Source organism: Schistocerca nitens, chromosome 5 (genome assembly GCF_023898315.1).
Source record: "Schistocerca nitens isolate TAMUIC-IGC-003100 chromosome 5, iqSchNite1.1, whole genome shotgun sequence".
In the NCBI taxonomy this organism is placed as follows: domain Eukaryota; kingdom Metazoa; phylum Arthropoda; class Insecta; order Orthoptera; family Acrididae; genus Schistocerca; species Schistocerca nitens.
In genome coordinates, this window is record NC_064618.1 from 702,104,288 (window position 1) to 702,176,376 (window position 72,089).

The following is a 72,089-nucleotide window of genomic DNA, read 5'->3' on the forward strand; positions in this document are numbered from 1 at the left end:
TTGGTTTTCTGACATTTTTATTCTCAGTTTTTTACTCCTTGCAAGATCTACAATTCCCATTGATTATGCTATACTGTTACTTAGATCTGGTCACTTGTTTAACGTTCTTTCCGTCACATTTACGTTTCCTCCTACTACAGTACATTGCGTATCAATGTTTCAATTTTATTTTTATTTACTGTCATTATATTCGTACTCACGGTATAAAATGGCACGCTCTTTCAGGTGCTACAATTTACTGAAAATTTACTGTCGAACCATTGCATTTGGAGTACATGAAATGATTACGTGTACGGATGAATAGCACAAGCGGTTCTGAAGCAACAGGTATCGACCCTTGCTGAAATACCATTATTAGTACGTGGTGTAGCCCCCACGAGCGGCAACGCAGGCATAGATTCCGCCATTCAGCCATTGTACACATGGCGAATACTGTCCTGGGATACGTTATGCCCCACCTGCTCAACCTATTCACGTAGTTATGTACGAGTCGTTGGTTGTCGAGCCGCTCGAGTCACCTCTCGTCTCATCATATGCCACACGTACTCGATTGTAGACAAGTGTGGAGACGTGCTGTCCAGGAAGTTGCTGCACGTCTTACAGATCACGCCGAATTCCACAGACAGTATGCGGGCGAGTGTTACCCTTCTGCAACAACACATCACCTTCCAGTTGCAAGACTCCCACCATTGTATACGTACCGAGCGCTGGTTAGCGTCCCCTCCAGAAACACCAAAAGTGTACGTGAGCTGTAGGTTATCGCTCACCGGACCATAAGGCCAGGGGTGGGCCTAGTGTGTCTTTGACAATGCCCTTTATGAGACAGCGCTCTTACGACCATCACTTGCTTGCAGGCAGAATCTGCTTTCATCGCTGAAGACCACGGCACGCCATTCGAAGAGACCTTCTGACGGCACCAGTAGAGCCGTCCACTTGATGCTGTGGCGTGACTGGAAGACAGGCTGGAGGCATGCATGCCTATCGTCTCACTGCCAGTAACCGGTTCGCCACAATTCATGTTGACACGTCTGGGCTCACAAGCCATTGTATCTGTGCTGAGGTAGTTGTACGATCTGCCACTGTTGTCCTTAAAATGCGACGATCCTGGAAGGCGTCTATGCCGCCGGGTCGTCCAGAACCTCGTATACGGGTGTGAGAATGTTCAGTGGACCATTGATACGTGCATTGTCGCAAAACAACGCAGCACGTCCAAATTGTAAGGCAATTCTCCGAAAGGACTATCCTGCAACTTGATAGGCCACAATATGACCCCTTTTGAAAAAAAAGAATGTGTCTCCTTGGCATGGTTGCCTGATTGCATCACACGTTTGCACCACCTTCAGTCGTCTGGATATGAGCATTTCCTATTAGACGGCAGACACATATGGACCTCTAGTAGCTACGCCACTACGCTATCTATTGGCGGACGGATTTGAAACCGAAACTTACTGACAGTTTAAAACTGCGTGCCGGACCGAGATTCGAACACGGGACCTTTGCCTTTCGCGGGTAAGTGCTCTAACAACTGAGCTCCCCAAGTGCTGAGGAGCTCAGTTGTTGGAGCACTTTCCCTCGAAAGACAAAGGTCCCGAGTTCAAGTCTTGGTCCGGCACACAGTTTTAATCTGCCAGGAAGTTTCATATCAGCGCACACTCAGCTGCAGAGTGAAAATCTCATTATGGACTTTGAAACCATTATCAGCACATCTACTATCCCGTATAGGTTGTCATCGGATCAAAATCGAAGTCGTCTTTCCAGGTGTACCATTATTTTTTCCAGAAGTCAAGATTTATTATTGCACCTGTGCGTATAGAGTTTATATACATATAGTCCTTGTTTAAACTTCTATGGCCTTTCGAAGATTATTATGAAAGTTGGTTAACACTATAAATTTCAACATTTTTACATCTTCCCCATATTTAGTTACTCAAAATCGATATTTCGTTTGATTGTAACTTTGATGTAAATGCTGTAAAGCAAAGGCTTAATGATCGGTGAAGGACTGATTGAAATTCAATTCCTTGCTTTGTTGTCGTACTGGACAATCTCAAATTGCATAAATTTTCGCTAGCGGTTTACTATGACTGATAAAAGTACTATCTTTCAGTTAACATTTTGGAAAGTATTTCATTGTGGTGAAACCTCAAATTATCCCTCAAAGTGGACATAATTATAGCTTTCAACCTCTCTTCTGTGGGTGCAAATCCCATCGAATATAAGAAGATTCGCCTTTAGACAGCCAGCAATGATGCGATACGTGTGATGGAACTGTACCACTGAAAACAAAACTACAAACGTGGCATGCGAGAACCCACTGTCAACAAAGGGGAACTGTGCCAATATTGTCTGACACCCGTCGCAGCCAAATATAACTTGCCATCGCACCCAGTCTCAGCATGTGAACATGCCGCAGATGCCTGCAGTTTTAATAATTATAATAAAACGAATCAAACGTTTTAATATATTATTACCAAACAGTTTTATTACAATGAAGTATATTTTTCAGTATAACAGTAATAATTTGCTTACAACAGCACCCTGTTTAAGTATAAGTAATTACAGAATTTGAGAAACATACGTCTGATTATTATAGAGCTACATATGTCATACGTTTAATTTCAATTCACATGCATTCGATAAGTCACTTTCCACTGTTGTTCCACTAATGGACGATCTTTTGCTTTCTGTCTATCCTTACTGAATTTCAAGTGGTTTGCTGGCTCTACTTGTGGATCCACGAACCGTGTCGAATCTGTCGTCTGCCAATTCTGGTGTTCTTGATGAAGTTAAGCAGCGATTTCCGTGTTAGCACCTGATGTTTCCTATTACGCAGTATTCCTTAATTTCGCTGCTGAACTATATCTTCCATTCCTTGGACCATTTGTTTACTGTGGTTAACTTCTGTAAGGGATGTCTGGAAGGATTTGGTTTCAATAGACAAATGGTATAACCTCTGTTATTTTTGAAGTCTTGGCTAATATTACGTTCTGCATGGTCTTTCTCAGTTTGCGCAATCTACCGGGATCCAGTGACTTACAGGATACCTTATGGAAGACGACTAGCCTTCTAAGGCCACCTGCACAGTATGTGGTCACACTGTCTTTGGAAGGAATTTTTTTTTTTTTTTTTTTGTAATTCAAGGGTTCATACAGTCTCTGGTTACGGATAGGCACTATGCTGCGTATAGGACCACAGTGTATGTACTATGTCTCAGTGTCTTAGTATGATAAGCTATAGGAAAATACGGATAATATACAATATGTACAAGAACCAAGACGGAACAATAAGACTGGAAGACCAAGAACGAGGTGCTAAGATTAAGAAGGGTTGCACTACCTGTATCAATACGTACTCGCAAATGCCCAATGAAGACTAAACTATCATTTCTTACATAAGGATTTTAATTAACGCTGAATCATGGCTCTACAGATTTCAAAAGGGTGGCGGAATAGTGGCACTGTAATTTAATTTTGTGACCACGTGGGATAAGTATGTAATGAAAGTCAGACTTACCACAAGTTTTATTGTTTATTATAAACCTTAACACAAAATGAGTGCACTAGTGGCATTTAAGTATAACACGAACATGTTTAATAATATCCTATTCACTGAAAAATTATCAAAAGAACATAAAACAGTTACAAGTAACTAAGTTTGGCGGAGATTCAAGACAAGGAACCGATAGATAGGTTATTACATTAGTAGCACACTGATTCGTTTCCATGATCTAACAACAAAGATTCTCAAAATTTTCTTTCCTTAGATTAAGTATGCGAGAAGGGCGTCTTCCTCCTACTCATTAACACTGTGACGCTTACTGAGTACATTGCGAACTATACATGCGGAAGCCAACTGCAGACCTTACCATTTTTAACAGTGTTGTTATGTTGTCCGCCAGTGCTGTGGTCGGTGAAAACTGTGTTGGATAGTATGCCTGTGGATCCCGGAAAGTTATCTAACGCAAACTTTTCATCACGCTCGTGATATGGCTGTAAAATGAAATAACTACTTCTCCCACCTAATTTTGCTAGCAGAATTAGAAGTGTTTCTCCCATTTTCAACTGACAAAATCTCCGTAGTTCGTCCTGTCTTCCCTCGTAACATTCGCCCCTTCTCTGAGAGCCGATCATAGCCTCTCACAACCACAACCAGTCATCCAATGACGAGTGTTCCAAAGCTACCACGTCAGACTAGGCTGATCAATGAAATCCCACAGTTTCGTGCCCAGAGGCTTACAGGTAAGGAAAGGAATTTGTTTCGGATCTGTCTTGTCGGTTCCTCAGAGGAGCGCATTGTCGTGTTACAGCATGTTATTTCCTATGACCCGCCTAACATTCCTATCTGCTTTATATATGTGAGGTGTCAGTTACAGGTATTTTTGGGATAAGAAAGTTGCGGTCTTACATTCAGAGAATGCTCACATCTCGTCAGCCGTGTCCTGCCGAGAGCATAGTCATCAATACTTACATGAACTCTCTGCCCAAGGCTCATTGTTGCCTGCCTTCCGGTACCTTTCCTGTACCTTATAAAGCCCTCACCACAGTAAAAAGCTTTAGGAAGGTGAGGGCGGTGGTCATCTCACTTAGAATTCCTATGAATAACCTGAGGCTGTCTGGCGTTACCTGCTTTCCACACTGTGTCAGCTTGGAGGGGCTCCTCCTCATCCTGTCCAATACACGCAACAGCCTTTAGTGAATGCTGTTCTGCCTGGTGGTGGAGTCATCTTTTACAACCAGAATTTTCACATCAAATTAATTCGATGTATATATCACTCTACATAATTTACAGATGAAATATCGATACCTTGAAAGTCGATGAAACAGTCAGTTTCGCAATCTTTCAGGACGTCAGACAGGCATGCAGTCTTTCACCTCTACTTTTGAATCTACACCTCGAAGAAGCAATGATGGAAATAAAAAGTTCAAGAGTGAAATTAGAATTTAAGAGGAAAGGATGTCAGTGATAAGTTCCACTGATTATATTGTTAGCCTCAGTAAAAATAAAGGAGAATTACAGGATCTGTTGAATGGATTAACTGATCAATGAGAGTAAATCGAAGAGAGACAATAGTAATAATAAGTAGCAGGAATGAGAACTTTATATCAGTATTGGTAACCACAAGTAAGTAAGAAATGAGGTTTTCCACGGAATAGGCGAAGAATGGTTTATATTGAAAACAGAAGAAAGGATAGGAAGATAGGACATGTGTCAAGACATCAGGAAATAACTTCCATGATACTTCAGGCAGTTGTAGAAGGTAAGAAATGTAGAGGAAGACAGAGACTGGAATACATCCAGCAAATAATTGAGGAAGTAATTTGCAAGTGCTACTCTGAGATGAGAAAATTGGCAAAGGAGAGCACACAGCTATGTGTACGAACAAACAAGGAAACAAGAGGATGGAGCGACTGAAAGGTTTGAAAATTATAACGCCCAAAAAGGAAACACATGAAGGCATTATGAAACTTATGAAAGTGATCCAGCACATCAGTTTTAATGAACGGTGTACAGAAAGCGATGAAATCCCCTAACACGAGAAGAAGGGCTTCAAGTTTTTATTTAAAGAACAATTTAACGAATAAGTTAAACAAAGATTTGTAACCTGTGATTAGAGAGATAGTTTCCAGAATTGTACAAGAAGAAATCGTTCTTGGTCATAAATATTAGGTGAGGAGCTGCACAAGGTACATTTACGACTGTCCAAGGCACTGTCGGGGTTCAGTTTGACGAATCAACAAAATAACCTAGTTTTCGTGCATTCAAAGAGGACCGATCGTTTAAGGCAACAGAAGAACCTGAGGTAAAGGTTACAAATATCCTGAAACATTCTCGAGGTTACTGAACGGGGTGGAAACTAGCATTTGTGGGGAGTGCAGCGCATTGGTGGTAAATTGAAAGCTAAAAGAAACTTTAACATTCAATGGGCACTCGTATTAAAAAGGGTGTGACACAAGGACGTAGTCTTTCGCCCCTACTGTTCAGTACGTTCATCGAACAAGCAATGACGGAAATAGAAGTTCAGGATTGAAATTAAAATTCAAGGTGAAAGGATATCGATGATACGATTCGCTGATGACATTGCTATCCTGAGTGAAAGTGAAGAAAAATTACATGGTCTACTGAATGAGATGAACACTCTAATGAGTACAGAATATGGATTGAGAGTAAATCGAAGAAAGACGAAAGTAATGGTAAATAGCAGAAATGAGAACATCGAGAAACTTAACATCAGGATTGATGGTCACGAAGCAGATGAAGTTAAGAGAAACTGTTAAATAGGCGGCAAAATAACCAAAGACGAACGGAGCCAGGAAGACATAAAAAGCAGGCTAACGCTGGCAAAAAGGGCATTCCTGAAGGACAGGAAGGCGTTCCGGTCCCGGGAACGAATAAGCCCGGCGGATTAGTGTCGAGTTCTGGTGTGCCGGCCAGTCTGTGGATGGGGTTTGCCTCGGCGAATGCGGGCTGGTTCCCCTTATTCCGCCTCAGTTACAAAATGGCGGCGATTGCTGCACAGTCACTATCTCCACGTACGCGTACACCATAATTACTCCACTACGCAAACATTGGGGTTACGCTGGTCTGGTGTGAAATGTTCCCGGGGGACGGGGGTCCACTGGGGGGGGGGGGGGGCCGAACCGCACAATAACCCTGGTTTGGTGTGGGGCGGAAGTGGGGTGAGTGGACTGCTGTAGACTATTGTGGGGTTGTGAACCACTGAAGGCTGCGGCAGGGACGAAGCCTCTCCGTCGTTTCTAGGTCCTCAGCTCCACACAATAAAATATAATGGTAGTAAAACATGGACTGTGGGAAAAACGGAACACAAGAGAAACGAAGCATTTGAAGTGTGGTGTTACACGTCGAGTGTTGAAAATTAGATGGATAATAAAATGGATGATAGTAAATTAGATGGATGATGAGGAATGAGGAGGTTCTGCGCAGAATTGGAGAGGAAATGAATACGTGGAAAATGCTGACAAGCAGAAGGAACAGGATGATCGGACATCTGTTAAAACATCTGGGATTGAATTTATGATATAGCGTAATAATAACAATAATTTTTGGAAAATTTGGCAAGGAAGATAAATTTCATTAAAAACAAACACTACTTACTGCTTGACAATTGTTCCACAGTGATCCAAATTACAGGTTCATGTGAAAAAACAATTACTTATAGTTACCCACACCTTTGACCGATCGGTTCCCAAAATTATTCATACCACCTTTGTCTGGCCTCAACATCAACAAGTTCCCTCTGTCACATCATTGCAAAATGCATGTCAGCGCGCCGTACCGCAAAGTGTCGTCAGATTGAGGATTATGTAAGTGAACGTACTAGTCCCTTACAAAATGTTTCAGTAGAGTCCTTAAGTGAATGGCTTTCTCACCTTCCCGTCGCTCTTCTAACAGGAATACTTTTGTAATACCATTCTACTGCGCTTTTCAATTTGATCATTTCTTATATCGAGACTTAAAACCCAGTGTCGGAAGTTCTATGCGGCTTTTCGCGGATGATGCTGTAGTATACAGAGAAGTTGCAGCATAGAAAATTGCAGCGAAATGCAGGAAGATCTGCAGCGGATAGGCACTTGGTGCAGCGAGTGCCAACTGACCCTTAACATAGACATATGTAATGTATTGCGAATACAAAGAAAGAAGGATCCTTTATTGTATGATTATATGATAGCGGAACAAACACTGGTAGCAGTTACTTCTGTAAAATATCTGGGAGTATGCGTACGGAATGATTTGAAGTGGAATGATCATATAAAATTAATTGTTGGTAAGGCGGGTGCCAGGTTAAGATTCATTGGGAGAGTCCTTAGAAAATGTAGTCCATGAACAAAGGAGGTTGCTTACAAAACACTCGTTCGACCTTCACTTGAGTATTGCTCATCAGTGAGGGATCCGTACCAGGTCGGGTTGACAGAGGAGATAAGATCCAAAGAAGAGGGGCGTGTTTCTTCACAGGGTTATTTGGTAAGCGTGATAGCGTTACGGATATGTTTAGCAAACTCAAGTGGCAGACTCTGCAAGAGAGGCGCTCTGCATCGCGGTGTAGCTTGCTGTCCAGGTTTGGAGAGGGTGCGTTTCTGGATGAGGTATCGAATATATTGCTTCCCCCCACTTATACCTCCTGAGGAGATCACGAATGTAAAATTAGAGATATTCGAGCGCGCACAGAGGCTTTCCGGCAGTCGTTCTTCCCGCGAGCCATACGCGACTGAACAGGAAAGGGAGGTAACGACAGTGGCACGTAAAGTTCCCTCCGCCACACACCGTTGGGCGGCTTGCGGAATATAAATTTAGATGTAGATGAACGCCTTGTTCGAATAGCCACAGTGCCTCAAAAGTGACATGGTTGACATACCGTATATCTGTTCAGTGTGGTCGACGACCACTTCCCGTCTTCTTTATCCTTGACGGCGAGCCTCATCCCGTGTGCCTTTCTTTACACTCCTCGGAGACACTGTCTTGTCCCGTCCGACTTGCCCTCAGGCCCACTCCACACTCTTCCACTCCTCTCTCGGTGTGCGCGCAATGGGACCCTCCATCGCTGACCAAAGGCCGCATTCCAAGCAATATTCATTGATCCCTCTGTTCACGTCTCAATCTGGTCATTATATACCTCACTCCACGGTGAACGACTTTAGGAGAACGTCTTTCATATATATTAGGTTGCTGCTTAAGTCCGTAGTGTTATTTCTCTTTTTTCTTTTTTTGCATGTTGGTAAAGTGGAGTGCCACATGGATAACTCGAAACATTTCAGACATATTCTTCTGTTTGAGTTCAATGGAGGGCTGACGGCAACGGAGGCTACCAGAAACATTTGAGCCGTGTATGGTCACGGCAAGAAAATGGTTCTCTCCTTTTAAGGAGGATCAATTTGTCATTAGCAGCTCCCCACGTTCAAGAAGACCTTCGGGGTTAGATGCAAATCGTTAAAAAGCATTAATCCGTAATGGTCCACTTCAGCGTATTGGGGAACTGACAAATGTGATGAACTGTGATCTTTTCACTATCATTTGACTTTTGCGTGTAAAGCGGAAGGTTCAAAAATCGGGTGTATAAATACCGCAAGATCTAAGCCAAAATCACAGAAATCAGCGGGTTCGCTCTCCATCAATTGGCTTCTGAAAAACACCGACCATTCCTCTCCTGCATCGTTATCGTGTCTTTATGCTAAGATAAGGAAAAGAAAGAAATGGCTGAGCCCAAATAAAGCAGCTCCGTACAAAGACCTGCGCGCATATACAATAGATAGTATTAAGTGTCTGATGTAACAGCGACGGTGAGGCGTACTACGAAATGCTTCCTCTGGGTGCACCCATCACTGCTGACATTTATCGTCAACGGCTGAGACGTCATTCTGAAGCAATCCAAGAACAACAATCAGGAAGACTTCGTGAACTGATGCTAATCCACGATAGTGCCCACCCGAGTTCTGCTAGACTGCTGTGCAGGAATTGGGTTTGGAAATCATGCCGCACCCACCTTATTTACCTCATCTTGCACTTTCAGATTTCCAGCTTTCCGCTTTCTATCGAACAACCTCCTAGAAGTTTTCTTTGCGGATAAAAATACGCAACGAACATGGTACGACGAGTTCTTCTATCTACATCTACATCCATACTCCGCAAGCCACCTGACGGTGTGTGGCGGAGGGTACCTTGAGTACCTCTATCGGTTCTCCCTTCTATTCCAGTATCGTATTGTTCGTGGAAAGACGGATTGTCGGTATGCCTCTGTGTGGGCTCTAATCTCTCTGATTTTATCCTCATGGTCTCTACGCGAGATATACGTAGGAGGGAGCAATATACTGCTTGACTCTTCGGTGAGGGTATGTTCTAGAAACTTAAACAAAAGCTCGTACCGAGCTACTGAGCGTCTCTCCTGCAGAGTCTTCCACTGGAGTTTATCTATCATCTCCGTAACGCTTTCGCGATTACTAAATGATCCTGTAACGAAGCGCGCTGCTCTCCGTTGGATCTTCGCTATCTCTTCTATCAACCCTATCTGGTACGGATCCCACACTGCTGAGCAGTATTCAAGCAGTGGGCGAACAAGCGTACTGTAACCTACTTCCTTTGTTTTTGGATTGCATTTCCTTAGGATTCTTCCAATGAATCTCAGTCTAGCATCTGCTTTACCGACGATTAACTTTAAATGATCATTCCATTTTAAATCACTCCTAATGCGTACTCCCAGATAATTTATGGAATTTACTGCTTCCAGTTGCTGACCTGCTATTTTGTAGCTAAATGATAAGGGATCTATCTTTCTATGTATTCGCAGCACATTACACTTGACTACATTGAGATTCAATTGCCATTCCCTGCACCATGCGTCAATTCGCTGCAGATCCTCCTGCATGTCAGTACAATTTTCCATTGTTACAACCTCTCGATATACCACAGCATCATCCGCAAAAAGCCTCAGTGAAATTCCGATGTCATCCACAAGGTCATTTATGTATATTGCGAATAGCAACGGTCCTACGACACTCCCCTGCGGCACACCTGAAATCACTCTTACTTCGGAAGACTTCTCTCCATTGAGAATGACATGCTGCGTTCTGTTATCTAGGAACTCTTCAATCCAATCACACAATTGGTCTGATAGTCCATATGCTCTTACTTTGTTCATTAAACGACTGTGGGGAACTGTATCGAACGCCTTGCGGAAGTCAAGAAACACGGCATCTACCTGTGAACCCGTGTCAGTGGCCCGCTAAGTCTCGTGGACGAATAGCGCGAGCTGGGTTTCGCACGACCGTCTTTTTCGAAACCCATGCTGATTCCTAGAGAGTAGATTTCTAGTCTCCAAAAAAGTCATGATACTCGAACATAGCCGGCCGCGGTGGTCTAGCGGTTCTAGGCGCTCAGTCCGGAACCGCGCGACTGCTACGGTCACAGGTTCGAATCCTGCCTCGGTCATGGATGTATGTGATGTCCTTAGGTTAGTTAGGTTTAAGTAGTTTTAAGTTCTAGGGGACTGATGACCACAGATGTTAAGTCCCATAGTGCTCAGAGCCATTTGAACCATTTTTGAACTCGAACATAATACGTGTTCCAAAGTTCTACAACTGATCGACGTTAGAGATATAGGTCTATAGTTCTGCACATCTGTTCGCCGTCCCTTCTTGAAAACGGGGATGACCTGTGCCCTTTTCCAATCCTTTGGAACGCTACGCTCTTCTAGAGACCTACGGTACACCGCTGCAAGAAGGGGGGCAAGTTCCTTCGCGTACTCTGTGTAAAATCGAACTGGTATCCCATCAGGTCCAGCGACCTTTCCTCTTTTGAGCGATTTTAATTGTTTCTCTATCCCTCTGTCGTCTATTTCGATATCTACCATTTTGTCATCTCTGCGACAATCTAGAGAAGGAACTACAGTGCAGTCTTCCTCTGTGAAACAGCTTTGGAAAAAGACATTTAGTATTTCGGCCTTTAGTCTGTCATCTGTTTCAGTACCATTTTGGTAACAGAGTGTCTGGACATTTTGTTTTGATTCTTCGCCTCAAAACCAAATGATTTCTACAATCACGGGATCGGAAAGTTACGCAATGTTGGCAGACTGTTGTAAATAGTGAAGGAGAATGTATTATTGGTGACTGACGTCTCTGTTACATTTATGTTTTGTTTACTGTATTTGTGGAAAAGCGTTATGAACTTATGCATCAACCCATTACTTACAATCGCTAACAAAATCGAAAACAGCATTAACTTACGATAAATGATGATAGTATACACGTCTGTTGAAAGTGGAAACCTCTTAACTCCTGAAAATAGTAAAAAATGTCATCCATTGACGTTGATATTCGCCGAAATTTGGGGTGAGCGATTCTTTGAACGAGGATATTACTGCTAAAATTGTATTAAGCACACATGTCGTTATAGCTGATGCAACTTTCGTAGCACTTAACGTAATAAAAATTACAATATATCATGACACACTCAAGAGTTCTGGCACAGTCAACACGAAATGCAAGTATAAATTTTCCATTAAGTTTTTGGGCCAAGTATTAGTGGCCGAAAAGGAAATACCAGAATTCGCTGCGAAAACTAGTAAGTAAACGTGCGAGATGCATGGATTTTCAACTTTGTTCTTTACGACACCTTTTTTCTAGTGTACCAAATAGGAACATGTAACGTGAATACATCTCACAAAAAGACTTTTCCTTCGTGGTTCTTATACGGATCTTCCCCATGGCTTACTTTGAGAGTTTTGGAAACTTAAACAATTTTACATTATCTAATGCTGTTTTTAGGGGGCAGATTCGATGGCGATGGTTTGATTTTTATTAGTTCTTTCTCCCATTATGAAATGCAACATCAGAACTACCTCTCTGGTGCTTTGCCTTTCTGAAAGCCAAACTCAACATCTAGCAGTTCCTAGATTTTCTTTTACATTCTTCTGTATATTATTTTTGTCAGGAACTTGGATGCCTGAGACGTTAAATTGGTTGTGTGATAATTCCCGTAGTTATCTGCTATCTGCGGGTTGTGAGGGTGATATTTTTTCGAAAGTTTTATGATACCTATCCAGAACGGTAATTTCTACAAACCAGCTTGAATAGTCGTTTGATTTTCAGTTTCCCCAATTATTTTACAAGTTCCGACAGAATGTAATTTATATCTGATATAACTTATCACAAATATCCCAAAGCTCTGATGAACTACGTCTTTAATACATTGTTCCCATGTCTTTTTCACCGATCCCCATTTCGCCTTCTATCACGTCATCACACAGTTCCTCTTCCACGCAGAGATCTTCAGTCTGTTTTTTCCAGCTGTCTGTTCCCTCCTCTGGGTTTAAACAGTGGAATTCCTCACGCATTCTAATGTTGGGGTGTTTGCATTTAATTTCACCTATGGTTGTTTCGTCTTTTCTACGTACTGAATCAGTCCTTTCGAAGATTTATTCGCACTCTTCGTCCAGCGAAATTCAGTTCGCTTCCCTGTACTTCCAGTTTGTTTCATTTCTAAGTGACTTAATTACTGAATTCCCCTCTTTTCTGAACATTTGTGTACTTAGCACTTTTCTCGATAAATTGATTTCTTCTAAGATTTTTTGAAGTTATCTTCTTTGTACCTATATTTATTTGTCCAATTTCATCGGCCGCTCTTTTGAGATGATATGGTCTTACGTCTTCCACTGAACTGCATATTGCGCGTTTTTCACTATCGCCATATATATATATATATATATATATATATATATATATATATATATATATATATATATATATTAGTCCCCAAATCACCTCATCGTCCACAGTATTACAGTAACTTACTTCTTTCGGCGAAGATTGTCCTCGACGACTATGTTAAACTTCACTGTACTTTTTACGATTACTAAATCGAGGTGAGTTTATATCTCCGCCTGGGTACGCCGCACAATCTAATATTAGATTTCTAAATCTCCGTCTGAACCTAATATAATTCATCGGGAATCTTTCATTGTCTCCATGCCTTTCCCAACTATACCTCTTCGTATCGTTATTTCTGAACAGTGTATTCGCTATTAATAACTGAAATTTATTGTGGAACTCAATTATCTCTTCTCCTACTCTCGAGACCAAATTCTTCTGCAACTCTGTCTTCTATTTCTTCCGTTACTTCAGCGTTCCAATCATTCGTGGTTATTAGATGATACTGTCTCTTTAAATACTGAAACTTGTTCAGCATCGCCATATACGAGGGGCGTTCAGAAAGTAAGCTCCGATCGGTCGCGAAATGGAAACGACTATGAAAATCCGATAAAGCTTTGCACAGATGTGTTGGGTAGTGTCTCTAGTATAACCCCAGTTAGCATCACGTCGCTCTTCTCATTTCTGAGCTCGCAGTGAGTGCGTAAAGATGTCTAGAAAATAGTGTCTGCCGCCAAGTACGAGGGCCTGGTGAGAAATTTCGCCTGAAGCTATGCAGCTAACATTACATAACTGTCGTGCTGTTTTTTCTTCAAGACAATTCTCAGCCGCATTCTGCAGGGGCAATGAAGATGCTCCTGCATCGTTTTCAAATGGAAATGTGAGATTACCCACAATACAGTCCGCAATTGTCTCCCCCTGAGTTTCATCTCTGGTCACATGAACCGCTGTCTTTGAAGACAACATTTTGACACAGACAACGAGGTGTAGGCCAGCGTGGAGAATTGGCGGAAAGCACTGGCGGCTGCCTTCTATGATGCTATTGAAAAGTTGTTACAACGCTATGACAAAAGTCTAAGTCAGAACGGCGACTAGGTAGAGATGTAGCTGAAAGGTGTAGCTAATTGTTACAAGTAAAACATTTCTGATGTTCACTGTGGTTTCAATTTGGCAATCAATCGGAGCTTACTTTCTGAACAGGCCTCGTATTTTCTCTGTCTTTTCAGCTTCTGCTTGCGACGCCGTCATGTATATCTCAATCATGTTGTTGGTGACTGTTCGCTGTCGATTCTGATAAAAATAATCCTACTAACGAACTGTTCACTCTATGTCCTCCTTCCTATTCCTGTCGATTCCTGCTCCAGTTATACTATTTTCTGCTGCTGTTGCTGCTACCCTATATTGTCTGAACAGAAATAGTTGTTCCGTTTGACTTCACTGATCCCATATTGATGGTGAGTGAGCCTTTGCATTTTCTCTTCAGATTTTTGTAGCTTCTCTAACATATTCAGACTTCTGACATTCCGAGCTACGACTCGTCGAACGTTACTCTGTGTCCAATATTTTTTCCGTGATCACCAACCACGTTGGCAGTCTTCCCCTGGAGATCCGGATCCATAATATTTTCCCAACATAGCGATCAACATGATTCTTTTTCAATTACAGCCCACGTGTCCTGTGAACACGCATTATGTATCTTTACTACGGTGGTCTCCTTACTTGCTACACGGTGATGCTGTTGATCGTTACTGATTGTTTCGTTTTTTAAATGCGGTTTCCAACTGTAATAGGAAGAAGCTATTCTGAAACTACCCGCCCTTTCGCCCTGTTTGACAAGGCCATTGGCAGAAAGAAGGTGAGTTCTTATACCGGAAGTCTTCAGTTACCGTTTTTGACAACTTTTATTCATATTTTAAATAGTGGATGGGACGGAACCGGGGACCCTGGACATACTGATTAGTAGTAAAAGACGCTGTCCTTACACCACTGTACCCTTAAACTTCCTGGCAGATTAAAACTGTGTGCAGGACCGAGACTCGAACTCGGGACCTTTGCCTTTCGGGGGCAAGTACTCTAACAACTGAGCTCCCCAAGTGCTGCGGAGCTCAGTTGTTAGAGCACTTGCCCTCGAAAGGCAAAGGTCCGGAGTTCGAATCTCGGTCCGGCACACAGTTGTAATCTGCCAGAATGTTTCATATCAGCGCACACTCCGCTGCAGAGTGAAAATCTCATTGTACTGTGACCATATTCCGCAGATGCGGTTACTGAATGATTACACAGTTACTGAATAATCACTGTAAGTCTATAAGTGGTCAAGTCCATTAAATATTAAGGAGTATGCACAAGGACCGTTTTTTTTCAGTCTGACATTCCTTGGAAGGATCCTCAGGACGTGTATTCACACACGAAGGAGGTAGTTTATAAAATGCTTGTTCAACTGGTGCTTTACTATCGTTCGTTGGTATGCGATCAGTACTATAGCTGGATGACAGAGAGGAAGAGGCATTGTGCTTCACGTTGTGGTTTACTGTCAAAATTTCGAGATTGTAGGTTCCTAGGAGTCAGCCTATAATAGCTTCTTCCTGTCTCTTGGGAAGAAGGTAAAATTAGATTTGATATGAGATGGAGGCTTACGAATAATAGTTCTTCCTGTGCATCATTCGTGACTGGAACAAGAAAAGGAGAAGTGGCAGTAGTACATGAATTAGTCCCGCTATACACCATACGGTGCCCTGCGGAGTTCAGCTATAGATGTACACTAACTTGTAAGCAGATCACGGCAGAGACAGAGCAAGTACAAATGCAGAGAAATATAAATGACGAACGAAGTTTGCGTTCGCAGTTTAGCAGGCCAGTGACGGAAGAAATGTTGACTGTAGGCGGATCGAATAACGTGACTTCGAGGTAAGCAGATATACTGTCGTGGATGATAGCGATGCAGATAATGGTGACGTCCGCGTTGGCGCTCGGGGTGGAGTATCGCCGCTTCCGCGTCCGACCTTGGCCGGATAAGGAATCTGCGGCCCGCGTTCCGGCAGGTTCGGCGCATCCTTATCGGAAAGGAAGCGATCTTAATTTGGCGGCGCGTCGCCTGCTATCAGTAGAACGTGCACCGGTCACCCCTTAATAAGAGGCTGAGGGCCGAGCTGTAGGCACAGTTCGCATCCCACCAGCGCCATGGAAGCGTCTACCTTCGCCGCTGTCGCGTCTCTCCTGGTTCTGCTCGGCTCTTCTCCAGCAGCCTCGTGTAAGTCCTGCAGACATTTCTCTGTTATTGGTCACTAGTATTCCAACTGGTCTGTTTCAGTCTTTGGCGAACGCCTGCTCTACATTGCTGCGCACATATTCCAACCTCAGTAACCTGTGCTGCGTATCCCAGACATCGTCCACTTCCAGTTATACCCTCGACTACACTCCCAATTCGAAGTCATTGTCCCTGGACGCGTACGCCACAGATCTGTTGGTTTTTGCTAAAAGTTTCGTATGCTGATATGCAGCTCTATACATTCTAGCCCCTATTGTGGACATATACTGTACTATATATCACTTAAACAAACTTACTTCTCTAGCACCACTCTTTTAAATGTTTCCAGTTTTTAAGGGTTCTGTACTTCAATTGGTCAAAACGGTACCCTTAGGCCTATACGATCACTTGGTTATACATCTGTCTGACCGTCTGCTCAGTCTTTTCTCAGGAACGGAGAGCAATATCAAGTTGAAATTTATGTCAAATACTATGGTCTACGGTCGCTAAGAGGTGTAAAAAATCGAAACTTCTAAGTAAAGCAATCAAAAGATACGGCAATTTTTGTCATATATTTTGGCAGTCGCAAGCTCATTCATCAGAACATATGGATCAACTACCTATGTACATAACTTTGTGCAAAACCCTCAGAGCCCGTGTCCTACTTGTACTTCATTGTTTTTTTCTTCTTCTGTCTCCTCACTAACCTTTTTCGTTTCCTGAAGTGCTCAGTGCTCCGCAAACATATAATTGTCTTTGATTTAAGTCTTTCTCCTACATTCTAGGCCGTTGTATCACATGAAGAGATTCGTGTTGTTTAAGACAGTTATTTACATACATGGCAAAATGCTTCTAAATTATTCCACACTAGGCACATCCTTACAGTAAATGTTCATAGACATTAAAATTCAGTAGTTGTAACCTCTCCTTCCCTTTCAATCAGATAATTATCCATCTCTCTCTTTCCTTCATCGCATTCATCCTTGTTTACATTTTCCTCACGTCGTAATCTGTACCAAGCAGGCGTTCAACATCGCCCTTCATTTTCCCCTGGAAGACTGTGTATCCACTGATATAATATTTTGCTTCCATATATTTTCCAACATTTATAACTACACTGATTCAAGTTTTAGAAGGCTGTTAACTCAATCGAGAAATCACCTACTGCTGAATACGTTAAATGTAATACAACTTTGTCTATATGTGGAAAACCGCTTCCAGAATTCTAAAGCATGGTTCGTAAGACTTGCTTCTTTAAGGTTATAACTTTCACATTCCTTATGGGCTGATTTTATAAATAAACGACTACCACTTCTGTCTGTAAATACTATTAATACGATAGTAGTTTATATACGCTAGCCACGCATTAATAACAATTCGCGAACAGAAATAAAACGAGTTTAATTGCAATACAGTCCCTAGGGTCGTTTGTTGGAGACGACTGAAATAGGTTGTTCGTTTTCATTCCCCAGTGTTCGCATGTCATGTGACACCTGAGACAGCAGTTATTCATTTCAGTTTTTTGTTAGATATGATGAGCTACACACTGTCACAGATATTACACATAAAATGTTGTAGCCAAAATTTGACTTTTTACTTTTAGTTGTGATCCATCAGTTTTGTAGCTTTGTTCGATTTACAAAGTGACTTCCAAAAAACATTACTACCGAAGCTCTCTTCAGTTTTACAATGAGTGAACGAATTCGTAGAGTCAGTGTCTTTACCAGTAACTCCGGCAGACTCGTTTCAGAGGACATGTTTGTATACGAGCTACTGATCAGCTTTTGAAACATCGTGTCACAGTTTTCTGCTCGCTTATTGACCAGCAGCGTCGTTGTAATGAAGCCACAAAATCAGTTTAGTTTCTGCGAACATTCAGTGCTGTTCTATCTAGTTTAAGACTATATCTGTTTACTTTGTGTCGACACACAGATTATGATGAACGTTTCTGAAATGTTAAAATTTGGTTCCCGACTCGGCCTCGAACCAGGATCCCTACTTTTCACGGGAAGCCCCCAACGAATTTTTCTGCATTTTAGCATCAGTTTTTTAAATATATATGTTCTGTAAGACGAGTCTTTGAATCTTTCAAAGTATTCAATCTCATAGGAATGGGGGAAACCAATCAATGTTGATATAACGCAGCTTGGTAAAGAAATCTTAAAATATTTCGAAAGGTTCAAATGTACAAGGCTAACTTTTAAATGATACTGACGTACCTCTGAACGCCGAGATTTTCTGTGATATGGAAACATACAATTATTTAAGTAAATCCGAAACATTTGCGTGTATTATTCTCGCCATTATTGAACTTCTGTAGAACGAAAGTGTGAAAACTTCGAAATAACAATTTTTCACTGGTTTGCCCAAAATCTGAAGTGTACCTAAAGCCAGGCGTGGATGAAAATAATTTTCGTGTTCTTAACTATTCAGAAAACCGTTTGTCATTCAACACAAAATACCAAACAGTAATGTGAATACCGCATCACTTCGGTTCTGCATTATTCGACATGTACGATGTAATATTATCATACCGATAGTGTTTTATCTCCCAGGCAACCCAGTGCTTTTGAAATGTGCAACTCTCTCCATTAAATAATTAAAATTAACGTATTGCGCAGCTCTGGTGTGAGTGGTGACTTGAGTGAAAAAAATATTATCTGTTAGTCCTTTTGTTTTTCATGTGTCAGGTCTCATCGTTGTAACTACCTCTATATCATGTTGAATCTCACTCTGGTTTTTGCCTCAACGATAACAGTGGCTTTCGTACTAAGAATAAGGATAATGCTGATTATTTGCTGTCCTTTTGAGTTTAGCTGTAAAGTCTTACCAGTGCCATATTCTGACTGTGAATACTACGAGGTTCCCATAGCTGCTTCAACTCACTTCTACAATAAAACTGACATTCGCTGCCCAAATAAGACTCAAAGATCTTGTCCAAGCCTCAGTCATATCTGCCTTTCTTTCGTAGTTTTCACACTACACAGAAATAACGCTGCTGGACCTTCATACCTGATTTTGCGGAGTGTTTGACTTAACTTAGGACACAGGGCTGACCTTCCCACTGCAGGACAATGTAGGACGAACTGTAACTGAAGGTTAGAAGAATAGTTGGCCCAGTACTGCACACGTGTGAACCTGAAGGGAGAGACACTTCTTGGTATACAGTATCTGCTGCACAATAAGGGTAAATCAAAGCATGCAGACTTAGATTCTGAGTGAAAAACTATTGGCAGTCAAGCGTGAAACATCCAGTAGCACCGGAGGAGAGTCTTCCTAAAAGTCATTGACCATGCCAATTAGATCGTTCCAGTATTCGAAAAGCATTTGATTCAAGGCTACACTAATGAACAGTAACAAACTACAATCGTATGGGTTACAGAAAAGTGGCTGATGTGATGATTTATTGGCAGGGAGGATGCAGTATGTGATCTTGAATGGAAGATCATCGACAGACGTGAACGTAAAGATAGTGGTATAGCAGAGCAGTGCGTTGACCCGCTGCTTTTGATTTTGTATGCTAAAGGGCTGACAGACGACAATAACAGGAAAAAATAGTGAAAAATAGCTACAAATAAGTCAGGTCTTGAAAAGACTTCGAAGTTGTACTGACAGTGGCAAGTTCCTTTAAAAGTTAAGAAACGTAGAAATGTTCACCAAGGAGCGAAAACCTTATCCTACAATATCGATGAGTCACAACAGGGATCCGTGAACTAATATAAAGCCCGCATCTAGTGGTCGTGCGGTAGCGTTCTCGCTTTCCACGCCCGGGTTTCCGGGTTCGATTCCCGGCGGGGTCAGGGATTTTCTCTGCCTCGTGATGGCTGGGTGTCCTTAGGTTAGTTAGGTTAGTTAGGTTTAAGTAGTTCTAAGTTCTACGGGACTGATGACCATAGATGTTAAGTCCCATAGTGCTCAGAGCCATTTGAACTAATATAAATATTTTTCATAATTTTGTTCTTGTCGAGGTCCACAGCCTCAATATGTTTTAGGAAAGAAAACGTGGTCCAGCGTTTATTGTCCGTGTATTAGCTAATTTCGACCATCGATCATTTTCAAGCACTTATCGCAAGCTTCAAGCTCCACATCAGAAGAAAGCCAATACACATGTAAGGGCCACACACACAGTGAAAATGATATGTGTCTTTATGTATGTACTGGCTTCTTTGTGATGTGATGCTTAAAGCTTGTGATAAGTGGTCGAAAATGACCGACGGTCAAAATTAGCTAATAGCATGGACAATAAATATATTACAGCCCGTTTGGACTATGTTTCCTTTCTTCATGCAAATATCTGGATGGAGTAGTTTGTGGAAATATGAATACGAATAATTATAGTTGGAGCAGGTTCATTGGTGGGATAATGGAAAATAGCAGTCAGTCTACAATGGAGAAGGCTTACAAACCAATTGTGGGACGCTTTCCAGATTATTACTTATGTGTGTGTGCCACACATGCCAGACGGTATTAAGAGATATTGCAGGTATACAAATAAGGGCAGCACGAATGGTAACAGGTTTCTCCTATCTATGGGAGAGCGTCACCGAGAAGCTGGAAAAAAATGGCAAACTCTTGAAGACATGTGAAAACTGTCCCATGATGGGTTGCTTATAAAGTTTTAAGAACGAGTTTGAAGTGACGTATCTAACAAAATTCTTCGGCCAGTTGCATTTCACTCCCGTTGGAACCACAAAGACGAGAAGGGACTCATTACAGCGAGCACAATAAAATGAATGGTGATATTCTGCCCACGCTCCATAGCACGTGATTTGAAAAGAAACAACAGGTTTCAATTGTTTATTGCCGACGAACTCTTAAAGATAGAAACAGATTGCGCGTGTCACTGGGTAGAGGAGGGTTCAAAGTCTTGACGCAGCTGCCCTGTTGTTTATTTGAAGTAACATGGCGACAGCACCAGAAGAGAAATCACGTTGTGTGTGTTGGAATTTGCGCGAAGTCAATCCATTGTTTAAGTGTAATGTGCATTCTGTCGTCGATTCAGCAACAGGCCGCCTCTACACAAGCAGATTTATGGGTGGCACACAAAAGTCTTTGAAGAGGGCTGCACACGCAAAAAGAAGAGTACTGGTCGACCACGCTCGTTTGATGAAACTGTCGAACGTATCCGAGATGAGTTCACAAAGACCCTTCCGGAATTCCACAAGATGGGCAGGCCAGGAACTTCAACTTCCTCAAAATACGGTTTGGGTGTTCGAAACGGCGCCTGCATATGGAGCCTTAGAAGCTGCAGTCACTACAGCAACTGCGTCCCGGCGACCATAATGGAAAGTATGAATTTTACGTTTCAGTTCTCCGGGATATGACAGAGGACTCTTTTTCGGAACAACTCATCTTTTTTGGACGAATCGACGTTTCATCTATCGGGTAAAGTAAACCGCCAAAATGCAATAATTTGGGAGTCATAAAATCCTCGTCATCGAACACGAAAGATACTCACTGAAACGTAATGTGCTTTGTGCCGTTTCTGTTCAAAAGGTTTATGTACCTTCCTTTTTTTTACGTAAACTTTTACAGAAATGTCATATTTGGACGAGCTACAAAATTGGTTGTTGCATCAAGTTAACGAAGAGTCCAATGATTTCATTTTTATGCGTGTTGGCGCCCCGCCTTACTTCCTCCTTGAGGTGCAACGTCATCTTAACAATACCATCCCACAACGCTGGATTAGAGGAGGTGAACAATAAAGATCTTGTTCATTGCCGTTGGACCCCCAAATCACAAGGCCAATGCTTTTTTTTCTGTGGAATGCATATGACAGAGTCTTTGTCCCATCTATGACAGCTACTGTAGTAGCTGGAAGTCTCTGTACGTCCATCTTCTCAAAGATAATTGCGGGACTAGCCTGTTCGGTACAGGATGTCAAATCAAACATCTTTCGGCCATCTAATTTCCAAAATTATTTTATTTTTCCACCAGTTTCGCCGATTTACTACGCCATCTCTGCCGATGATGGTTGAAGTGATCGCTGTATCAAGCAGATATCTACAGATGCCAGTATTTGAATGCTGGCCAATATTGTGATCGTAACCGAGGTTCGAATCCTCCTGAACGTCGGTGAGGTGGCTTGAAGATGGCGTAATTAATCGCCGAAACTGGTAACCAAATAAAATAAGTATGGAAATCAGACGGCTGAAAGGTGTTCGATTTGACATCCTGAATAGCTGAAATGTCGACTCAATAAACAGGGAGCTGTTGAATCCAGTATGGGATGAAATAGACCACCGTCCCGATGTTTCTGGAACAACGGATGGTGCTCATGTTGAGCGTATGGTATAGCGACTGTCCGAACATAAAACGTTGAACCACCCTCTATCCAGTAACACGAGCAATGTGTTTCTATATTTTAAAGTTTGTTTGTGATAAATTGAAATACGTTCTTTCCTTTAACGCGAAGTACGCTCTGTTATGCACTCCACAGGGTTTCCCAGGATATGGATGTAAGTATACGGAAAAAACCCGTGATAAGACGAATGTAGACTAGACCCATGAAATGTGTTCCAATAACACAGAAATGGTTCTTTCTCCCACCATGTTTGCGTTACTGCCTGTGACAGCTTCTGTGTCGAACCTAACCTTTCTTCCGAAGGTGAAACGAATGTGTGTAGCCAAGTTGCAGCCCACGTGGTTCGCGAAACACTCTGTGCTGAGCGTTTTACGTGTATTTAATGTCGGGACGCCGAGGGTAGCTAGAGAGGCAAATGCAAATTTCCGTAAGGACAGTGCGAGAGCCGGGACTTCTCGGCCGGGCTGTGCGCGGGGATTGGCCGTAAGAGCTGCCGTTTAACGGCTCGGCGACAATGCCTGCAGAGCCCCTGCCGCCCGCCCGGCACTGTCCCTGTTTCGCGACTAAAAGGCCCTCCGGAGTCGGCCGACTGCGGATGGGGGGAGGGAGCAGGAGGGAGGTTGTGGGTGGGGGTAGGGAGCGGGTGGGTGGGGGTGGGAGCTCACGGAAGGCCCGGCTGAGGCGACCGGCGCCGCATCAATACGGCGGGCCGGCTATTAATATGCAGATGAGCCTCCGCGCCTCTGCTCGCCTCAGCGGCCTTCCACGTGTAACACACGCGCCTATCGATTACGCCGCTACCAAGCCTTACGGATTGGCCTACAGATCCCACGATGCATCTCCCTAACTACTCCACCACTTTTCTTCATCCCTTGCCTCCTCCTCTGAATTACCAGTTTTCTCACCTTTTCGTTAGTGGTTGTTGTAGGGGTTGCGACAGTGCGTCTGCTGCTAATGGCAGTCACATGTTACTTATGGCACTCTCAGACTACTGAGATCACGTCTTTACTAACCGCAGCAAAAGATCATGACGTGAGACACTAAAACTACTAGTAGTGTAGTGCTGTTTTGGCAGCAAAACAACAGACTATTCAGACAGAGGTATAGAGAATATGAAATACGGACTGACGATTGCAAAAGTGTCTTCCCTGAAGGAGAGAAATATTTTAATATCTGTTATACGACGGGCGTTCAGTAAGTAATGCAACGTTTTTTTCCCGGAAATTTCAGTAGATGAAGATGTGGAACAGGTTGTGGGACATCGTGAAATATTCTCACTTCAGTCCCTATAGTTTCACGAAGTTCCGATAAGTGGCAGCGTATACGTAGCCTACAAAATGACGTCCGTGACGGAGGTTTATTGTATGATTATATGATAGCGGAACAAACACTGGTAGCAGTTACTTCTGTAAAATATCTGGGAGTATGCGTACGGAACGATTTGAAGTGGAATGATCATATAAAATTTATTGTTGGTAAGGCGGGTGCCAGGTTAAGATTCATTGGGAGAGTCCTTAGAAAATGTAGTCCATCAACAAAGGAGGTGGCTTACAAAACACTCGTTCGACCTTCACTTGAGTATTGCTCATCAGTGAGGGATCCGTACCAGATCGGGTTGACAGAGGAGATAAGAGAAGATCCAAAGAAGAGGGGCGCGTTTCTTCACAGGGTTATATGGTAAGCGTGATAGCGTTACGGAGATGTTTAGCAAACTCAAAAAAAAAATGGTTCAAATGGCTCTGAGCGCTATGGGACTTAACATCTGTGGTCATCAGTCCCCTAGAACTTAGAACTACTTAAACCTAACTAACCTAAGGACATCACACACATCCATGCCCGAGGCAGGATTCGAACCTTCGACCGTAGCAGTCCCGCGGTTCCGGACTGAGCGCCTAGAACCGCTAGACCACCGCGGCCGGCAGCAAACTCAAGTGGCAGACTCTGCAAAAGAGGGACTCTGCATCGCGGTGTAGCTTGCTGTTCAGGTTTCGAGAGGGTGCGTTTCTGGATGAGGTATCGAATGTGTTGCTTCCTCCTACTTATACCTCCCGAGGAGATCACGAATGTAAAATTAGAGAGATTCGAGCGCTCACGGAGGTTTTCCTGCAGTCGTTCTTCCCGCGAACCATACGCGACTGGTAAAGGAGAGGGAGGTAATGACAGTGGCACGTAAAGTTCCCTCCGCCACACACCGTTGAGTGGCTTGCGGAGTACAAATGTAGATGTAGATGTAGGTGCGTTCCAGGCAGAGAGCTAGCATTGAGGTTCTTTTGGCGAAAACGCAGAACCTCGAAGATGTTCGTAGCCGCTTGCAGAAGTTGTACGGAGACCTATCAATGAACAGAAGCACGGTGAGTCGTTGGACGAGGCTTCTACCATCGCCTGAACAAGGTCGCGCAAATCCGTCTCATCTCCTGCGCGTCGGCTGGCTGTACACACCCTCAGGAAATTGAAGAAACGACTTCAGTGTGTTCTTCGCCACAAAAATGGGAACGAATTCTCCTTCTCCATGACAACAGTAACTGCGAGTGCGTTGACACTTCAGGTAAGACCGTACTGAACGGAACTACACTGCAGGAGAGCGGCTCGGGGGGGGGGGGGGCGCTACGCGAACAAATATTGTTTAAACAAGATCGCATGAGACAGAACGCACTACGGGCAGCGGAATTAGGCCACGCCGCAGTGCGAGACAAAGTTGATCGACTTGCCAGCTATGACGTGCCGTGCGGCATGGCGTAGTTCTGTTGTCGCTAATACGGTATAGTGAGTGTCGCGACACTGCACGTCACTCAAACCAGCTTTGGTCTTGCGAAACGGAAGTTTACCAAAACAACGGTACGCAAGAAGAAATTAATTGTACGAATAGGTGGATATCCAAAGTTATATGACTTTCAAAATAAACATTATATGCAAAGGCCAGAAAAAGCAACATTTGGAAAGATATTGCCAATGAAAATGGAATAAACATAACATACGAATACCTAAAAATCACATTTTTTACTTTGTCAAACGGACGAATAGGTCTTTATTTTTTATATTTAGACGTTTATTATTACATTTTTTATCATGCATTTTCTTCCCGACGACATCTGTTTACTATATCGTTTTGCAGCATCAAACTGCTTTGCGGGGAACTAAGTAATCTTTGGATCTGTCCCATGTCTAGATAGTATTATTTACAAAATCGCCTCCTATATGAAGCAGATAATATAACTTTATCTTTTCGGTCTCCTCATTGTAAAACAACACTGTTTGTGTCTGAGAAAATTGTCCAAGACACGAGTGGGAAGAATCACGTTCTCTACATTTTTCGTACTGAGACAGATCCTGAAGTAGTAATTCCTGATCTTTTGGCACAGTATTCCAAAAACGGTTTCTGAAATTGTTCGGAGTCTTAAATCTGTAACCGTATACTTTTCTTCAGTTGGTCATCTATCAGTGTACTAGGATAAGGTCTCATCAGACAGGTTCTTAATGGAAAATCTTCTCCTTCAACAATCACATGAGGTAGTCGAATGTCGTGCATGGTAATTCTTTTGGATCTCGTACAGTCAGAGTATTTCTTTCCGGATTTGTAGCTAAATCTCACCATGAAGAGATCCCTGCATGACTATTCTTTCATAAATTTATAGTCTGCTTTCTGACATAACTAAGAAATTGTCATATCCATGTCACTTTCGTCCATTTTGCTCGGATGTTGACACACGACTGCAGTCAAAATTTGCTACGTATCATCGCGGAACTGCAGTTTAAATGCGTTATACTTAACAGAGACTCCTTAGTACCGCGCCGCTGCTCTGCTACAGTGCAGTTCCGTCAGTGAGGTCTTACCTTATGAACACACAAGAGTTCAGACCCCACTTAGCTTCATCGTCACTTCGTGTTAGCCGGAGAAACCGACAACAGGTGACCCCGACCGACTCGGTGACGAACCACTGGACTGTAGAGTATGCGCTTGCGAGCAACATGCTCTCGAGAAGCTCTTGAGCTGCTCGTTTCAATGTACGCACGCATCTTTCTACATATTTCATTCACACGTTACAATTCAATGACACTGAAGCTAGCAACCTATACTAGCTGTCTAGAGATACGATGATTGTATTGTCATCAACTGCGATTTGATGTATCATCTGTTTCATTAAAGTATTTTAATGGATGGAGTTTCCTGCCCATTTGCAGATCACCCATGGCGTATGTGCAAGTGAGAGAGAAGTTCAGAGAGACGACTGGTGGAAAAGAACGCTCCTTTGACCTGCCTTAAAAAAACTCTAACGGTCAGTGGGGCTCTCGCCTCTGCTTGGGCGTATTGTGTTTTCTACGAGTACAACAACCCGTAAATTGACTCAACTAATTACCTCTAATTCCCGCACACAGTTGCACGTAACGCGTCACACATTGAACCTTATGCTTTACATTGTCATAATGAATGTCGTACATCGAGTAGCAAAGAGCCCAGGATGGCATTACGAAGCGCTGGTAACTGCTGCATTGTGAACATCGCAGAAAAAGCATGCACGCTATATCGTTCTTCTTGCAAGCATGTCCTCTATTTTCTGCCTCTACTTCATCTCCTAATACTTATTGAAGACCTTGAAAGTAACATTTCATTACTCTGTCACTTGATCTCCACAGTAGTTACCGCTCACAAACTGTTTTCAGGAAAATGTTTCCGAGAGCATGTTCCACCAGTTTTGTTTTCCTCTGGAATGTTTCTTTAAAAAAAATGTCTAAGAAAATTTTCATTGGATTTATTTTGTATCCAGCTTTAGCACGTGTCTACAGTTCTGTTTATTCCAGATAGTCTTCGTCTATATTAACTTCTAGCGATCTACCTCTGCTTTGCACAGGTAGCATTAAGAATCTACCGCCGGTCGACTTGTGCGGAGAAGCTGTAATTTTGTTTACGGACCACTTCGTAGAGTCATGATTAGAATTCAGAGAACAATAATAGGTAATTTGAATATAAACTCCACATTCTTGAATAGCTTAAACGATTTAAGTAGTGCACGCCAAGAGTGTTCTCAGGAGGTACAAATTAATCGACAACTGTCATCATAGTTCACACAATTTGTACGTCATAGATATAAATTAAGTACACAGACCTTTCTCGTGAAACAGTCCATCAAATTAGAGAAAACCATATCAAAATTCCTACTTAGTAGTTACTGAGAGTAGCCTTCACATACAGTCAGAAAACTGTGTCGGGGCATTTCAGTTTGTATCGTGTAGTGATTGTCCAGCTCTCACTTGCATAGAGAAGTACAGTCTAGAAGCAAGCCTTGGTCAAAGCTTTCCTTGTCTTGAGAATCATGTGGCTGATTTTTACCGAACATCTTCTCTTCTTTTTCGTCTGTTACTCAGTTTTACAATTGTCGGATTCCTTTTGCTTCATTTTTTTGTGAGCTGCTTACTACGAGGAGCTTTATATTCATTACATGTATATGTACTTCTGTAACTTACGAAAAGTAAACGTAATTTGTTATCGTTCCAAGGACGTATGTAGCAAAAGAGACGGGAGGGGAGCTGCCCTCACCTCCTAGAAAAAAAAAACCGTATTCGCAAAACGAACTCACATCGTGCTTTGTCTTAGAGCCATAACAGTTCGGTATCAAGTATGTGTACAGCGTATTGAATAGTAGAAAGTGCAGTGAGCGACGTTATTCTCCATGCAACTTTAAATCCCGGGTGGGTCTGGGTTCAAATGGCTCTGAGCACTATGGGACTCAATTGCTGAGGTCATTAGTCCCCTAGAACTTAGAACTAGTTAAACCTAACTAACCTAAGGACATCACAAACATCCATGCCCTAGGCAGGATTCGAACCTGCGACAGTAGCGGTCTTGCGGTTCCAGACTGCAGCGCCTTTAACCGCACGGCCACTTCGGCCGGCGGTGGGTCTGGGTTCTGATCTCTTAATGGTGTGTGTGATGTCCTTAGGTTAGATAGGTTTAAGTAGTTCTAAGTTCTAAGGGACTGATGACCACAGATGTTAAGTCCCATAGTGCTCAGCGCCATTTGAACCATCTTAATGGTGTACTTTCAATTGGCAGTTGTTTTTGTCGTTTTTATAACCCAACATCCAAATTTACTACACTTGTCAGTACAGAAAGTACTCGCGTGTACTTGGCGGGCAGCCAAATATGTAAAAATCTCACCAAACTTTTACTCCCTTAGTTAAACAGATAGTGTGTATAAGTGCTCATTGTAAATTGGCAGGATTAATATGCTCGGTAATTAACAATTACTGATGACTTTTATTTTGTAAGAAACTGTGCTTCGATTCTTCCTCCTATCCTCTTCCCTCCTTTCAGTTTTCTATTTTAGTTGCTGCAGCCCCTGCCCTCCTCTTTCCTCAGATCCTAGATACACCTTAAATGTCTTCACTTACAGCATGCTGTATGGCAATAGGCAGCGACTTACTACAGTTCAGTGAAATTAAATTTCGTCAGAGTTGTACAGAAGTTTCTTTTTATTTAAATGGCGACCAGTTTAGGCCTTTAGTCCGTTATCAAGCCATCCACACAAGTCCTACCATAACATCATAATGTAAGTACACTGGCAAAAATACTTGTATGAGTGCTAAGTGCAAGCTTCTGTTCGTGTAAGACAGTCCAGTTCCACCGGAAAAAAACTGTTCTTTGTTTTGTTTTGCTGCTTGCAAGACTGACTCTCATATGCAAATAGTACCTTGAACTTCGTCACTCATACAAGAAATAGCGCTAGCGTACTCACGTTATGTTGTTATGGTAGGACTTGAGTGGATGGCTTGATAATAGCTTTGTAATTTAATTGACTCTTGACTTTTCTGCTCTGTTGAGCTGCTGATGATATCGCCAGCAAGTCAGTGGTCTCAACAGATAATTCGACGTCAGTCAAGTTTGGTGGTGGTTGTTGCTCACATGAACTTCCAGCAGCTTCAGGCAGTAAATGAAGTTCTCTCCCACGAACTGACTCTGTGCTGAAAGAGCGCGCCGCCCTCTGTTGCAGACGTGAACCCGTGGCCGAAGTGCGACCTGCAGCACAACTGGTACTCGTGTCGCAGCCACCCGGGCGGCGCCGTCATCTGCGACCTCAACGTGAAGCGCGACACGGACGAACCGCTGGCAGTGCGCTCCACGCACCACCACAGCTACAGCAACACCTCTCTCCCTGCTGGTGCGTATCTATCGCTGACTGTCTTCTGTGCGATTCTCAGCAGTTCCGCCACAGGACTTACAAACGGGAGACAGTCCTCTTCAGACTAACATCTATTCCGCAGCCTCTCGTAGAACATAGTTACCTCACAGGAATGTTAATCAATAAGCCTGATTCACTTCAGGGAGCAGAAGTAAAAATATATGAATGCAGACTGAAGCGACGAATGAAGATCTGTTCCGGGACTGGGGTTCGAATCCAGGTCTTCTGCCCACTATGCAGATGCGCTTACCACTGCAAGACCCTGGCACAGTGGTTTTGCACATCCATAATCCCCATTTACGCCTCAGTTCACTTGGTATTCCCCCTAAAATCAAACAGAATTGCAGAGGCTCTCCATCTGTACTGGAACAGCACGTCAGCATCGAATGAAGCAGGAGATCACGTTTGAATCATAAATTCTCATCCCGCACTTCAGTCTCGATATATACAACATCAATATTCGAGACTTGGAAAGGTCTCTGGAACCATACAGTTTCTTTTGAAGAAAGCACCAATGCATGTGTATCAGGCAGAATCCACATTTCGTTCGATGCTGAGGTGCTATTCCAATACAGATGGAGGGCCTCTGCAGTACTGCTCGAGTTTAGGGGAAATGATAAGTGGGATGAGCCGTGAATGGGAAACTGGGTGACGAGGGAGACGCACTAGGGTAGGGCAGCTGTGCAAAGCCACTGTGCCTGGGTGGGTTAGTGGTTAGCAAATCTGCATAGTGAGCAGGAGACCTGGGTTCCATTCCTGATTGTGGTACAAATTTCCATTCAGAGCTTCTATCTGCATATATAAACAGACTTGGAAACGTCACTGGGAGCATATATCTTCACTTAAATAAAAATAAACGTGATTTGTCGATGACATTGTAATTCTGTCAGAGACAACAAAGAACTTGGAAGTGTAGCTGAACGGAATGGAGAGTGTCTTGAAAGGAGTATATGAGATTAACACCAAAAACAGTCGAATTAAATCAGGCGATGCTGAAGGAATGACTCGTAAATTACGAAGTGAGACACTAAACGTAGTAGATGAGTTTTGGATTTAGGCAGTAAAATAATTGATGTTCGCTAAAGCAGAAAGGATGTAAAATGTAATCTAACATTGACAAAAGGCGCGTCTGAAGAAGAGAAATTTCTTTACAAAGAATATAAATTGAAGTGTTTGGAAGTCATTTCTGATGATATTTGTCTGGAGAGTAGCCTTGTACGAAACTGAAGCATAGACGATAAAAAATTAGGATCAGAATAGAACATAGGATTTTGAAATATGGAGCTACAGGAGCATGATAAACATTAGTTGCGTAGACCACGTGACTAATGATGACGTACTAAATAGAACTGCTGCCGAAAAAAATTTGTAGTGTAACTGGACAGAAGAAATGGCTGATGAATAGGAGATATTCCGCGATATGAGTAAATTGTTAATTTACTATTGGAAGGAAGTGTGAGTGGTGAAAATTGCAGAGGTACCCAAGACACAAGCACAGGCAGGTTTAAATGGATGTAGGCTGCAGCAGTTATTTGCAGACGAAGAGTCTCGCGCAGGATATAGTAGCGTGGAGAGCTGCATCAAATCAGTCCTCGGACTGAAGATCACGACAACAACAAAGCTTAGTCCGCTTTGTTTCGAACTTAGAATACCCCAAGTGTACAGTTGAATAACTGGATATTGACTCATTTTTCATTCTTTCACTCCCTTTTGTCTTATTGAAGTTTCTTTTGGGGGAGCAGGTAAAGTAAACAAAATTTTTATTCAGCAAAAGAGACAGAAACGATACTGTGGTAGCCTCTCCAAAAGATCTGTCAGCTTTCACACTCAGTTCCTAGTCCATTTACTCGCTAACGGTATTTGTAGCAAATAATAAAAATCTGATTAATTTGATTTATGCCGTCACATATGAGACAGAATGAGTCAGATGGAAGATCTGTACTCTGGAGCAAAGGTGTTAAGGTGTTTAAGGAGCATGCGTCAGAAATAATCATGTTTTAACCGATAAACTTCATCACTGCAATCATTCTCCACTGTCTTGTGCTGTCCTCTCCGTAACCTGAAAATGTTACCAATTTGTTACTTTCAGTAGATCCTCAAATATTTTCTTTCTTGACTGCCCCTTAATTTTCCTCCCCAGCTCTTTCGCTTCCAACATGTCTGTTAAAAACTAAATAATTATCCAAAACATTTTTGTTTTCCTGCTTTCGAAAGTTGCTATGAGTCTGGTTTGCTCATTGATTTCCCTCCAAACGTATTCACTGCATTTTCCTTCTGTCTAACTGGTTCGTTCCAGGCACCTCCGCACCCACATTTCCATCCCTTCTAAGCGTCTTCAATCTTCAACGGTGTCCAACTTTCGTAGCTACATGGTATCACATTCCAGATGAATGTCTTAACAATTTTTATGTGTTGTGTACTAAACGACTTGTTTATTAGTTGTAAATTTCCTTGATTTATAGCAGACTTAGCAGTTGCAATTGTTTTGTGTTTTCCATGCTGCTTATGTTGACTTCTGTAGTAGTGCAACCCAAGAAACAAATTTTGTCACCTTCACAGGTAAGAAAAGAAACTGTTTAGCCAACCTCAAACGCAGGAGCTTTTCTTTTTTAACCACTACTTTCATTAAAGTCCATGTTAGCTGTATGATATCTGTATAAATCCATGATCATTGTTGACAGGCACATACACAATTGTTTCCTGTGATAACAGTGTGATCATGCAAATATTAACCTAGCAATAGGAGATAAACTGCAGATATTTAATATAACTGAGAAAACGGTAGCCTTTATTATTCAAAGCACCTGCATTCCTGTTAATTTTTATTCTTTTAAATGTAGTTACATTGAACAGCAGTAGTTTGATATTCATCAAAGTTCTGGATCGAATAGTAAATTTCCCTTGTATGTCTGATAGTTAAGTAAAACTCACACTAGGCGGGATGTTCCCATGACGATAGAACAAAATTTCAATAGTCTTAGTTAAGAGACAAAGTATTTACGTTGAGGTGCCCTGGTAAGGAAAAGATTGAGTATAAATTTATAAGCGACGATGAGAGGATTTTTGATTTGTCAAAATCAGCGATGAGAAAAAAAACAAGTAAACACATTTTTATAATAACTTCATTTTATTGTGCACTTTGCAGTGGATGCTGCATTCTTAAAACACTAAAGATTATTCCAACAATCAAAACTGGAAACTCCAAATATCTCTCCCACAGATACAAATGACTTGCCGTTCTTGATGTTACTTGACTTGCAGGTTTCGAAAGTGGGTGCAGATATTTGCTTTTCGAGTCGCGGAATGGAATCAGCCTAAATTACTGCTAACAATGGAGCTAAGACATGCTTCACTTTGCATCCATTCATTCACAGTAGACCCACTTATTCACAATAGACCCTTTCACATCGTCATTAATTCCGGCCGCCAATCTAGGTATCCACTGAAAACGATATTACAATATCGTGAATGCACTACCGTGAAAACTGAAGATTACGCCTTCCACTTGTAAGGTAGCATGGTTTCTCACGTATAAAGCATCAAACCTCTGTTATTTCTCTGAGACATGTGCAGGAGAGTTTCTATTGCGACAACGCAATATTCAACGCCTCTATGTTGAAGGGTTCACCAACTAGTTGTCGTTCTTGTGCCAATAAATCCTATTGACAGGTAGTAACACAGTTACAGCTGTACAAAAATGAATGACTGTGATTAAATTAGGAATAAAAAAAATGTTATTACTAAAACACTGGAGATCAATATGATAATTATCATTAAGTGCAAACATCAGTGATCCTCACATATTAATAGTTCCTGATCAACTTCTCCACCTCGCTACGGTCGCAGGTTCGAATCCTGCCTCGGGCATGGATGCTTCTGATGTCCTTAGCTTAGTTAGGTTTAAGTAGTTCTAAGTTCTAGGGGACTGATGACCTCAGCAGTAGAGTCCCATAGTGCTCAGAGCCATTTGAACCATTTCTCCACCTCGACTGGCTATGTAATTAGACCACGATTCCTTCACTTAATGGGAAAGCCTACGAAACACAGAAAATGGCAAACTTGCTTCACAGTGTTAACAGAACATGTAGAAGTAACGCTACTGAATTGTTCAGAATATAGTACCTTTCTCAGACGCATCGAAGCATTGGCGTCGAAATAATAGATAACAAAACCAGATGTCGATCATGACAAAATGCAAGAGAGATAATGCAGCAAAGCAGGGTGGCCAGCATCGCTATGTTTCACAATACATCCATTGATACTCTGTGAACATGCTTACAACGACGGCTTCTTCCTTGTCGATGATCTCTTGCACAATTCTCGGAGTACTGCCCTCTTTTACTCTTTTAACAATTCCTACCACGGAAACTGAATCAAAAGATGGATATTAACTGTCTTCTAAAACGAGAGCACTCCTATATCGCTGCTGAATGGTTCGGTTGAAATAAACGGACACGTACGGTTTAGCAAATTATGTTTGACGCGTTACGGTTGTATACGACATCGCAATGACTGTATTGTTCAGATGTACGATGCAGTGTTCCTTCGGACATACAAGCATGTGATACATGGTTAAAAACGTACGGAAGTTTGGGTCTGCCCGTGAAGTATACTCGGATAACCTAATGGTAAGGCGACAGCTCACGATAAGCGGAAAATCCAGCTTCGAACCCCGATCCAGCACAAACTTTCATTGTCATCATTCTATTATACAGCTTATAGTTATTCGTATTCGCAGCTGCAAATACATTTCATAAGTAATGGGTGTGGTCTGTCTTGAGAACGTCAAACAAAAGATCTTCCTACAAAGTATGTGACCATAAGTGCTTCGGAAATGCGTCAAATATAATTTGTTGAAGAATAAGTGATCTGCTCATTTAAGTGACTTATTGAGCAGTGATACAAGACGTGCTCTCGATCTGCATTATGACCAGAGGCCTCCTATGTGACTTTGTGTCGCAACTTCAGTCCATTTCAAGCTTTCTCAAATCTCACAGACTTCCATTATGGTCCGCAGCTCGTGGTCGTGCGGTAGCGTTCTCGCTTCCCACGCCCGGGTTCCCGGGTTCGATTCCCGGCGGGGTCAGGGATTTTCTCTGCCTCGTGATGACTGGATGTTGTGTGACGTCCTTAGGTTAGTTAGGTTTAAGTAGTTCTAAGTTCTAGGGGATTGATGACCATAGATGTTAAGTCCCATAGTGCTCAGAGCCAGCCACTTCCATTAAGGTTATCTCCTGACGAATGCAGCACATCGAAACCTCTTATTGATCACTGCGAATCCATTTCGTTGCCGTAAATTACTATCTACCTCTAACGCTCGGTTATGGCATTGTTCGCTATTCCATACACTAGCCGTTACATTTACGTATTTCCAACATCGCGTGACCCTATTTCTCAATTTCGCTGTCGTATGTACATTGCAAGAGAGGTAACAAACAACAAATTTTCATTCATTATTGCGTATTTTTGTTGGTATACCTGAGCACATTTTCTCATACGTATAATTACACAACAAGAACTGTAACACGTTTATTTGCACGTCATAATGTCCGCAAATATTAACACCACTGACACTTTAAAAACTAGGTTCATATACGTCCTATCAAGCACTTCATTAAAACATTGTATTTAATTTTTCATAATATGCTAGTGCACAAGAAGTAGGACAATTTTTATTTGAAGCACTAAATCTACAGTTGGTTCTCAGTACTATAACCTTGATAATATTTATCTTTGGCAGTTTCTTTATTGATAAATACATTCTTGCGTGGCCGTTAATTTTCATAATCACTTGGAACCAATGGTATAAAAAAAAGACAGGGTTTTAGGTGTTGGGCTCACTAACGATTCACCTATTCTGAATTCTGCTAATGCGCTTTTACCTTAACACATTCATAACAGTTTGATTAGGCATTAGTTGTTCTCAAATTACTCGTATACTTCAAGCAGCGCTAAAAAAAGTGTTGTAGATTTTTCACGTCGACGCAAAGCTACTGACGTCGTAATACAGACATTACCAATGGCGTTGGAGTCAGGTAACTTTGTAATCTCTTTTTTTCCAGGACTGGATGACTTTGGTTTCCTCTACAGCTGCGTTATCTACGAGGGGGTCATCAAGCTGTCGGTGAGGCTTTGCTCTACGGATGCAAGTTTTCGTGCTGGTGTCCTCGCCAACAGCATGCTGGGTATGGACTTTAACTATTTATTACGTAAACTAGGCTGCACATAGTGTCGACAATGGAAATTTTTGAAAGGGTGCGGAATGATCTTGATAACTATCATTTCGTGGAAAATGGAAATCTTTTTAAGAAAAGTGAGTTTTTATTACACAGAATTTGCATCAGTAAACAATCTGAAGAACCATTAGTGGAACAAGCAATGGTGAAACAGAAACGTTTGAGAATGCCAGTACAAATTATGTTATCTAGTTGGCATTTCCATTATTTGTTTGAGTTCCACGACCGAAGAGAGACCTTAGTTCAGGATGCGTGAGAGTGATATCAACCTTTGTGTTTAATTTGTTGCCGTGAGGCGTGCGCAACATGTACTGTAGGAGTCTCTACCCCTTGCTATCCAGGAAGTTTGTGGATCACGTTGTGGATTCTGAACAAGATTCATTCTACGAGTATAATGCACTTCTTACCACTGAATGATATTTGATTTCGCAGATCTTCTATAATAGTAGCCACTTTGGTGATATTGCACTTGCTACGATGAGGCCTTAATCTAATATAAGTAAATGCTTTGTGCTTTGCGAACAGCGCTTCTCCATTGGGAAGTACGTACTTTAGTATTACGACGTTCTCGCACGGGACATGCTTCTGAACGTGAAGTATACCAGACGTTATATCGGTCATGGTTGCCACCACGTCCGGAAACCACCAGCTACTTCTCACGCATCTCCAGTAGCAGTTCTCGGCTACATCTGGGCCGCAGATCCCACACTTCCTTCACGAAAATAGAGGGGCGCAGAAGAGCTGCGCCAACTCTGTTAGCAAATTGCCGAGGAAGAGCGGAGAAAACAGCAAAGACGCTTGTAAACTCGCCGACGGCCTAAACAGCGAATTGCTGGTAGAGGATTACTATACAGAGCTCTGCAACGATCTGAGATACATACTAATAGAAGCTATTCGTTAACTCAGTTGAATATTCATCCCATTTTCAGTTTTAAATTTAATATGGTTACAGTATAGTGAGTAATGTCAGTTTGCCCTTGCCTAATATCCACATTCTCGATGTTGTATTGACTACCATCACTCTGACGCAAGTGCTTCACATAGGTTTCAAGACAGGGATTCATTTCGTAGGTTCATTCGCCTACAAGCATGTGATAGTACACTGAAACACCAAATACACTGGTATAGGCATGCGTATTCAGATGCAGAGATATGCAAACAGACAGAATACGGCGCTGCGGTCGGCAAAGCCTGTATAAGACAAGTCACTATAACCAATAGTACCTAAAACGACGCGTTAGCGATAGGCACTCAATGTGCTGATCCCTTGAAACAGCTTGTACTCATACTACTTGCACTATAATAACACCTGATACTGAGTTTAATTCCATACAAAATGGCGTCTCCTATGTTGTGCTTGTGATGTTAAACCGATGCCGCAGCTCATTAGCCATGTTCCTGTCTACGAGGAAAAAATCTTACATGCCAAATTTTTCATTTCACTCGTCTTAATGTAGTGGAACACGAAATTCCACGCTGTGACGTCACCAGCTCTTCATCCACGTACGTGTTCACGTCCCGTGAGAAGACGGCAGTAGGCGAAGTTTACTTGGTAGTCGGAGCTCAACATACACAAAAAGGATTCAAAGGGAAGCAAACGTTGGTTCTCCAAAATTAACTGATTTTTTATGCTGCCAATGCCATCTGTGAAAATGTTTTTCTATTTCTAACCTTCCATATTATCATAGTTTCCAGAACGGAAATATAGCGAACTCTCATTTATTTGACCGGTTCTAGGAATTAAGACCATCGGTCCAGTATCACTATATTGCTGTGGGCTCAAGTTTTACCCATCCCGACATTAAATAGTAATGGGCTTTCAATTAATTACCATGAATTAAATATTACTTATCGCAGGGCCACAAAAATTGGTCGTTCATGAATACTTCATGTGAATGTAAAATACAGAACGTTGACTGCAAACATTAGGCCGCAGCAGGTAACTCCATTTCCAGCTTTTACGAAACATTCTGTCGAGGCCACCTGCTGCACTGCTACTCAATTTATGTAGCGGCTATTTAATTAATATTCTGCCTTTGCTGGGGCACTGTGACGCGTTTGCTAATAAAGTAATTTATGCCAGGGTGACAACTTTTAGTTACCCGACTTTTAAGCTTTCCAGGAGCACTCGTCATCTGTTTCCGATTCAAAAATAATGTAAAACTGACGCTTATTTGCAAGTCATATCAGATTTATAGTGGCGTAGAAAAATATTGAAATCATTAAATAAAAACATACATGATGAAATTTGCAATGCCTGCCATTTTCCATCCCAGAGATATGACCTCCTTAGTGGCCTCTTATTATGTAACGAAGTAAGCTTGTTTGATTCAACTTCTTACTGCACAGTTGACAAACACAGGACAAGGGACGTGACCATAGTAGACTATAAACTGTGAGGGAGGTCATGTAAAGATAATTGGCCGTAAGTCATTCTCATAAAGAATTGCTAAGGATGAAATCGGTTCTAAACTGATATTTAACAACAAAAAATTGTTCATTTCCAGAACCCCCGTGCAGGAAGAATTGGTACAAGTGTGATCATGAGGGTGACAGGACTGTGTGTCGTGTGAAGCTTTGCCCGTGGACCAACTCACCACTGGTGCCCAAGTCTGGAGAAGGTATGTGGCTAATAGAGCACGGTCGATAATTGTTTCTCTAAATATCAAACACTGTGATAATAATGTATCATTGTGTATAATTCTTCTTTTATTTTTTTTTACACAGTTTCTGAATGGTACCAGTGCACGAGAAAAGGATCACAGACCGACTGTTACATAAGCAACGTAAGCGGTGAGTCCCGATGAAAGATATCTATGTATCATGACATTCTGATTCGGCCAGTGTTTGGCATTAGTCGCTAGAAGGACATGGGGACCAAACAAACCAGTGTTGCATCAATGCGAAAATTATCGGTTACGTATAATGGGCCCGTATATACTATGTGATCAAATGTATCCGGACACACACAAAAACATACGTTTTTCATATTAGGTGCTTGTGCTGCCACCTACTGCCAGGTACTCCATATCAGCGACCTCAGTAGTCATTAGACATCGTGAGGGAGCAGAATGGGGCGTTCCGCGGAACCCAAGCACTTCGAACGTGGTCAGGTGATTCGGTATCACTTGTGACATACGTCTGTGCGCGAGATTTCCACACTCCTAAACAACCATAGGTTCACTGTTTCCGATGTTATAGTGAAGTGGAAACGGGAAGGGACACATACAGCACAAAGGCAGACATCTATCCAGACCATCACACAGGAATTCCAAACTGCGTGAGGATCCACTGCACGTACTATGACAGTTAGGCAGTAGGGGAGAAAACTAGGATTTCATGGTCGAGCGGCTGCTCGTAAGTCACACATCACGCCGGTAAATGTCAAACGACGTCTCGCTTGGTGTAAGGAGCGTAGAAATTGGACGATTGAACAGTGGAAAAAATTTGTGTGGAGTAGAATCCTGCAGCTCACCTTTGGGATGTTTTGGAACGCCGACTTCGTGCCAGGCCTCACCGACCGACATCGCTACCTCTCCTCACTCCATGAAGAATGGGCTGCAATTCCCCAAGGAACCTTCCAGCACCTGACTGAACGTATGCCTGCGAGATTGGAAGCTGTCGTCAAGGCTAAGGATGGGCCGACACCACACTGAATTCCAGCATTACCGATGGAGGGCGCCACGAACCTGTAAGTCATTTTCAGCCGCGTGTCCGGATGCCTTTGATCACAGGTGTACATGCGACAAACTTTCAGATGTCGTTTGCTATTTTAATTCAGAGAAACCCTGGATTGTGACAGTAATTCGTTCACTATTTTCTTTCGGGGCTTTATTTTTAGGAGCTTGAGGCCTAAAGCCCAGTTTCAGGGTACATTATGTCATCTGCAGACAATAAATATTCAAAAATGGCGTTGGACAGAAATATTTTATAAACTTGTACTTAACTATAATGGGCAAGTATTAGTAATTATGCTGCAATTAATTGAAATTCATACGGCTTAACAAAGATCACGTTTATCTTAATGTTAAAACAGTTCTGTAATTAGTCAGCAATGAAACAATAGTCCCTGTAGTTCAACATAATTTTATGTGCTTGTGCAGCCCACTCACGGGATATTACTTAGACTTTCAAAGCCACTCACATACTATGGTAATGGGAATGAATTACCTACAGATACATTGAACGCTATAAAGTGTGCTCGGCTAACAACCACCGTGATGGACTCCTGATGACGCATTGAACAGTCGCTCGAGAGTTACCTTCATGAGGAACTTGTTATGAAACGGTTTTAATCATCAGGATACATAAACCTACATCGTGTACTGCGAGTGTAATGAAGGTGAAGTTTTGATATGTATTCCCATCAACTAGGAATGATTAACTCGATCACCCCCGCCCACACTTTCCTTATGGTTAAGACTTATGCTACCGTTTCGTTTATTTCGCAGTGCATTCCAAAAATACGCACTGCCGTTATCCACAGTGTAGACTGGTAAGTCTTACATGCGTCACTACGCGAATAGTCGTCAGTCTGTGTACGTCGACAGTGATATGATTTTTGGCGAAGCAAAAATCACGAAACAGTCTTACGTTTCCAGAAGTTATTTTATTTAATGCCATCTTCATCGTGCTGTAAGATTCTGCTGTCGGTAGTTACTGATGAACGGCCTTCTCCTGGTCTACGCTTGAATTTGTGCGCCCATCGGCCTGACTGGCTGACGTCAATATTAATTTCAATACTAATTAACTGGGAAACGGCACAATGTATCACATTTTTTGTAAACAGTTATCTTTCTCAGCGCAGCCTGCCGTGCAAAACGCTTACAAGATTTTCAGACTGTTTCCGATCACCCTGTGTAGAGGGTGAAACACCTAAAACTCGCATCGCAAATACTGCAGAAATGGAAAGGGCTATTGATGTGCTGGTTTCACAGAATAGATTGGTAATCATGGGCTCGTGTTGTTAGCCAATGAACAGACAGTAATAATTCTTTGAAAGTTTTCAAATAGTTCAAATGACTCTAACAAGGGAACCTCCCCATCTCACCCCCCTCAGATTTAGTTATAAGTTGGCACAGGGATAGGCCTTGAAAAACTGAACACAGATCAATCGAGAAAACAGGAAGAAGTTGTCTGGAACTATGAAAAAAATAAGCAAAATATACAAACTCAGTAGTGCATGCGCAAGGTAGGCAACATCAAGGAACGTGTAAGCTTACGAGCGCCGTGGTCCCATGGTTAGCGTGAGTAGCTGCGGAATGACAGGTCCTTGGTTCAAATCTTCTCTCGAGTGAAAAGTTTAATTTTTTATTTTCAGATAATTATCAAAGTTCAGGCACTCACACATAATCAACCTCGCTCTCCAAAATTCCAGGACATGTTCAGATTTGCTTGGATATATACAGGATTTGACGGTCTACGCACGGAAACATTTGAAAACGTAAAAAACATATGTTTTGACAGAGCACAGGGAAAACGGTACGACTGTGAAACTGTTGCATTCATTTGATGAAGTTTATGTGACAAACTCCTATGTTTTCATCACTTTTTTGGGAGTGATTATCACATCCACAAGAAAACCTAAATCGGGCAAGGTAGAAGAATCTTTTTACCCATTCGCCAAGTGTGCAAGTTAGGTGGGTCGACAACATATTCCTGTCATGTGACGCACATGCCGTCACCAGTATCGTAAAGAATATATCAGACGTGTTTTTCTGTGGAGGGATCGGTTGACCTATGACCTTGCGATCAAATGTTTTCGGTTCCTATGGGAGAGGCACGTCCTTTCGTCTACTAATCGCACGGTTTTGCGGTGCGGTCGCAAAACACAGACACTAAACTTATTACAGTGAACAGAGACGTCAATGAATGAACGGACAGATCGTTACTTTGCGAAAATAAAAAAAGTAAAATTTTCACTTTAGGGAGGACTCGAACCAAGGACTTTCTGTTCCGCAGTTTCTCACTCTAACCACGAGACCACGGCGCTCAGCAGCTATTACTGTCCTTCATGTTGCCTATCTCACACATGGACTACTCAGTTTGTATATTTTGCTTATTTTTTCATAGTTCCACACAACTTCTTCCTGTTTTCTCGATTGATCTGTGTTCAGTTTTTCAAGGCCTATCCACCGTGTCAATTTATAACTAAATCTGAGGGGGCTTCGATGGGGAGGTTCCCTTGTAAGCACTATGGGACTTAACATCTGAGATCATCAGTCCCCTAGACTTAGAACTACTTAAACATAACTAACCTAAGGACATCACACACATGCATGTCCGAGGCATACCATTTTTTAAGTGGAACAACGCATATTGACATTAACATACTACAGTAGGGGAAATTAGAATGTCAGCGGTGTTTGTTGCAGGATGCTAATGCGAATCGTTTACGAGATATCGTATAGTGAAAAGTTCTCACACCGACAATTTTGCAGTACCTGTGGTAGCATACACTAAAGAACAAGTGAAGTGCACATACTAATTCTATGGATCCCCAGTAACATGACAACAGACCATCACAAGTTGTGTTCAAAATGACCACCATTAGCAGCTACACACGCTTCGTCTGGTGTGGAACGACTGCTGCATACGTGCTAGCATTTCAGCGGAGATGTCCGAGTGGGCTGTAGTAATACGTCGTTGCGTATCATCGGGTGTATGTTGGTATGTTCTTGTAGACAATATCTTTCAGCTTTCTCCGTAGTAAAATGTCTGCAGGCGTCGAACCCGGGGAACTGGCCGGCCAAGGTAAAGGACCCCTGCTCCCAAACCAGTGATTTAGAAACAATTTATGAAGGCATGCTGTAGCACTTCGTCGACTATGGGCTGGACAGCCATCATGTTGCTACCGCAGGTTGCTTCTAGTCTGGAGAGGAACTTCTTCTAGCATCCGTGGGAGATGGTCTTTAGGGAAGCTGCGATACTTGTGCACGTTCAGTATTCCGTCTACGAAAAACGGGCCTGTGAGCTGATGGTTCACTATCCCACACCACTCGTTTGCACCCCTTGGGTGCTGACGTTCCACCTGACGAAGCCAACGAAGATTGTGGAAAAACCAAAAGCGCATGTTTCGGAGGTGTCCCTGGCCATGATTGGTAAACGTGTCTTTACCAATGAACTAGATACATGGTACATCTGGAGTATCCTGTCTTCATGCCCATGTACAGAAGTTAACGGGATTCTCATAGTCGATTCCATACAGCTCTTGACGGAGAAAGATGTGATAGGTAAGGAACGTATGTCGATGGAGAATGCCTAGGAGCCTGGCCTGAATCATTCCACCTGCTCGTCCGATTGCGCAGGAGTAAACGCGAGGATCAACAGCGGTTAGAACATTAATTTCCCCCTCTTCTGTTCTCACTTGTTCCTTCTCTTACATTATCTAGGTGTTACACTACCACTTTCACGTAACTGGCTGAAGAGACTGATAAATAATTGCCGATGTGGTTGACGTCTTCTGGGACATCTTGCCGCAAACACCGTACAAGAACGAACGGCATTATTCCTACACTCTCCCACGCCATAAACATGTCGGCTTTTGCTGCTTTCGTACTGCCTATCGTCCACCTCACCACGTATTGCTTGAACTGTCACACACCAACAAAGTAGCAAGTCGCGATGCACTCAGGCAGCACAAAAGCACACTTAAGCAAACATAACAAGATCGTACCTACCAACTACGCAGGTTGACTGGTACAAACAAGGGTCGGCGTAGAAAATCTTCAAAATACAATAACTCGTGAACCACCCGCACTAGAATCCTTAACAAACAACACAGACATTCTAATTTACACTACTTTTAGTTTGTTAGTGCCGCTGTCCTATTTAAGAAGTGTATGTTCGTCAAAAAATACAAAAATACTGTAACAATACCTAGGTACTATTAGGATACGTTTTATGGGCTAACAATACGAGCCTTTGAGAACCAATCCGTCCGATGAAAACAGCACATCAATAGCACTTTCCATTTTCGCAGTATTTGCGCTTCAAGTTTTAGGTGATTCGCCCTGTGTATGTACATTTAAATGCAGAAATAGCACTGGTGTACTTTTGGGACCGCAGTGGTTAGCACACTGGACTCGCATTTGGGAGGACGACGGTTCAATCCCACGTCCGGCCATCCTGATTTTGGTTTTCCGTGATTTCCCTAAATCGCTCCAGGCAAATGCCAGGATGGTTCCTCTGAAAGGGCACGGCCGACTTCCTTCCTAATCCGATGAGACCGATGACCTCGCTGCCTGGTCTCCTCCCTCAAACAACCCGACCCCAATCCAACCCTTCCCCTCCCTCTCCACTCTTCTTCTTCCCTTTCTTTGTCCATCTCTTCCTTGCCTTCTTCTGTCAGTCTCCATCCACCTCCTCCTCACGCTCTCTCTGCCCATCTCCTCCCTCCCAGTGTCCCTCTCTTCCTACGCCCCCTTTCTTCGTCCATCTCCTCCTCTTCCCTCACTCTATCTTACCTCCCCCCCCCGTCCTGTACTTTTGGAGACACAGCTGTGTTGGCTTTTGCAGCGGGCAAGCACTACTACTCGGAGGTGGACGACCTGGCGTCTCCCGCCGTGTTCGGCCCGGAGCTGGTGGAGACGCAGGAGCGCCTGCAGCCGGCTGTAGCCCTGCCGGTCCCGGGGTCGCCCTCGCCGTCGGCTCCCCTGCACACCTACCGCCCACTGCCGCACACCGTCGCACTGGGCCGCAGGCGTACCAACTATCGACGCGCCTTCCGCAAACTCAACGCAGAGTACTACCACGTCTAGGGGCAGAGCATACGGCGGGCAAAGCTGCCTGCTTCCTGAGGACCATCAGCTTCTTTCTCAAGACCTGTAAATGCCCTGTGTTATATGACGAATAAAGAGAAACCTATCGGAAGCTTTAAGTTGTTTTATTACTCCCAAGAAATAAAAAATCATGCCTATAGCTTACAGTATATCTCTAACGTCGATCAGTTGTAGAATTTTGAAACACCTATGTTCGAGTGTAATGACTTTTCTGAAGACTGTAAATCTACTCTCTAGGAATCAGCATGGGTTTAGAAAAAGACGATCGTATCAAACTCAGCTCACGCTATTCGTCCACGAGACTCAGAGGGCCATTGACACGGGTTCCCAGGTAGATGCCTTGTTTCTTGAGTTCGGCGAGGCGTTCGATACAGTTCCCCCCCCAGTCGTTTAATGGGACTATCAAACCAATTGCGTGATTGGATTGAAGAGTTCCTAGCTAAAAGAACGCAGCATGTCATTATCAATGGAGAGAAGTCTTCCAAAGCAAGAGTGATTTCAGGTGTCCCGCCGGGGAGTGTCGTAGGACCGTTGCTATTCACAATATACATAAATGACCTTGTGGACAACATCGAAAGTTCACTGAGGCTTTTTGCGGATGATTCTGTAGTATATCGAGAGGCTGCAACAATGGGAAATTCTACTGAAATGCAGGAGGATCTGCAACGAGTTGACGCATAGTGCAGGGAATGGCAATTGAATCTCAACGTAGACAAGTGTAATGTGCTGCGAATACATAGAAAGATAGATCCCCTATCATTTAGCTACAATATAGCAGGTCAGCAACTGGAAGCAGTTGATTCCATAAATTATCTGGGAGTACGCATTAGGAGTGATTTAAAATGGAATAATCATATAAAGTTGGTCGTCGGTAAAGCAGATGCCGGACTGAGATTCATTGGAAGAATCCTAACGAAATGCAATCCGAAAACAAAGGAAGTAGGTTACAGTACACTTGTTCGCCCACTGCTTGAATGTTGCTCACCGGTGTGGGATCCGTACCAGATAGGGTTGATAGAAGAGCTGGAGAAGATCCAACGGAGAGCAGCCCGCTTCGCTACAAGATGATGTAGTAATCGCGAAAGCGTTACGCAGGTGATAGATAAACTCCAGCGGAAGACTTTGCAGGAGAGACGCTCAGTAGCTCGGTACGGGATTTTGTTGAAGATTCGAGAACATACCTTCACCGAGGAGTCTAGCAGTATATTGCTCCCTCCTATGTATATATCGCGAAGAGGCCACGAGGATAAAATCAGAGAGATTAGAGCCCACACAGAGGCATACCGACAATCTTTCTTTCCACGAACAATAAGAGACTGGAACAGAAGGGAGAACCGATAGACGTACTCAAAGTACCCTCCGCCACGCACCGTTAGGTGGCTTGCGGAGTAGGGATGTAAATGTAGATTTGTTCAAAAAATTCGTCAGCTTCGTCTACAAAATTTTTTCATGCTTATCTCTTACTTATTGTGCATGGTCTCCTTCGAAATACCCTACTCCACAACTGATACACCTTTTCCAGTGCCTTTTCCACACGCGGAAGCTGTCTTGGTACGTCTCTTGCTGGATCGTGCGAAGTTCCGTCTGTGAATTTTCTTTTATCTCGTCTGTCGTAGCAAATATTCGTCCTTTCAACGAGGTTTTCAACTTCGGAAATAAAAAGAAAGTCCGCAGGGGCGATGAGGTAGCACAGTGTGCCGGCCGCGGTGGCCGAGCGGTTCTAGGCGCTTCAGTCTGGAAGGGCGCGACTGCTACGGTCGCAGGTTCGAATCCTGCCTCGGGAATGGATGTGTGTGATGTCCTTAGGTTAGTTAGGTTTAGTTAGTTCTAAGTTCTAGGGGACTGATGACCTCAGATGTTAAATCCCGTGTTGCTCAGAGCCATTTGAACCATTTTTGAGCAACTCAGTGATTTCGTTCTTTGTGTTAGGCCTATAGTCTCGCACCAACAAGGATGAATGCATGATGCAACAGCCATGAGTTGTATCGCCACATTTCAGGCCGTTTCCTTCTCACATTTCCTCGCAGGTGTTGCAACACGTCCCTATGGTACCATCGTTCTCACTGGTGTCGCAACACGTGGCGATAGTACCATCGATTAACAATTTGGCCCTGTGGTAAGAATTCACGATAAACTAATACTTCAACGTCAAAGAAAACTATCATCATGGCTTTTACGTTTGACCTGACGAGCTTGTTTTGGTTTTGGAGAACCTTTCCTGACCCACTGTAAAGCTTTAACCTTGGTCTCAATAACGTAACACGTATCATCACTAGTTACGATTCTCTTAACATCTCTTTCTCAACTGTACTATCCAACAGCTCTTTACAGGCGGCGAGGCGAAGTTCTTTCTGGTCTTGATTCATGAGCCGTGGGACGAACTTTATGGCAACACGGTGCTGTCTAAAATGCTGAGTCAGAATTTCATGACATGATTCTGCTGAAATGTTACGCTCTCCTGCAATCTCTCGGACAGCCAGTCTTCGATTGGCACGCACAGTTTCACTGACGTTCCTGACATGAGCGTTGTCGGTAGACGTCGAAGGGCGTCCTGAACAAGGGTTATCTTTAACTTCTGTCAGGCCATTTTTAAACCTTGTGAACCTAGGACTCACCGTACGCTTTCTGCATCATTTGGCGTGTCTCTTTAAAGGTTTTATTGAGTTTCAGCAAATATGTAATATAGATAAGTTGCTCCTGTAACTCTGCCATCACGAAATTCGAGAACTGCGCTTCACAGCTTTCTACTTAACACAGCGCTGAACAGTAACTAACAGACACGAAACAATGAAACTTCCGGTGGTTACGCATTAAACACAGGCGCGTGCGGGGATGCCAGCGGCATTTCACTCCACCTAACCATTGGCGAGAAATTACGAAAGTGGTGACAGCGAATATTCGCAAAAGGAGGAGGTTTATTTCGAAAACTCCGAGACACGGGAAGATTCCAGCTGGATTACATGACTGTAACAGAGAGTTTTCGAAGTCAGACACTGAACTGTAGGGTGTACCTAGGTGCAAATGCAGATTCAGACCGCAATTTAGTAATTTTGAAAAGTAGACTGAGGTTTAAAAGAATCGTTCAGGACAATCATTTTAGAAGGGACTATGATAATGAATTACTGAGGCATGATGAGACGCGTCACAAGTTCGTCTTTTTTAAATGTGGATACTGCGAAAAGGAGTACCAGAGCAGTCTGTTTAGTTTAAGAGGAGTACACTACTGTAAAGAGGGCTGTTGGACAGGTACTTGGATTGGAACTTCAAGGAAACCTTGGATAACTGAATAAATACCTCAGTTCATTGGCAAATGAAGTACAAAAATGTCCAGGGAATGGCAGGAACATAGCATAGCTACACGCCCCGCTTAAGTTATGCCAGCACACGCACGCGCCACTCTGTGCCGTAGTTCCATTTTCCGGCAACCATATCACATAGTATTTTTAAAATATTTACTAAGCAATAAAATTTAAGTAGCACAACTGTTAAAGTGACTCATGATGGTAAATACAGTACTTCAGTAAATATTTCAAATATAACTCATTACTTATGACTAACTGGGAACAAGGTTGCATAAAAAACATAGCGATGAACAAATATTTAGAAAAAAAACAATACTAGGATGCCACGCTTCGTCGAATGGAATGTTGTAGGCATTGAAAATAGTTTTGCCGGTAGAATGCCTTTTGCACACAAATCGCGTACACTCTGAGCATTTATTGTAGTTTTATTGTTTCGATGTTTACCGCACTCGTTGCATGGACCAGATCTAGGTCGCTCTCCTGAGGCTTGAGGGATTACTGGTAAATCGGAAGGCTCCTTATATTTGAGCAAATATGCTTTTATATCTAGGGGCAGTGATTGTATGTGAGCCCTTTCGTTCAGATAACCTTAAAGTAGGCTAAATCCCTTTGCCTCTTCCTTTCCAACATTGATATGTTGTTGGCAACAAAAATAATATGGGCGTTTATAACCGCCATATCTAAAAATATGAAAAATAATGCTAGTGGCCATCTCTTTATCCTTCGTCTCGTAGAATAATTGGCACATTTTTGGTCATGTCAATCAACGCCACCTTTAGGTGCGTTATAATCAAGAATAATGTCTGGTTTTTCCCGATTCCTTGCGTACAGCTGGCTTATCGTGCATTGTGGACAATTATCAGTTGTTAAATTTATCGTTGAACCTTTCAATGGTTCTACTAAGCTCTTTACGATGTCCATCGGCTTATTCGATAGTACATACTGGCCTGGACACTGGACACCACAATAAATCTCAAAATGTGATACGTAATACGTTTTCGCTTCACATAAGGCATACATTTTTCTGCAATATTTGGCTGGCTTATCTGGCATGTAGACGACAAAGCCACATCGGCCTCGAAATGGGTGGAGCATTTCGTCAATGGTGACAAATGCAGATAAACAATAACTTTTTTGAAAATTTTCATTTATTTCTGAATAAATCTCTCTAATTGGGGTTAATTTATCTACCACACATCTCTGTGATCGACTGTGGTAGTCGACAAAGCGTAGGGATTGTAGCAAAAATCGAAGTATGTTTACTCCAAAAGCAGTCATGGCCACCATAAAACCGGCACCATTCGTCTTACAGGCTCGCGGAGCATCAGCTCTGCAATTCTTGCTGACAGCCAAAATATATAAAAGGCCTAAAATACCCATGATTTCGAACCGAGAGGTGTCCTTACAGTCTGCATCTCTGGAATAAACGTAACTACTTTTTTTCTTTCTGTATATAGATCAGTGTAATTTACAATTTTATCTACAATATCATTGTAAAATACTTCATAAATTCATCAGTTTCAGTTTTAGCATCCCTTGAGACACGTGAGGGTCCAGAAAAAATTTTCAACAAATTCTTTGAAGATGTTTTCGAGGTTTGGGTCACTGGATTGCTAAACCAAAATGTTTCAGACCTTTTCCCCTGCCCCAGAAATACTTTAAATTCACTTGACAGTTCCAGAGATTCTTGGCCTTCGTCCGCAGACTGTTCTTCACTCTGAAATGGTCATCTTCAATAATTCTCTTTCCTTCGTCACTTTCATCTTAAAAATCGAAAGTATCTTCTTGTTCTAATTTGCCTTCATCAGAGAGCTCTCTTAGTAGCTCCACAATCTCTTCTGCCGTATTTTAACGTCTAGACCTGAAAAATGAGAAACGAGGGAATAATTAAAGGAAAAGCAAAGCAAATAAACCACGAAAGAACAATTACTCGAATGAAGCAAAATGTAGCTTATTTTTGTAATAGATGTAATAATAATCATTCATTTATAAATGTATGTACTAAAAAAAGCAACGAAGTAGTAAAAAAATATTTACGTTATAGTGTGTTATAAATTGTAGAACACCAACACACGCAAGCGGTACGAGGTGCCGCAACGAGGAAGTGTCTCAGTTAAGGGCTTGCAGACAACTAGCTGTAAATCGCACAGGCACGGAGTCATGCAGGAATCACGTGGAGACTCCTGGTGGGGGAATACCTGGAAGCTCACCCTCCCATAATTGCTGCCAAAACTCAGAAATGCGCAGTTTGCGGTACTCATTGCCGCTAGGCGTGTAGCTAACGGTTAATACACTAGGCATGAAATAAATAGTCCAGGGTAGTCAAGGGGAAAGGGCTGCAGGAAAGATGTAAAGAAATCGCTTCAGGAAAAGACAGGTAATGTACAATATATACAATGGCCGAGAGGTTCAAATGGTTCAAATAGCTCTAAGCACTATGGGACTTACATCTGAGGTCATCAGTCCCTTAGACTTAACAACTACTTAAACCTAACTAACCTTACGACACCACACGTATCCATGCCCGAGGCAGGATTCGAACCTGCTACCGTAGCGGCAGCGCGGTTCCGGACTGAAGCGCCTAGAACCGCTCGGCCACAACGGCCGGGGGGCAGAGAGGAAACAATAAGACTATAAGACCACGAATTATGTGGTCGGATTAAAAAAGTGTAAGGCAGAAACGCAGTCTTTCGCCCCTGTTGTTCTGTCTAAACAGGGAACAAACAATGACGGAAATGACATACGTTCACGAGTGAGATTAGCATTCGGAGTAAAAGAGTATCAGTGATAGAAGCACTTATCTATTTTACTCTGAATTACAGGATCTGTTGAATGGCATCAACAGGCTACTGAGAGCAGGGCATGTAATGAGAATAAACTGCAAAAAGAAGAAAGTAATGAGAAATAGCACAAATAAGAGTAGCTAGAAGCTTAACATCAAAACTGGTGATCACAAAGTAGACCAAATTAAGGCATTTGCTGCATTGGGAGCAAAATAACCCGTGACACATGAAGCAAGGCTAACATAAAGGCGTGCTAACACTGACAAAGAGGACACTGATTCTATATCTTCTCCTGCGTACGCCTTGCAGTCCAGTATCTGATTTCGGAATCTCTGTCTGACCATGATGTAATGTAGCTGAAATTTTCCCGTATCACTCGGTCTTTTCCAAGTATACCTCCTCGTCTTGTGATTCTTGAACAGAGTATTCGTTATTACTAGCGTAGTATTTCCTATTACTAGCTTAAATTTATCACAGAAGTCAATTAATCTTTCTCCTCTCTCGTTCCTTATGCCAAGTCCATCTTCTCCTGTAACCTTTTCTTTGACTCCTTGCCCTACAACTGCATTCCAGTCCCCCATGCCTATTAGATTTTCATCTCCCCTTACGTGCAGTATTACCCTTTCAATACGCTCATATACCTTCTCTATCTTTTCATCTTCTGCCTGCGATGTCGGCATGTATACCTGAACTACCGTTGTCGGTGTTGATTTACTGACGATACTGATAAGAACAACCCTATCACTGAACCGCTCACAGTAATACACTCTGTGCCCTTCCTTGCTATTCATGGTGGATCCTACTCCCTTTATACCATTGGTTGCTGCTGCTGATATTATCCTATACTCATCTGATTACAAATCCTTGTCTTCCTTCAATTATCTTTGTCTTCTTTCCATTTCACTTCACTGACCCCTATTTATCTAGACAGAGCCTTTGCGTTTCCCTTCTCAGTTTTTCTAGCTTCCCTACCACGTTCAAGCTTCTGATATTCAACGCCCCGACACGTTCAACGGTACTCTTTCGTTGGGTGTTCAATCTTTTTCTCTTAGTTACCTCCTCCTTGGCAGTTCCTTCAAGGAGATCTTTTTTCAATGGAGAGATCGTCATGACACTGTTTCGTTACAGGCCACATATCCTGTGGATACACGTTGTGCGTCTTTAATGCCGTGGTTTCCGTAGCCTTCTGCATCCTCATACCGTTGATCATTGCTGATTCTTCCGCCTTTAGCGGCAATTTCCCACCCCAAGGAGAACAAAGTGCATTGAATCTCCGTCCGCTCCTCTGCCCTCTGTGAAAAGGCCGTTGGCCGAATGAGGCTGACTTCTTATGCCGGAAGTCTTCGGCCGCTAATGCCAATTACTGATCAAAAATTAAGCGATGGCGGGACCGAGGACGTTTTGATTACATTTTTTTTTAAACTGAGGATCTTTGCCTTTCTCGGGCAAGTGCTCTACCAACTTTTTTTTTCTTCTTAGTTCCACAGTCAGCTACAGGTTGGAGGCGACAAGGTAGGCAGGGGTCGAACCCGAGGCCAGGTCACGATGCTTCCCCCTTCCCGCCACCGTGCTGCACCCTCACATTGCTCATATTAATGTTTCTTATTTATTGATTTCATTATTTTTTGTACACATATATACAGAGGAAAAGCAAATTAAAACAAGTCCACCCGTCCGGAAACCCGGATATTCCGCAAGGATGACAGGCGGCCATTGTGTAGGTGCCTTATGTTTCATTCCGTATGGGGCGGGAGCCTGTCACGCAGGGAACGCGCCAACTTAGTGGAGGCGTGGACTTTTTTTTTTTAGATCGGACAATAAAGACAGTAAATAGAACAGTCAATTACAGGTAACAGATGTCGTGTTTATTTTTCTCGTTTGTGACATCAGTACCAACAATGCAAACACATTTTTCCTGAAAACCACCTGTACATCGCGAATTCGAAGACCTTATTTTTCCACTGATAATTCGACTTATCTAAAAATCCTATCTAATATCGAACATCACATACGAAACCAGTAGTGTCACAGCGTGCCACGGCACACACCTCGACTCGCCCGCCTCTCATGAATGCAGCCACTTGAGACTTCCGCCTCGCAACTTCACTCAAATCCTGTGCACAGCGAGAACAACAACGATGGCACACGAAACATTGTAGTAGGCTAGCATTTCACTGCTAGATAAACCAGCTGCGCTGTACGGTTATCGATACATAACAATGTGTGCACCCAAAGGAAGAAATTGAATTAATTAACCTAATAAAAATTACAAAAAATAAAAACATTTTGAAATATTACTTTGTAGGATCCTCAAATACAGAAATTTTCGTAGCTACGCAACAAGCTTCTTTTTTTCAGAAAACTATCAAAAGTCGCTTCACGGTACTCGACACTAAAACCGAACCACTATTTCCATCCAAGTCCATTCTTCTGAGAACCTCCTTATTTCTTATAATTCCATTTTACTTTCAACGTAGTTCTGTAACACCTCACCTTAAACTGATTGTCTTCACTTTCCCACAGCCAACGATTCAATTCCATACAAAACTGTGCTTCACACGTACATTCTAAGAAACTCTCATGAAATGTGCTAATCTGCATGTGACATCCTCCTTCCTTCGCCCGTCATCTATTAGTTGGTTTGCTAGATAGCGGAATTGATTCACTTTACCTAGTAACCCTCCCCCCCCCCCCTCCCATTAACCATGGACCTTGACATTGGTGGGGAGGCTTGCGTGCCTCAGCGACACTGATAACCGCACCGTAGGTGCAACCACAACGGAGAGGTATCTGTTGAGAGGCCAGACAAACGTGTGGTTCCTGAAGAGGGGCAGCTGCCTTTTCAGTTGTTTCAGAGGCAACAGTCTGGGTGATTGACTTATCTGGTCTTGTAACACTAGCCAAAATGGCCTTGCTGTGCTGGTACTGCGAACAGCTTAACCCTAGCATTACCAACGGGGGGGCCTCGTAGGCCCACTGACTCAGTTTTTCTATGTTGTATCCACACCCTTTGATATATGAACTTGAAAGCAAAGGTAATTGTTCGTTATTGAATGTACTATTGAGTCATTACAGAATAAAAATGTAATTAAAATTCATTTACTTGATTTAATTCTCTGTGGGCCTTAGAAGCCACCCGTTGGTAATAGCAAGGAAAGATTTACGAGGTTGAGTCTCTCGTTTCAAATTCTTACCATGAAACGAATTTTGGCATTGTTGCCTTCAGACATATTATTATGAAGCGGACCATTGTTATTTTCAGTGTTTCTGCTGCTGTTGAACCAGCAACATGAGTAGACATCGTTTACGTGATAGTTCCATTGAAAGAGTGCTAGAAGAAGTTTTGAACGAATCAGATTTAGAGGAAAGTGAAGTGGATGATGATGTGGAAGAAATTAGAACTGATTCATCGTCTGAGAATGAAGATGAGGTTGAAGCCAATCCACCAGATGATAATGATACGGAATGTGATAAATTCATTGCAAAAAGTGGACGAGAGTATATTACGAAGCCATCTCGACAATATCGGCGTTCTGTACAAAATATAGTGCGAGAAAGAATGGGGCTAGGACAACAAGGAAGAATTGCGTCTCCGAAAGAGGCTATAGAGCTCTTTTTTACACCTCAAATTATGAATCTAATAAAACTACACTCAAATGAAGAGGCTTCTCGACTAGGTATTCAGCACACAGATGAAGATGAGTTATTTTGTTATATAGGACTCTTGCTAATCATGGGTTCAAATCATGACAGTAAGATACCTGTCCAAGATTTATGGTCTTTGCTTCAGGGCCGACAAGTGTACTATGGATCAATGAGTCGGACCCGATTTTTCGAATTGACTAAAATATTGAGGTTTGATGATAAGAACACAAGAGAAATTCGTCGCCAGACTGACAAGTTTGCTCCAATGAGGGAAATTTTTGAAAGCTTCAATTCTTCACTTCCATTGTATTTCATTCCTGGTCTACATACAACGGTGGATGAGATGTTGTCTTTGTTCCGTGGTCGCTGTCCATTCAAGGTGTTTCTAAAAGAAAAACCTGGAAAATACGGCATTCTAATTCGAATGCTGTCTGATTCTGAGACTAGATATGTGATCAGCATGGACATCTATACAGGCAAGTCAGGAAATACACAGCATTCAAATGGACCGATGGAAATTGTAAAGAGACTAATAAAACCTATTGAAAAATCAGGCCGTAATGTTACCACAGATCGGTACTATACTTCAGTGGAGCTTGCTGAGACTCTATGGAATGATTTTCACCTCACACTTGTTGGCACCCTACAGTCTAACAGACGACACATACCTGAAGAGCTGAAGACTACAACTGGCCGCAGTTTACACTCTTCCATCTTTGCTTATACTGACCCTCAGACACAGAGGCCACCAGTTACTCTTGCATCAACGCTAGTCCGCGAGAAGCCAAAACGACTGCTGTTGATGCTTTCAACTTATCACTCAGAAGGGGTGTTGAATGAAGACTCAAAAAAGACTAACATAAATCTTTTTTATAATTCTACAAAGGGAGGCGTGGACACCATAGATCAGATGGCAAGACACTACAGCACAAAGAGAGGAACAAGAAGATGGCCTTTGTCCCTCTTCTACACACTCATTGACATAGCAGCAATAAATGCATATTCACTCTTCCTCCTCAACTTTCCGAATTGGAAAAAGAATTTGCTAAACCGCAGAAGAGTTTTTATCACTAACTTAGGTCTCGAACTAATAAGATATCAAGTAGATAAACGGGCACAAAATTTGTATGGACTTCAGAAGCCAGTAATAATGGCAATGGAAAGCATCACACAACGGAAGCTCAGCTGCTCTGTAGAACCATCATCCTCAACAGCAGAACCAGGAACACGTGGACGGTGCCACCTATGCTGCCAAGAAGCTGCATCTAAAAAGATCAAGTACAACAAGCTGGGAAAGTCAACTGTTACCTGCTCTCAGTGCCACAAACACGTCTGTGGGAAACACTGCAGGAAGACAGTGTTGTGTGAAAAATGCGTTGCAGAATGAGACAGTAAATTTTGTTTGCTTCATGTAGTGTATCGAATTAAAAAAGTCGTTTTTATAAGAAAACACTATTTTGAAACATTATTCCAAAAAATATATAAACTGAATCTCGTGATTTGTTCATTTTATTCCTATTATAATAACATCTTTTATTATCCAGTATACAAAAACAATGTCTAAGCATTTTGAATTGTTATTAGAGGTATCAGAAGTAAATAAACTTGATTTATGATAAAATAAATTGTGGTATTCTTTATGGGCCTTGAGGCCCCCCCCCCCCGTTGGTATTACATGTAACAAAAAATACGTTGGTAATGCTAGGGTTAAACCAAGGGGAAACTATAGCCGTAATTTTTTCCTAGGGCATGCAGCTTTACTGTATGGTTAAATGATGATGGCGTCCTCTTGGGTAAAATATTCCGGAGGTTATCAAGAGAAAGAAAACTGGCCTACGGTTCGGAGCGTGGAATGTCAGATCTTTTATCATGAAAACTGATAGAGTAGCATGGAGAGCTGCATCAAACCAGTCTCTGGACTGAAGACCACAACAACAACAACAACAACAACCTAGTAACTACGCTACTAGACTCCACAGAACAGGCCTCGGGAGGCCCAATGGGACCGACCGGCAGCCGTGTCATCCTCAGCCTACAGGCGTCAATGGTTGCGGATATGGAGGGGCATGTCGTCAGCACACCGCTCTCCCGGCCATATATCAGTTTTCGTGACCGGAGCCGCTACTTCTCAGTCAAGTAGCTCCTAAATTTGCCGCACAAGGGCTGAGTGCACCCCGCTTGCCAGCAACGCTTGACAGACCGGATGGTCACCCATCCAAGTGCTAGCCCAGCCCGACAGCGCTTAACTTCAATGATCTGACCGGAACCGGTGTTACCACTGCTGTAAGGCCGTTGGCACTTTACCTATAGCGTGGTCTTCAATTCTGATATTAAGTATACAGCTATACTTGCTCAACTACTCCATTACTTTTGTCTATCTCGTAGTCTTAATTACTACTCTTTATTCAATAGACAGTTCGTTCCTTTCAACACATTGTACTGATGATTAAATGTAATTAGTGAATCTTATCGTCGATAACTTTTCACCAAAAGCCTTCCTGTTATTTCCGTCATTGCTTTACATGTTGCGCAATTTGCGGGCGGTGGGGGAATGGGGAGTGGCGGGGGGGGGGGGAGGAGGGGGGGGGGACAGAACCGAAGCCCGCGCAACCTGATATCTTTCTCAAACGATTTTGCAGAAACTATTCCCGAATATATTTTATTTTTGCCTTACTTGTAGCGTTATATGTCAGCTTCGTGGCGAAGTGCCCATCATCTCGCTAATGGCCATTGTTATTGTGATGTACACATTTTAGTAAGACACTACGCAAAACTCAAAAAGCTTACAACGAAAATTAGGGGTCGCTATGATTTTGCGTTTGGTGCGTATTACACCATAAGTTGCTGCGTATGAAATTTAGCTAACATGTTGAATTTTTCTTTAGACTTGGAGGAGGTCTCTATCTGCCTCCAATCTCGAGAAAATGGAACCTAGGTAGCGCGTTCACTTCCGATCTGACGCCTGCGAGAATGAAATACTCGCAACATCTCTCATATCTCCTAAACCGCTCGAGACATCGAAACGAAAGTTTGGCGAATGATAGCACACAAGGAGGAGAGTATTTTGCCAATTAGTAAACACACGAAACTTTCTTATTTATGGCGATATAACAGTACCTATACTTCCCGTTTTACTTTTTTCACTCCCGTGACCAATTTTTTAAGAATTATCGACAGCTAGCGAAGCAAGAGTTTCCTAGTACGAAAATAAACATGAAATTTTTTCTCTTATGTTACTGCAAATCGACACTACGACGTTTCTCGTAAGCTATTGAGCACTGTGATTGCCAATTACTTGTTTAATGAGGCACTCCGTTTCAGAATTCTGTCGCAATAGCTGCTGTGAGGTGAGTTTGGCAAATTACACTGTTACAAATGAAGTACAATTAAACCTGTTGTAATATTATTGGGATTTCCGTAGTATGAAAGCTGTGAGTACCCTTGGAAAGACATTCACCTATCTGTATGTTAAATGATCAACTTATGAAATGAGACCTATTCTTTGAAAGACATTTGTTTTATATAATTTACGAACTGTAAAGATGCGCATCTAGCGCGGACGCTAATGCATCGATTGCGCAGTCAAAGAAACATTTTAACAGAAGCTGAACTGACGTTCCGCTTCGATCTAAATAAAAGATGACAGTAAAAAAACTTTGGTAGATCTTCAGATTTTTAATGTACTTCTGCTTGTAATGTGAAAACGTAGAAGAAGGTCGACTTTAAGCTGAAAAAGTGAGCGTTCTTGCCAGCGTGCAGACAACATTATTAATTAATAAAATTCAAGTAATTTATGTTCGAAACTGTAAATCGGCAAGTTATTGTTATGAAGGTGTTGGACAATGCAAGAATTGTCTTTAACGAAGGAGAAAAATAATGACTGTAATTTGTGACAAAAACGTAAAGCAAGGAGACAGCACAGGGCAGGCTGAAATCTGATCGCAGCATAGAGTTAGAAAAGTACTTATGTAAGTTATATTGTTTATAAATAAGCCCCAATTTGCTAGTGAGAATTGTTTGAATATGTTTAGTGTTTACCAGATTTCTTATTCTGTTCTTTTCCTTTATACTTTTCTAACCTCCATGCCATATTATTTTTATAAATGTCAAACAGCCTTTACTACAGCAGAGAATACTGCGGCATCCTGGTCGTGAACAGAAGGCCGCCCCTTGTCTTCTATACGACTCATAGCTGCCCCATTTATTAATGATTTCATTTGCAAATGCAATTTTTTTTTACTGTTCATTGTTAAAGGTCCCTTAGGTAATTATAAAATTCATCCTGATTACGTAAAGAAATCCGGGTTGTTCTTTTCCAAATAATAGAAGTCTTTGCGTAATCAAAAACTAGCCACCTTCTGACAACGATCAGGAGCCGACCAGAAGACGGACGTCTTCGACCGCTTTCGTGTCTCCTGTGGCAAAGCTGTGCCAAACTGGGAACACGACATTCTAGTATGAAACACAGATTTAAATTGAAAGAATTGAAGTATATTTAACCTAATAATAATTTTTTTTATCATACTAGATGTGGCGCCCGAACAGGAACCTGATAAAAAAATTTTAATCTGTTCTGTTATTGTTTCATGACATCATCCGGTGGACATCGGGAAGCCGTAAAGGAAGTACTGAACGAAACCGAGGAAGTATTAAAAAAAAATCGAAAAATAACAGCAGTGCGCAAAACGACTGATGTAAGTTCGGTTTTCACTACGCATAAAATCTCGCGTCTTGTATAAAAAAACTAATTTCCGGAATTTCTTTCCTTACTGCTTCATTTTGTCCTATCGCTGTTATTTCCTTGCAGAGTTGCTTATTTACGTAGAATTCATTTCTGATCATCTCTTCATGCCAAGTTTATTTGTCAGCATTATTAGCATCTTCATCGTTGCTATGGTTAGGAACACAAAATGGATGCCATAATAGCAGGGTTAAGTGTCTAGTAGGTGTTTGTCACTTATTTTGCAAGTTAGGTGCCATCTTGTCTTCTACCCGGTATAGCTCTGCAATTGTCAGCTACCGCGATGTGACGTTTGACTACCAGGAAGCGTCGCAGCGTGCGCATCTGAGAGTTGACGATCGGCGTGCTGCGAAAGATTTCTTTCAGCAGTTACGTCACAAACTTGAAAATAAACATGTCAGATAACAAAGGAAAGCCGACAAACAGTGTGGATGACGGTGATGACACAGTTGTCAAGTCACACCCACTTCGTTCGCGAACGGGAACAGGCAGACCCGATTCGCGAATGGAGAGAACGGCAGACGATGATGGTGTGCGTGACGTATCGTCACAGCAAGCGGAAGAAAATTCGATGGTTGAAATGATGAGAATTTTTTTTCAAGAAAGAGAACAGGAGAAACTGGAAAGGGAAGCTTATTAATTACAAAAACAACGAGATAGACAGGACAGGAAACAGAAAGAAAGGGAAAAGGAACAGGAGACTGAGCGAAAACGGTTTGATCTAAATACCACCATTGGTACAATGAAAAATCGGTTAGATAATACTGATGCGACCTTAGAGGCAAGAATAAGGACAGTCACGGTGGAATATATCGCGGAAATAAGTACTAAAGTTAATGAAAGGATAGAAGGTATTCTGCAGAAGATAGATGCATGTGAGAGCACAGTAGGTAACGTGCACAAAGACATTAAGGTACAAATCGAAAGTTGCCAGGCAGTTACAACGGAAGTTTCAAAGAAGTCCGCTGAGGTCGGAACTAGAGTAAACAAGCTTGCAGACAATGTCAGGTCAATGACCTGACACAGGCGCTATCCGAAATTAACATTGAAAAGAGGGTGAATGATGCTGCAGCAAACGTACGTTCCACGATAGGAAAAGAATTTGTAGAATGGGTCGAGACTAAGGAACAGTACATAGAAAAGAAGGTTCAACACGACTTAAAAGAAGCCGTTAAGTCAGCCATAGTTGAAGTTTTAGCTGCTCCAGGTACATCAGGAGATACGATTCTCATTGAATTAGGAGAGATTCGTAGAGTTTTTCACCGAGATCTTCCCGAGTGGAAACGACACGTCACTGAGGAAATCGAGCAGAAACAACAAGTCAATGATTTTCCTAATGACAGTAGAAGTGAGTATTCACACGTGCTTTCTTCAGAACATGAATACAATAATAATCCCGTGTCTTGTGTAAAATTCTCTCCACTTGTACATGGTCGCAGCAGTAAGAATCCGTCAGTACGCAACCAGAATGATCAAGTAACTCTTGTCGAGCTCATGAAAGAAGAAAGCGTTCTCAAGCACCGCGTTTTCCAGCCTTTTCTGCCAGAGAAACGCAACATCCACCCAATGGTTTTTCTGAAGTCATTTAATGGTGTTTTTCCTGAGAGATAGGATTACAAGCAACGTATGCGCTTTATAGTAGCTTACATTCAAGGAGAGGGTTCAGTCTGGGGAACAGAAGTAATTGACAGATGTAGTAATTACGCTGACCTCGAAAAGCAATTTCTGAACAAATTCTGGAGTTTAGGCACACAACAACGCCTTAGAAAGGAAGTATATAATGCTGAACTGTTTAATACAAGAAGTGCTGGTCTCCGTAGGTACGTTGAGAAATACCTACGAAAAACAAAATATTGGGACAAGCCCATTTCCACGAAGGACGTAATTATGATCCTTAAGTCAAAGCTACCGGTATCAATTAGGGAGAAGTTAGTAAATGTCAGTGACGACGACACGGAGGCTTTTCTGTCAGTACTTGACAACCTTGACATGATTCAAGAAGACGTGCGTGGTAGTGCGCGGAGTAATTGTAATCTTAGCCTGCACAGTACACAGCCGCACGGTGTAGGCGCAGACTCAGGTATGTCATACCAACCCAACAACACTAAAGGACACGACGTTCCGTGTGATAATAACAACTACTATCGCCGTAACGGGAAGCAGAAACATAAATTTCAGGATCAAAACAGGTACCACCCCATATACCAGACAACACAACAGCAATACGGTAATTCACCAGTTAATTACAATGATCGCTATCACTACAATAACGATCGCCAAAATAATAATAATTTCAATGGAAAAGGACGTTGTATTAACACCAACAGTCAACAGCAGTATGATAACCAGCCTAGATTCCAGCACTGTTCTCAAGGGGGAAATGCTCCAGATCCTTCCAAGCAATACAAACAACGGTATGCTACAAACTTTAGGAATAGTCCTCCACCTTTTACTAACAATCAAGTTCAAAATCATGAACCTCAAAATTCTCGCATCTATTATGCCCGAGCAAACCAGCCAACACACACCATCTCGACTGAAATTCCGGCAAATAGCTCGCAACTTAGGTGGAATACGGAAGCAAACTTCGTACCGAGCGTACCGCCCGGTACTTCAAAAGTAATTGTGAGCGAAATTCAATCTAATGAACATGCGGAAAACTAAAAGCACTTTCTTTTTCTTGCCTCCTTGGGGAAGCTGCGGAATATGTTGGGGGCGATTTCATTAGAGGGCAAATCAACCTTATACGATATGACAATGACTGTGACTTACGAGATGACTTGCTGAAGGAGAATGACGTTTTGAATGATGAGGATTTATGGGAAAACCAGGTTCAGGCATCCACTATGATTCATATTCGTGATGTACCACTTTTCGCTATAATAGATACTGGTGCCATTATCAATGTTTTGTCTTTATGTGTATATAAGAAAGTGTGTTCTGTAGCAAAAGTTCTGTCATTGCCAGTACAAGGGTGTACCGTATCCGGAGCTGTAGGCTCTCTAGTTCAAAATGTGACGCTACAAATTCATGTACCAGTGAGATTTGCATCAGACACCGTACCATGTACTTTTCTAGTTGTTACAAATCTGTCAGTACCTTGCCTCCTAGAAATGGAGTTTCTACGTAAGAATCGTGCCATCATAGATTTGTATTAAGGTACATGTAGTCTCAGGTGCAGTGATAAGAGTATAGTGATACGACTTATGAGGACCAAAGTTAAGTTGTCCAGCCAAGAACATGAAGTAAAGCTCCGCAAGCTCACATCTCGGCAACAATATTTCAATTATTTAGACGAGTCAGGAGATACGGACGAAGACTTTGACTTATTACCGACACATGAAGAATTACTGACGAAGGCTAATGAATCTGAAGGATTAGGTGACCGACAAAGAAAGGAACTATACCACCTGTTGACACAATTTAACAATGTGTTTTCTAAGATACCGGGAATCATAGCCAACTATGTATTCGACATGAAGCTTAAGCCCCACAGCACCTACTGTAAAACCATCTATACAGTTCCGCAATCCCGCAAGGAAGCAGTACGACAGGAAATCCGCAAAATGCTAAACTGAAAAATAATGGAGCCCTCTGAGTCTCCATATTCGAGCCCATTATTGTATATATTTAAACAGGACGGAAGTGTTAGGCTTGTTCTAGACGCTAGGAACATCAACAAAATTATTGTTCCTCTGTGTACCCGACCGGAAGCATTGGAGGAGCAACTGCAAAGGTTTTATGGTATCAAATGTCTAACCTCCATCGACCTTCGAAGTAGCTATTGGCAGGTGAAGTTGTCGCCATCTTCAAGGAAGTACACTGCTTTTATCTTTGCGGGTCGGTCATATCAATTTCGTGTCGTACCCTTTGGCTTGAATATTAGTTCAGGTGTCTTTATTGCCGCACTTGATCATGTCTTAGGTCATGATTTACTGGACAAAATAACTGTCTATGTCGATGATATCTTAGTAGCCTCGACTTCATGGGAGGAACATCTTGACGTGATTCGGAAAATCTTAGTGAGGTTTGCTAACTTTGGCGTTACTGCCAATTTACAGAAATCAAAGTTTGTAAAAATGAAGTAAAATTCCTTGGTCATATTATCTCTTCTGAGGGAATCTCTCCCGATCCTAACAAACTGTCTGCAATAAGGAACTTCCCTGTGCCCTGCATCAAAAGACAATTAAAAGGGTTTCTAGGGTTAACGTCTTTCTTTCGTCGCTTTATACCAAATCAATCCATGAACAGTCCAGTGTTGCACAATCTATTAAAGAAAAATGTTCATTGGGTATGGACCTCTGAATGTCAGCAAGCCTTTGACAAAATCAAACAAGCTCTTCTGAATAGCAATATCCTCAGTCATCCGGATATGAACTACGAATTCTGCATTTCTTGTGACGCCTCATTTCAAGGCTTGGGCGCTTGTTTGTTCCAGCTAAAGAAAACTGGAGATAAAGAAGAGATTAGGATAGTTAGTTTCGCCATTCGTGTGCTGACGGAGTGCGAGAGATCGTACACTGTTACAAAGTTAGAAGGATTGGCAGTTGTATGGGCGTTCCGCCATTTTAATTATTACATTTCGTGTAAGCTCCATCATCCGAGGCTTACTCGCTGGTGCCTATTTATACAGGAGTACAATTTCGAAATTGTTTACGTGAAAGGCAAGAACAACGTCGTTGCAGATGCACTGTCAAATGCCGGAAGGTATGCCGGAGCCTACGGAACTTGTAGAACAGATTTCCAATCACAAGATACTACTTATGAAAGATCCGTTGAATCCAAGTTATTTTCTACGTCTTTGCCGACAGATGGGTACTCTGCAAGTAAGTGACCGTAAATGGAAGAGAGTCAAACAGCTTCTACAAGACAACCCCAATCATCGTTTGTCGAAATTTTATAAATCACACAATGGTGTTTTATTTCATCGTACATCTATGTTGATGGAGCAATGGTGTGTTTGTATTCCTGAGGAGTACGTTGAATATCTCATATGGTACACTCACTTATGCTGGGGACATTATGGCCCCGAGAAGTGTAAAAGAAAGATTTCTGCCTATTGCTACGTACCCAATCTGCATAAGAGAATTCATAAACTGCTAAGCACTTGTTTAATCTCCGCACACTTCGAGCGGTTTCACACCTTCAGAATTAATCTCCATGCAAAAGGAAAGCAATGAATGGACTGATCCTATCTCCAAGATACAAGGTCCAGAAGTCAACCTAGATAATAAGTTAAGACAAGCCCTGATCTCTCTCACAACTCATGCCAATTTAAGAAAAAAGGCATTTGACAAGCATGTCAATAAAGTTCTGTCGTATCGTCTGAACGAGCATGTTCTTCTGAGGACACACCTCAAACCATCTCTCATCTTATGTCAAAATCGTAAGTGGCAACACCTATACGAAGGACCGTTTATTATAGTCAGGAAGCCACATATTGGTTGTTACGTGTTGGCAGATCCAGTTAGTGGACGAATAAAAGGACTTTACCACCATGTAGACCTAAAGAAGTACCATGAAAAACATTAAAAAATATCATTTATTATGTTAAGCTGCAACTTGAAACAAGAGTATGATCTGTTTAGAAAGTATGTGAGTCAACAGCATGTACATGTATTCTGCAGGTGACGTAATCATTTGAGTGAGGTGGACACAAAGTAATGATTGAGCTTGAAATATATGAAGTGATTGAAGAAGATACGCTACTTATTTGGAAAATAAGATTTGCTTTAGTTTTAAGGTAGTTTTAAGTTTCTTGAGCAATAGAAGACTGCAGTCGTTGAATTGAGTAAGGGATGTGCCAAAGTGCCACCTGCTGCTTTAGTTTTAAGTTATGGCAAATCTCCTTTTTACCAAGTAGTAAAGGTTTTCTTTAAATCCCTCATTCAGACCAGAATGTCCGTATGTGTGAAGTATTAGCCTAAGTTAAGCTTTCAAAGGTTTGATATTTTAAGTCGCTAGAACCATGTACGATGCAAAACTGATACATTGTAATCTGTAGATTACACCGAGTATAAGCAGCAACATATAGTTAATGTACAAAGAAATGAAAAATGGTACCCGCAACTGGAGAGTAACTTTAATTTATTTATTACTATGAGTCAACCAGTTAAGAAATTTGCATTTATAATAAGAATTAGGTCCTGTGTTGGAGAAACTTAGAGATACTATTCCTTTGCCACGAGTCCTTCGATACTAAGATACCTAGTTGAGGACTGAGATAATCTGCTTATATTCTTCTGCTATGTCCGCATGCCGTGATTTTGAGATGTATTTGAAGATGCTTTGGAAGCGGATTTGTGCGACATTTTAACAATGAAGTCAAGTTATGCCACGTGGATGACACTAAAAACGGTGGAGCCGAAGAATGAATTTGCTAAACTGATTATTTCACCTATTATCTATCTTCGCATTTTTCATTTCTTTGCACTATCGTATTGTAGTTTTCTTCTTTAGCATTCTTACCTTTCTACCCTACCTGGTAGGGGAAGAAATTTGGAAATTGGTTCAAAAGACTTGACGTGTGTATATTGTGTGTATTGACGATCGTGGCTCGTTGGTTAATGCGTATCTGCAGTTACTTATCGAAACGTGATGTAAATCTGATTTGCTGTGAACAAAAGCATCCTAGGAAATATGAATAATTTTCCCGATTTCTGTTAGATGAAGTTTTGAATGTGAACTGTTCGGCACGCCAAAGTGGGTATATTTTACTGATTATTGATGTAACCGATAAAAAACAAAATAAAAAAAAGGCTGTTATAGAACAACAAGAAAAGGAAAAGAATCAGATTTAAGATATATATAAAAGCTAACATGCTTCAGAAGCACCATTCAGAATAGCAAACACGTTTTTCGTTAGGTCTTGACAGTAAGAAAAAAAATCTATGAATATTTTGTAAATGATCCTTTCATGATAAGTAATTTTAGCATTACCTGTACTACTCTGTAGTATAAAGACACCTAAATGGACACGTATGGATTGATGCGTGTGACCTAGTGACAAAATGATGGACATGTGTGTAAAATCGTAAATTGACACATGTACGGGCACGAAAAACTAGTTATCTCTTGTGTGAATCAAAACTGTAATGCCACTTCACACGCGGAACATCACTCGTGTCCACGAATGATGTTCCGCGTGTGAAGTAGCATTACAAGTATACTCACGTTGTAACGACGATACAGTGACTATCAGCCAAAGGATAGACAAGCTATTGTACTCACTGCAATAGGTGACAGTAGTCATTTTCAACGATGGCTGTTCTTCGTCGCTGGTGCAGTCAATTTACCGTCCCGGTTGGCCATGTCGCCTTGACGGGCTGCTCCAGTACCCACGATTCAACAAAATGCACAAGTCTAAAAAAAAAAAAAAAAAAAAAAAAAGGGTTGGTAGCCACTGAACTATCTGCCTCGTGCAGGACGCGGACTGCCAACGCTGTCCAAACGCCAGTTCGTTACCACGTGACTGTGAAGCACTGTGGCAACATTCAATGACTGCTCGCCGGCCCGTACTCAACAATAAACGTTCCTCTCCATAACGGGCGCGAGCGTGCTCCAGATTTGAGATGAAAATGGACATAAAAATAATAAAACTTTGATAAACTACGCACGATTTTACTATATTTACATCAAAAGGACACTAATGATGACATTTCCTTAACTATGAAAATTGCTACGGCAATATTGCTAAATACATTGCTTAAGAAAGACCTGTACAAGACGAAACGTGTTTTGCTAATATTTGCTAACGAAAGAATATAAAACCTAGACACAAAATATGAATAATATGTAATGTATATGTACATAGTCTACGTAGTAATTTTTATTGTCTTAAATTCTTACTCTATATTCCCTTAGATTAAAATGCTAGTTAATGAGCAAGTCCTAATACAGATTTTTTTCTGTATTTTCATGTGCTGAAACATGAATTGGATTGAGATTAAGACAGCCACCAATTGAACCAGTCATTGAACCAGTCATCAACTTTCCTGATTCCCGACATGACCCGATGGATCATCGAGTCAAGAAATATCACTTCCCCCTTCACATAGTGAAATTCCCAGTGTTTTCCACCAAAGTGTGAGAAGGTGATCCCCAGTTTTAGTGCAGTGAAAAGTGAAAGGTGATGAAAGAATTCCCCTGTGAAAATCACGCGAGTTCATGAGAAATACTCCCAACTACAAAGTGAAGAATGACGTCGCTACGAGAAAGACTGATTTGTTTTATGTTCTGTTCAAAATTGGCGGAAATGCACCAATACTTCAAATGAATACCTGTAATCAAATTTCTTTTTTTCTTGTCAGTATTTATGTATATAAGTATCTGTATGTGTATTTGATTTGTACTTGTATCTATGTTAGTATTTCAATGTTTCTATTGATTGAATGAGAGTAATTCTTGAGAACACGCAAAAAAAAGAAGGAACCTATGTTAAATCCTTCAACACTTATGATGGCATCATGCTACAACCAAGTTTGTTAATGATCAAGCAACTGTGATTAGCTTTGACGACTTAGTGTGAAACGTATATAATTCTATATGCCTTATGTTATGTTTGTTTTGCTCCCTACAAGGAGAGATCCTGAAATACTTCATTCACTAAGTACGTGAATCCAATAATATTACGACTGCGCGTGAGTCGTAACGATCTTTCAGAATCATTACTCCTCACGCGGGAAGCGATGTAATATTATTGGGATTTCCGTAGTATGAAAGCTGTGAGTACCCTTGGAAAGACATTCACCTATCTGTATGTTAAATGATCAACTTATGAAATGAGACCTATTCTTTGAAAGACATTTGTTTTATATAATTTACGAACTGTAAAGATGCGCATCTAGCGCGGACGCTAATGCATCGATTGCGCAGTCAATGAAACATTTTAACAGAAGCTGAACTGACGTTCCGCTTCGATCTAAATAAAAGATGACAGTAAAAAAACTGTGGTAGATCTTCAGATTTTTAATGTACTTCTGCTTGTAATGTGAAAACGTAGAAGAAGGTCGACTTTAAGTTAAAAAAGTGAGCGGTCTTGCCAGCGTGCAGACAACATTATTAATTAATAAAATTCAAGTAATTTATGTTCGAAACTGTAAATCGGCAAGTTATTGTTATGAAGGTGTTGGACAGTGCAAGAATTGTCTTTAACGAAGGAGAAAAGTAATGACTGTAATTTGTGACAAAAACGTAAACCAAGGAGACAGCACAGGGCAGGCTGAAATCTGATCGCAACACACAGTTAGAAAAGTACTTATGTAAGTTATATTGTTTATAAATAAACCCTAAAAAAATGGTTCAAATGGCTCTGAGCACTATGGGACTCAACTGCTGAGGTTATTAGTCCCCTAGAACTTAGAACTAGTTAAACCTAACTAACCTAAGGACATCACAAACATCCATGCCCGAGGCAGGATTCGAACCTGCGACCGTAGCGGTCTTGCGGTTCCAGACTGCAGCGCCTTTAACCGCACGGCCACTTCGGCCGGCTAATAAACCCTAATTTGCTAGTGAGAATTGTTTGCATATGTTTAGTGTTTACCAGATTTCTTATTCTGTTCTTTTCCTTTATACTTTTTTAACCTCCATGCCATATTATTTTCATAAATGTCAAACAGCCTTTACTACAGCAGAGAATACTGCGGCATCCTGGTCGTGAACAGAAGGCCGCCCCTTGTCTTCTATACGACTCATAGCTGCCCCATTTATTAATGATTTCATTTGCAAATGCAATTTTTTTTACTGTTAATTGTTAAAGGTCCCGTAGGTAATTATAAAATTCATCCATGATTACGTAAAGAAATCCGGGTTGTTCTTTTCCAAATAATAGAAGTCTTTGCGTAATCAAAAACTAGCCACCTTCTGACAACGCTCAAGAGCCGACCAGAAGACGGACGTCTTCGACCGCTCTCGTGTCTCCTGCGGCAAAACTGTGCCAAACTGGGAGCACGACATTCTAGTATGAAACACAGATTTAAATTGAAAGAATTGAAATATATTTAACCTAATAATAATTTTTTTTATCATACTAGAATGTCATCAAGAGAAATGTGGCCGTTACTCATAAATGGTGGTTTCTTCGAATGAAAAAAGGTTAACTACTAACACAAAAATAGATTGCCAGCTCTGTTGGATTTTGGTGGAGTCTCCGTAACCCATGGTATTTTTAACACTGAGCTACTGGAATGGAAACTTACCAAGGGATTTCAGTCCTTCTCTTGATCTGATTAGTATTAAAATAATGACGAGCGTTCATTCAGGCGGAATGACAGGCACATGCCAGATACTGGGTACACACCTACGGCCTGCCAAACTGACAATGTGTGATCGCGAATAAAATAGTTGCTATTGAGAAAAATAAACAATTGATCTGTCGCACAACACAATGATCAGTGTATTGTCAGCAGCGGAGGATAATGCGCGGAACAAGAATGCAGAAGCTAGCCATGTGTGCCTTGTGAGCTGGCGTTCGAAAAACATTATCATGAAAGTAGATCTGCCTTTGTCAGCAGTACATTTCAACAAATTAAATATATCTAATCAAGACACTCTTTTACGATATTCCTACTTCCGTAATAATACCGACCATTTTCTTCATTGGTGTTGCCTGTTGTATAATTAGTTTATTAATGCTGATAATGTGTATTCAACAACTGATAGCCTTTTCTCATCATGGCAAACTAATTAAAACATTATTTGTGACTGCTTTTCGACTGTTTCTAGCTTGTAGTTAGAATCTGATGTTCACATGCGTGTAGTACAGTGTGGTCGTATTACATTATTACATCCATATCCAAGCGCCGGCCGAGTGGCCGAGCGGTTCTAGGCGCTACAGTCTGGAATCGCGCGACAGCTACGTTCGCAGGTTCGAATCCTACCTCGGGCATGGAAGTGTGTGATGTTCTTAGGTTAGTTAGGTTTAAGTAGTTCTAAGTTCTAGGGGACTGATGACCTCAGAAATTAAGTCCCATTGTGCTCAGAGCCATATCCAAGTAATCACAGTGAGACTTCTATACTTCAGATCTTGGACGCTTTTTACCAGGAGATTATCCCTTTCCAAATTTTTGTAACAGATCGTACAGATACGCCAAGGGCAGCGAGAAGATAACTTTGTTTTACTTTCCTGCCTTGCTTCTTAATCACATGAATTTATAACACTCCTTGCTTCCTTATTTACTACCCTCTGTCCCTTCTTGTGATCTGAAAACATCGCGGAGGCATACGATAACAATTGCAGCGGCCAATGGCTCACCAGTTACTGAAGTATGCATTTTTCTTGACAGAAGAAAAACTAAACAGAAGAATACAGATATAACTACCAGAAAAGTATAATGTACTAACGAAGAAAGCTGGAGCGTTTAATTGGTGAAAAACGAAACACTACCCAAAGGCAATAAAATTTAGTATACAGTAAGGCAATATTTATCGCAATATGGGCAATACTACCACTGCTCATATGCGCAGTACCGATGTGAGCATATGGCCGGACTACTTTTGCGCTCCCCGCCTCAAATTTCTCACGGTGCTAGCGAGGCATGCGCGACGCGCGGCGCGAGAAACTGTGCCTCAACCACAACGCCGCGCGACCTGGCGCAGGCGCGTGTCGCGTCCCAGTCGCGTCGCGTCGCGATTTGCGCGGTCCAATTTGAACCTGTGATGTTACAAAAACGCGCGCTGCGCTGCGTCGCGCCACACGCGCTATACACGTCTCAGTTTGCGCGTACTCTTAGGCTAGGAGCAAATTGAGACGCGTATAGCACGTGTTACGTGACACGACACTATAGCGCGACACGCACGTGCCGCACGGGTCGCGCGGGTCCAGCGCATATTGCGACGCGTACAACATACTTCGCACGCACCAACTGGCGACGCTCTGCGCTTACGTGATCCGAAGCGCACGCAACCTCTTATCTTTCTTAAACGATTTTACAGAAACTATTCCCTGAAAATATATGATTTTTGCCTTACTTGTAGCGTTATATTTCAGCTTCGTGACGGCACTATGCAAAACTCAAAAAGTTTGCAACGAAAATTAGGGTTCGCTATGATATTGCGTTTGGTGCGTGTTACACCATATGTTGCTGCATATGAAATTTAACTAACATGCTGAATTTTTGTTTAGACTTGGGGGAGATCTCTATCTGCATCCGATCTCGAGAAAATGCATCCCATGTAGCGCGCTCACTTCCGATCTCACGCCCGCGAGAATGAAATACTCGCAACATCTCTCGTATCTCCTAAACCGCTCGACACATCGAAAGGAAAGTTTGGCGAATCATAGCACACAAGGAGGAGAGTGTTTTTCCAATTCTTAAACACATGGAACTTTCTTATCTATAGCGATATATCACTACTTATACTTTTTTTTTATTTCACTAGAGTGACTAATTTTTTAAGAGTTATCGATAGCTAGCGAAATAAGAGCTTCCTAGTATGAAAATAAACATAAAATTCTTCTTTTACGTTGCTGCAAACCGATACTATGAGGATTTTCGTAAGCTATTGAGCTCTGTGATTGCCAATTACTTGTTCAATGAGGCCCTCCGTTTCGGAATTCTGTATCAATAGCTGCTGTGAGATGAGTTTGGCAAATTACACTGTGACAAAGGAAGTACAATTAAACCACTCACCAAGAGAAATGTGGCCTTTACTCATAAATGGTGATGTTTCTTCGAATGAGAAAATGTTAACAACTCATACAAAAACAGATTGGCAATTTTGTT

At 42.0% G+C, this 72,089-nt stretch overlaps 1 protein-coding gene across 1 annotated transcript; it reads left to right on the forward strand.

Annotated features, from left to right (window-relative positions):
• Positions 1-16,325: 16,325 nt before the first annotated feature.
• Positions 16,326-44,952, forward strand: LOC126260302 (uncharacterized). The gene is made up of 6 exons (XM_049957626.1): positions 16,326-16,401; positions 29,689-29,856; positions 35,940-36,062; positions 38,621-38,734; positions 38,841-38,906; positions 44,631-44,952. Exons 1-6 carry the CDS (start codon positions 16,332-16,334, stop codon positions 44,870-44,872), a joined length of 783 nt encoding a protein of 260 aa, XP_049813583.1. The 5' UTR covers positions 16,326-16,331; the 3' UTR covers positions 44,873-44,952.
• Positions 44,953-72,089: the final 27,137 nt, after the last annotated feature.

What these genes read in the sequence shown, in the direction of transcription:
- LOC126260302 (XM_049957626.1), top strand. Translation starts at nt 16,332, where the DNA reads ATGGAAGCGTCTACCTTCGCCGCTGTCGCGTCTCTCCTGGTTCTGCTC. An exon ending in CAACACCTCTCTCCCTGCTG is followed by an intron (nt 29,857 to 35,939) that starts GTGCGTATCTAT and finishes CTTTTTTTCCAG; the next exon opens with GACTGGATGACTTTGGTTTC. An exon ending in GGTGCCCAAGTCTGGAGAAG is followed by an intron (nt 38,735 to 38,840) that starts GTATGTGGCTAA and finishes TTTTTTACACAG; the next exon opens with TTTCTGAATGGTACCAGTGC.